At 36.9% G+C, this 60,948-nt stretch overlaps 2 protein-coding genes across 9 annotated transcripts in view; one reads left to right on the top strand and one right to left on the bottom strand.

Annotated features, from left to right (window-relative positions):
* Nucleotides 1-1,046: 1,046 nt before the first annotated feature.
* On the top strand, nucleotides 1,047-42,939 carry ECHDC1 (ethylmalonyl-CoA decarboxylase 1). 5 transcript variants are annotated; one of them, XM_081251368.1, is made up of 7 exons: nucleotides 1,122-1,222; nucleotides 6,682-6,742; nucleotides 14,059-14,280; nucleotides 17,414-17,556; nucleotides 26,091-26,143; nucleotides 30,574-30,654; nucleotides 42,446-42,939. In XM_081251368.1, exons 2-7 carry the CDS (start codon nucleotides 6,727-6,729, stop codon nucleotides 42,852-42,854), a joined length of 924 nt encoding a protein of 307 aa, XP_081107494.1. In that variant the 5' UTR covers nucleotides 1,122-1,222; nucleotides 6,682-6,726; the 3' UTR covers nucleotides 42,855-42,939. The 5 variants fall into 5 exon arrangements, with proteins under 5 accessions (XP_081107497.1, XP_081107498.1, XP_081107494.1 ...); XM_081251370.1 differs by lacking the exon at nucleotides 6,682-6,742 and adding an exon at nucleotides 10,430-10,477 and having other exon boundaries at nucleotides 1,125-1,222; XM_081251369.1 differs by lacking the exon at nucleotides 1,122-1,222 and adding an exon at nucleotides 10,430-10,477 and having other exon boundaries at nucleotides 6,683-6,742.
* Nucleotides 42,940-44,871: 1,932 nt separating this feature from the next.
* Nucleotides 44,872-60,948, bottom strand: part of RNF146 (ring finger protein 146) — a 21,051-nt gene continuing 4,974 nt past the window's right edge. For 2 of the 4 annotated variants that reach the window (XM_081250595.1, XM_081250594.1), the window contains exons 2-3: nucleotides 57,395-57,502; nucleotides 44,872-46,616 (exon numbers count right to left, since the gene is read on the bottom strand). In XM_081250595.1, coding sequence (XP_081106721.1) covers nucleotides 45,536-46,616; nucleotides 57,395-57,396 — 1,083 coding nt within the window. In that variant the 5' untranslated portion in view covers nucleotides 57,397-57,502 and the 3' untranslated portion in view covers nucleotides 44,872-45,535. Of the gene's footprint in view, nucleotides 46,617-49,768; nucleotides 49,845-57,394; nucleotides 57,503-60,948 lie in introns of all 4 variants that reach the window. The other 2 variants (XM_081250596.1, XM_081250593.1) reach the window with 2 other exon arrangements.

The following is a 60,948-nucleotide window of genomic DNA, read 5'->3' as shown; positions in this document are numbered from 1 at the left end:
GTATGTAAATGTACACTGAAATGCTTATTCATACAGATGGGCAACCAGAACACTACTGGAAAACAAACAGAAAAAATGTGGAAGACTAGCTCTTGGAATAGAAAACTTTTTCTACAGGATATGGGAAGCCAGTATCAGATATCCTGGTCTCAGCCCTCCCAGCTCCCACCTTCCTGTCCTCTCAGGACACTTAAATAAATAAATACTTTTTGTGGTTTAGCCTCAAAGTAGATTCCAATTTATCAAGGCTAATTACAAATGTACACGTGTGTATGTGTGTGTGTGTAGGGGGTGTGAGGGAATTTCAACATGAAATTCAAGTAAATATCAATAGAATTCGTTATTTAGGCCCACTGCCTACCACCACTGACACGTCATTGCAGATTCCCATCTACTCTAACTATATTCCCATAGCTGTGGGTGAAGAGGCACTTCTGTGGGTGAAGTGCGATTAGAGAAAAGAAATACTGGTCTATCAGCGTATTAGTCACAGTACTGTCATCTTCTGTGCTACCTTCTATGAATCTTCAGTAGCTGCCAAACTTGTTCCCCTTCCTCCAAACTCCTGAGCACCTTTTCAGCTACCTTCCAAAGCACTTTGGATTGGCAAATAATTTTAAGCTTGTTGAGCGTTACAATGACGCTATTACACGCGGTGCATATGCTTTCTGGCAAAAACAAAAAACACAAAAATGCCTCTCTCCACTCAACACAGATGACATGTGTAAGAAGGCACAGCCTAGATAACTTCCTCTCCCCTCCCCTTTCGAAATTCTCCTAAACTGGCTTCCTTCTCCTTCACTCTTTCCACGTTTACACAGGAGCCTGAAACAGAGCAGGATTTCGGGGCTTCCGGGCACCAGCCCCGGCCCTGCGTCGCGAAGCTCGGCCGATAGGAGCCCGCTTTCAGGGCTCGCTCACGACACGAGGGCGGGCACCCGGCCAACAACGGGGTGCTACGCGGCGCCGGCGAGGCTTCTGGGTCTGGGGTGCCCGCCGTGGAGCGGCACAGGAGCGCCGGGAGAAAGAGCCGACGCGTAAAACAGGAAACGGGCCGCGGAAGAGGGGAGAGCAGCGGCCACGGCGGGGTCGGGGGCGGGGTCGGGGGCGGGGAAACGGAAGAGGATCCGGGCGGAGCAGAAGAGGGGCGCGGCGGGGCGGAAGGGGAAGTTGGCGTCCCTGGGAGCTGCAGGAGCTTGTGGCCGTAGGGGATTCGCTTTAAGTAAGTACCGTCTAGGAGAGGACGCTAGCTGTCTCTGCGTAACAGACTTTAGTGTTTCTCCACAGGGATTCCAGACGGCGACCCGCGAGGGTTCGGCGGCGCGGTCCGTGTGAGAATTAACTGAGCATGTTGGGAAGACAGGGCAGGAATAAGTATGGAGCAGTAGCTGATGAGCTCTTTGCAAAAACAGCAGAATTTCAAAGACATATTAAAATAGTATTGTTATCCCAAAAGAGCTGTTTAGAACCAAGTGTGTTATCCAGCAAGACAGCTGTAAGCTTGCAAATTTAGAGACCGTGAATCTAGGTAAGAATCCCGAAACGGTTTATAGTCCATAGTCCAGATGAAAGAAAGACTTCAGTGAATTCTGAACCTTCTAACTCTTTGGAAAAAAAAAAAAAAAGCAGGTGAAAAGACTAATTTGTTATGGGGTGATGATGAGGTAGTTTCTGAAAGGCCATAATCAAAAGAAGAGGATTTGGGAAATACAAACAAGGGCATTGTCTTTCTGTGAAAGAGAGAGAGAGTAAAAAAAAAAGCAACAGTGAGAAAAAGGGTATACAGGCCTGGTCAGGTCATCTTTGGAAAGCTGTATGCCTCCGTTGTCAGCTGCTTCTCCTCCTAGTCATTTCGATTTGGAGGTTTCCAGTGTTTGTGTAGGACCACATGTCAGGTGCGGTCTTCTCTAGCTGTGAGATGTGTACTCAAGGTTCGAGTCCCTGAAGTTTGGCTGCCTTCTGGGTAGTGAGGAGGACCTGGTATAGTCCCTTCCAAGAGGATTCAAGGCAGTCTTTGTTCTTACTGATTTCAAATCAGAAGAGTGGAAAAAAATTGAAAACATTAGTCTGGAGAGGAGTAGCCAGACATTATTGGAGACTAGAAGAATTTAGGATCCAGTCCAGTGTGCAGGTATATGACAAAACCTTGAAGATAATTGATAGAACTAGAACTTAATAGCTACGTAAGTGCAAACGTGATTTTTCTCTCTATGATTGTCCTCACTTTTATCAAAGATAATCATAGTAAAACTAATTTGTTGGTATTAAACTTGGTTTGCTTATTTACATAAATGCAGCAAGAATAGTGATTGACCATATAAGCTCTTTTTCAAAATTGTGTTTTGCTGGAATCTTGTAAGCAAGGTACCAGGCTGATTTATTTATTATTTTTGAGAAATTCCTTAAAGCTTTCTGGCCATATCTGTCTGTGTACATCTTTCTTGAATATGATAATCCAGCCAAAGCCTTGGTAATATAGCCAATATTTCCAGTTGTGTCTTGTTATGAGGAGAACAGATTCTCATTGAATTTATGCAAGTACACATATTGTCATGAAAAACATACTTAAGTTTTTGAATTCTGGAGGGATCAGGACAGGAGAAAAAAATGTTTTAACCTTTGATACAAAGATACGTTTTCTTAAAGGAGAGGAAGAAAAGGGTCCTTTAAATCTAGTTCTGTGTAATATCTTATAGTTATCTAACACCTGCATTCTAGAGTATTTGTCAGGATCTTTTCTGCGGTTAAAGGTACTAGAAATGATATTTGCAAAAGCACCAGAGTAAAACAACAACTGTCTATAAATGACAAAAACTTAAAAATAGTAATGATTGGGCTTCCCTGGTGGCGCAGTGGTTGAGAGTCCGCCTGCCGATGCAGGGGACACGGGTTCGTGCCCCTATCCCGGAGGATCCCACGTGCCGCGCAGCGGCTGGGCCCGCGAGCCATGGCCGTGGAGCCTGTGTGTCCGGAGCCTGTGCTCCGCAACGGGAGAGGCCACAGCAGTGAGAGGCCCGCGTACAGCAAAAAAAAAAAAAAAAAAAAAAAAAAAAAAAAAAAAATAGTAATGATTAAAGATCTGATGAAGGTTCATTATAATGTAGTTGACAAGTCAATTTGGTTATTTCTGTGACTACATCTTTAAAATCATGGCTGATAACATTATGCCAGGACACATCAGAATCATAGGAATTTTCATACCATCTCTAGAACATTTAATAACATTCACGTATACAACATAACCTAAGAAAGTTTATCATCATTTATTTGACAAAGCTTCCCATATAATTTGAGACATCAGATAAACCTGATTAACATCTCCCTTTTTATAAGAAGAGAGAACAAGTCCTTTGAGAAGTCCCAGGGGCCGTCTGGAGATTCCCAAAGTTATTTTCAGGTCAAAATGACTTAATTTAGAGTTTGATTTTGGGGAAGTGTTTCAAAAATATCAAAAGGTTTTGGACATTTGACCAAATAAGATTACCGGAGATTACAAAACACTAAGTATCTATTTAATCAAAATGACAAAAAGATTTCAAAAGACAAATAGAGAAGGTTACATAGCTGCAAAACAAAAACAAAAAACCAAACCAAACCCTTAGCTCTTCTTTATAAAAAAGACAGCTTTTTTATAAAAGCACAGGAAATAATTTTGATAAAACACAAAAAAGTAAGGAAAAACCTTTCACAGTCTCTTATCAGGAGCAGACCAATAGGCCAAGCAAACTTTGTGCTTTTAGCAGCTGAAAGAAAATTAAGTTCCAGTTTTACTTAAGTACACTATTGATATTAAAGCTTACTTTAAAAACTCTTATAGCAAGTATATTTAATCTTATCCTACTTTATTGCATATAAAATTTCTTTCAAAAGATTCTTGTTTCACAAACCCTTCTACAGTTTTCTTTTTACATTTAGATTTTGTCTTTTCCTTTTTATTCTGGCAACATTTTACTTTAGGACAAAACTACTTCCTTTGCATACAGCGATGTTTTCCTTATTTCTCGTAGCTTTAATCATATTTATTAATCAGATATATAACCCTTAGAAACTTTGATTTCTAGTGAAAACTAAGAAGTAAGCAATTTTAGACTAGCAAATTTATAAATGTATTTTCTAGTTTCCAAAGGCATATGGCCTTTTAAATAGTACAGTCTTTCAGTGTGACACAAGACATGGTTACTAAAAGACAAAAATTTATAAAGGCATATGCCCTTTTAAATAGTACAGTCTTTCAGTGTGACACAAGACATGGTTACTAAAAGGCAAAAATTTATCTTTGGTTTCTCTAAAATAGAAAGCCAAAAGTCAATAGATCTGTGTTCAGTAATTAATGTTTTAGTAATTTATCATGTTTGGAGAATGATCCAGACATTCAATAAAGATTTGAGTATGCTATTTTTTTAAGGACACATATCATAAAACATAATTATTGCACCTAAAAACTCTTAACCCCATTTTCATCTATCTGAATTATTTGTTCCCAACATTTATGTTTAAATTACTCACAAAAACTTCATGAGACATTAGACAAAGTCAGCCATCAACTCAAGCAAATTTTTTTTCTAACAAACTTGCAACAGAGATAACATGAACTTCTTTGACTAGTAAACCCAAGTAGAATAAAAGTATTATATTTAATGCTGATAACGCTAAAGACATGCCTGTTTCAATTAGACTAACACATTTAAACTAGCTTTAATGCCAGATATTTTCCCAGATCACATGAACCACAAAAGCATCTGTTTGAGTTTCTCTTATATTTCTGATAATTTAATTTATATAAGTACTTAATTTTTTTAGGCCAGTTAAATAGAACTGTTTTTATAAATTAATTTTGGCAATACCATCTGGAGGTATAAAAAGAACAAATATCTATAACACATATATGGACGCACATAACATACAGACAGACACAGAGATCTTATAGCCTGGTACAAAACTCAAAGAGAATATTTGGATCCAAACTGTATTCCTGGCAGATGGACTAAGTTAACCTGTTTAATTGCATACTGTAAGGACCCTCTTAGAGCTGTCTTTTCGGAGTCCTCTTGTCTTTTTAGAAATTTCTGCATACCTATTAAAGAATGCATTCCACTGTCCTCGAGATCAGGTGTCCTAAATATTGAACCTGGGTTTGAGCAAACTGCAGTTTTTCTTTGGAGACATTACATCCCCTTAAGGCCAAACATTTTAACAGGTGGATGCTGTCTTTCTGTGAAGAAATTTGAGAAGGGGGGGCAGAGAAACAGATTATCTACATAGTATAACAAAGTAGAGAATAGAAGAGTTTATCGAAAAATTTGATCTCAGTAGGAATGGATGTCAGTAGCTTGCAGGGATTAGGAACAATAGGGTACTGAGGGATAACGGTGTTATTTATTGTTCAGAGGTTCTGGACAAAGCTCCATCCCTGGCCTCGGGTTTTCGCACAGGTAAAATAGGGGTATTACAAGGAATGAGTTTATTGCTTTGAAGGCTTATTTATCTACTGTCAAATTCTAGAATTATTATTTCCTTTTTGGGGAGGAAGAAATCCCAGCATGATACTTTTCTAAAAAGTCTTGGCCTAATAAATGAATAGGGGGCAGAGGAAGTTAAGGATTGAAGAGTGGGCATCTCTCAAAAGGCCTAAAAAAAGGCCTATTGCAGAGACTCCCACTATCTGAACCGTGTTAGTACCCGTCTTGGAGAAGGGAAGGAGGAAGCTGGCACTGGAGGCAGGGCCTGAGACAAAGAAAATTGGAGGAGGGGAAAGAGAGACCTCAGAAGACACATCTTTCTTTCTTCGTTTGATACGTGCATGAGGTAGGACTGCAATTTTTAAATATAATACTATCCAGAGTCCCCGAAAGGGGAGGGGGGGAACTCCAACATGTAGATTACTGAGATCCCATTTCTCAGGTTTTTTTCCTAGAGCAAAAGAAAATTCCTAAACGGTCTGCAGGTCAAATACCAGCACAGTTCCAACAGGAACAGCCCGATTCCAAAGGAGTTGGGCCAACTGCTAAGTGAGTGAGTGCTCACAGGAAGGATAAAGCCTTTATACAGAAAATTATCTAATGGAGGTTGTCTAAGTTTTGGTTTGCTGATGTGGCACCCGTAGCAAGAACAGCTCCATTTTGGGCCTAGAAGTTGATTTCAACAGTAGGTAATATTCCCTGGGAACTCTGTAATTGTCCTTTTCACTACCTGTATTAAATTATCTTGCTTGGGCTTCCCTGGTGGCGCAGTGGTTGAGAGTCTGCCTGCCGATGCAGGGGACGTGGGTTCGTGCCCCGGTCCGGGAGGATCCCACATGCCGCGGAGTGGCTGGGCCCGTGAGCCATGGCCACTGAGCCTGCGCGTCCGGAGCCTGTGCTCCGCAACGGGAGAGACCACAGCACTGAGAGGCCCGCGTACCGCAAAAAAAAAAAAAATTACCTTGCTTAAGTAAAATTTGCATCCTTCGTTTCATGCAGCCAACTTTTCAACAACAACAAAAATGACTAACTCATTTTTGATAAATGTTCTTTCATTCTACAATTCTTTTGAGCCTCATTAATCCTTTTAATGCTACACACACGTATAATTGCGAAATCTGCTGGGGGAGGGAGGAGCATGATAATAAAACAGAGGATCTTTTCTTGATATTTTATTGGTCTGATCTGAAAGATGAGCAGATCTCAATTATTTGGGGCACAGGCAGTGATCAGCATTCCAAGAAGAGAGACCAGCTTGCAAGGAAGAATGGAACCGAAACCGGGTGAGTGGTGGGAATAATAAACAGCGTAGGTAGAGTTGGTGTGTGGACAGCTTCTTAAGCCTTGTATGGCATTATGGATTCTCGAGCATTGTGTGCCAAATTACTACTGGTGAATATTATTTGTCAAGTACTGTACTAGGCACTGCAAATGCCCTCTTGCAGCTAAATCTAGTGGGAAGATTTGGTTAAAGCAGTAATTACAGGAAAGCGTGAGTGAGGGTTAATAAAGAATATAAATACTGTGAGAACAGATAGTAGAAGTATTTTGTATAGTTTTGAGTATTAAAGGAGATGACTTGGAGTTACTCTGAGGAAGAAAAAAGTGTAATGGGTGGGGGAAGCACATATTCAGAGGCTTGGAGAGAATGAAGAGAACACCGGAAGGATTTGAAAAACTGAAAGAAGTTCATTTCGGCTGAGAGGAAGAAGGGTATGTATGGCACGTAATGAAACTTGAAAGGTAGGATAATAAATGACAGCCTAAAACCAAACTAAAATACGAAAAACAGGTCATATACTGAGAGCCTGAAGTAGAATAGTTTTGATGTTTTGTTGTTTACTCCCTGTGTTAAACTAATTGTTTTCTTATTAAGTATGTGTTTGTGTTTATTGTCTAGCAGTTAACATACTTTTTGTCCTGAAGAAAATTTATAAAATCAAAAATGCCTCCGAACCTTTTCGTTGCCTCTGATCCTGGAACAAATCCAAAATGCCGATTGCTTAACTACATGCTTATGAAAGACCAGAATCTCAGCCCTTGTTTGTTCACTTATACTTTCAGATAATATGGTAGTTTAATAGCAGTTTACACCTTGTCATCTTCTAAGTACTGAACTATTGTCTAATTTAATCTCTGAGTTTAGAGTTGGGATGAAAGTATCTATAATAGGCTATTTCAAATGTCAAGAACTGGATCCCTAAACTTGAGGTCAGCAAATCTAATAGGCTTAAGCAGTGCCCTTGAGTTTCTCTGGTACTAGTGTGTGGCACAGACAAAGGGATATGAGGGGAGGAGAGAAAAGAAAGGAGAGTTAGTGGAAGGGGGACAAGAGTGAGGGGGGAAAAGAAAAAAAATATGGAATCAATAGAGAAAAAGGATAATGAGGTTTTTATTATAAGGTTTCCATGGAAAAATCAGCATATCAAAGTTGTCCAATGAGGCAAAAATATTAGTAACATGAATATTTAAATTTGTAATGATTTAAGTATGAGGAGATACAGATCTGATGATGTCTATGTTAATTGCCCTTGTTTTGGTTATTGGAGGTGGGGAAGTGTATGAAGACAGAACAGACAGACTCCTTACAATGAGAGAAGATAACGTTTATTGATTCTGTTATCCCTTCATAATACTTAAAAATGCTAATGATTTTATAAGCCTTACCCCTTCTTATTTTCTAGTTTAACTCCTTATTCTTTTCCCTAAACAGAATACTATGGAAAACATAGGGAAATTTATTTATTTTTTTAAATAGCCATTTAAGTTCTCACCAAGTTTCTTTGGCACAGTTCTTTTATACTGAAGTCATGGTCAATGTGGAAAAGACCTCTGCCCCAACTGAATTTTCCATTGAGTGGTCTGTTCTATATATGACTTATCCCCAGGGGCAGAGCATGCATAGAGCATATTCTAGGCACAAGCAAGCATGGTCATATTGTGTTTGGCTCTGACCCTCTCTGTAGACCTCTCAGTTTTGTGAACTGATCTGGCAGGTGACCTTGAGAGCTTATTTTTCTTAGACTAGAAGGAGGCCTAAGGAACCCTGAGCCCTACTGCCTTTAACCTTCTTCAGATGCCTTCCGAAGATAAAGGCAGCCCCTGCTTCCATGTACCACACAAGCTGAAAAAGAAAGAGGAGAGAGAGAGAGAACCCAGTAGAGAGGTAAAGGAGGAAAGGAGGGAGATCAGAACAAAGAGATCCAAAGTGGCAGCAGTGCCAATGGAAACAGCTTCACTCTGTTGCCTTCTACAGAAAGCTGTAGTACTTTGACTGTTGTTGGCTCAAAACCGATACTGTCTTCCTTTGAAGGAGGAGTGGGGAAGGTAGGGCAAAATAGGTCAAGTCATGGGTTCCCCATTTAAATTTAACACAAACAGTTACTAGGTCTTTTAAAAATTAATTAATTAATTAATTTTTATTTATTTTGGTTGTGCCGGGTCTTAGTTGTGACATGGTCTTAACCTCAGTGCTCACTGGGTAAATTGCCTCTCATTCCTAGGAAGTTAGAGAATGTAACAGGCTAGTCCTAACCCTTGTGAGGGAAATCTGGTTATATAGTTAAAGTATGAAGAATACTACTAACCAGACCCTTGTACAATACGTATTACCAACTACAAACATTATAAATAGGTAGAGCGATGTCTTGTTATCTATTACTTACCATCATTTCTTTGAAAGTGTTAGTATTTTGATTAATGATCCAATAGAGATTGTGTTGTATGCAAACCCAATTTGTAAACATGAAAAGAAAAAAAATATCAGACCCAAAGCTTTTGTGTTTTTTGTGAAAAGGAGCAGGGGCTCCTAAGCTAGGACTGACGGTGGAGTGGTGGTCCTGGATCAAACTGACCAGGGGCCAGTGAAAAGGAGATCTCCTTCTCTGGCTGACTGTAATACCCTTGAGCAATTGGAGCTACATATCGTGGACTTGCATTTCCTAGAATCCTAACAATGAAATAAACTTTCTATCTGGCAAATAGAGATCTTTATTTAGTTTGGGAAATGATGGTTAGGTGCAGTAATCCCTGTATGGTGATAACCACATTAGGTATCATTTAGTACCGCAAATATTAAATGTAAAGCTCTGTATGCTAAAGCCGTGAATAAGATGTGGCCCCTACCCATAAGAGTTTTTGAATTTACTGGAGGCAGGAGCTTCATCTCTAATTCTTTCTTATCTGGTTTCTAGTTGTACATCAATTTTTAAGAAATATCATTACCTTTAATAAGGACACTTGCTCAGTTGTCAGACCTGCCAGAACCTTCAGACACCTATGTGGCCACCAGTGGCAATATTTGTGTTCTTTATTAAATATCTTCTATGCAAAAAACAGAGTACTTAGAAAACTAGTTTTGAAATTGGCAGTTTAGAAGGTTGGGAGAGATTACTGGCAAAGGTAGAGACCATCCCCCCCCCCCAAATTTGGAATGATATCCTTCAGTTAAAAAAATGTTTAGTGAGAAATGTAGCATACATGCATATAGTGAAAAGAACATAAGAAGAGTTTAAAGAAAGGCAACAACGAAAAGAAATACCTGTGTATCCATTACTTAGGTTAAGAACTACAACACATTCATTCTGAAACCTAACTTTTTCAAAAGTATGTTAGGTTGGCTTTCTTCATTCTTCATGTCTACATTTATTTTCATTCTGGCTAACTGTAATACAACCTGATTTCAAAGTAAGTAAATGAAAGCAATCTTTTATAGAAGTAATACATGAATAGTAGTGTCGCACAGTTTCATATAACCTCATAAATGTTTTGATTTCATCCGATAGCCTTTATGTAAAGTATGTTCTTGTCTATTCAAAAGACTTGTGACTCTAGGCAGCTATTTAGTTACCTAAAATAGTGTCTGAAGTTTTAAAGGTTTTTATAAATTGATAATTTGTTTTAAAAAGTTACATGTATTTATTTGGAGAAAAAGCAGAGTGAGAACTTCGAGAGCTTTCCTGTTGTTTCAGAATTTGACAGTAAGCAGGTCACTCTCTAGAGGAAAGCTTCACATAAAGGTAAGCTTTCATTACTTGTAAAATGGAAATGTGGGCCCTTTTTTCTGTTTGTTTTCTAGATTTGTTTTGGGAGGGTAGTGGGACTATGTAATTTTCATTCTAATAGATTAGTGCTAACGTAATCAGGTGAAGAACTGATACTCTGGAAATACGTAAGATGAGAGTATTTTGAAAGTAGCGCCCTCTGCCAGTATTTTGGCCACAAGACACTGCAAAAAAAGAGCTGATCTGAGTTTACTTCTTTCTTTGGTTACTCCTCAGCAGAACTAGGATGTTGCTTGATTTTTGTTCTACTTCTGCTTAGAATGTTAAAACTTGGAAAGAATGAAGGGAAATAAAGTATAATCCTATGCACCGATTTAATGTCTTTGGATCCATTTCTGCCTATAGAAAATTCTTAGACTTCATGATAAAAGTTTATTGGTGAAGAGAAAAAAATCCTTTTATGAAGTTAAGGCTATATTTTAAATTTGATGCAGGTCTCTAATAGAGCTTAATAAAAGGAGGGATTTTGTTCTATTTTCAACTAGAGAGTTGAATATTATTGCTGAGTGTGTATGTATTTTGTTTTTTTGATAAAACTAAAAATACTTTTTTTTTCTCTCTGAAATAGCTAGTTAGCAAAGGGGAGAGCACTAAATAGGAACTCAATAAATACCAATTGAATTGTTACCAATTATATCTTACCAAATGCTCTTATCATATGCATGTATGTTTATATACTAGGATCCCAGTCCTTTGAACTTCTTGGCTATAAAAACCTATATACACATGGTGTAATTTACTTAATGGCTTTTATGCAAAGAAACTATTCAACCATTTTTTATTCTTAGAACAAAGCTATTATCTACTTTAAATAATCCAAGAAAGAATACTGTCTTGTTTTAAAAGATTTATCTTAATTGCTAATCTAGTTATTATGTATGTTTCTTGCAATTTGTCTTTTAAAAAGCAAGGAAGGCTTCCAAACTCATTTTGAATGATATATTTTGACATATTTCCTTATTTTTCCCACAGACTTTTATCACTGAACTTGAATCTAGGGATAGTGAAAGGGGAGATGAAAAAGAAAGAACAGTGGTTGGGGATGAGAGGGCTTTTTTGCACATGGCTGGAGTTGTGAGCATACATATAAATATACATATATATCTTGTCATGAGAATATAAGTTTTGCTAATTTAATTTATTTCTAGCCCCATTGCTTGTAATTTCTCAATAACTCCTGAACTTTTTAGTGTAGATTTCTTCTGCTAGCTAAGAGAATCTTGAGAGAACTTGATACTTATATTTAGTTGATAATTTAGGAAGCCTCCAAAATCCTTGTGTTTTTTCATAACTATTTCATACTTTTTAATTAGTAAAAACATTGTATTCCCCCCCATCCCTTTCATTTCCCATAAACCTAAATTTTCCCACCTTTATCACTTTATTTCCCCTTCAGGTTCATTTTTTAGGTTCATGCTCAAGTCCTGAGAAGGACTAATTTTAAATCTTTTCAATTTCTTTGAAAATGTATATGAAGATTTGTACTTCTAGGGGCATACAGTAGAAAGATAGCTCTGATTTTAAGGTGTAGTGTACAACTAATTGGTGACCACTGTATTCATCCAGGTACATAGGTTTGAACTATGTTAGTCATAGAAGAAGTAAAGGATGGGAAAAATAAAAAAGTTGCATATGAGAAATGAAGGTGGGGAAGGAGATTGGGTTTTCTGCTGTGGCTTTCTGGGTTGAGGATACTATAGATAGTTAAGGGAAGGGATAAAGTAGTTACAGGTTTTAAATGTGTGAGTTAGGTTTACACAGTGATTTTGAGAAACCTGTGGTACATCTAGAGGTGAAGAGTTAGGAAGTAGATTTTTGTTTGATTTAGGAGTACTCGGGCATAAGGTCTCAACTAGAGATGGAAATGTAGAATTTGTTGTCTTATGAGTTTTAATAAAAACTGTAGGCAAATGAATAAAAGAATTCCGACAAATTAGTACTAAAAAGGCAAAAAAATGAGCAAGAAAACTTGAAGAGGCACTTTACAAAAGATGATATGCAAATAACAAATAAGCATATGAAAATGAAGCTTGACTTCATTAGACATCATAGAAATGCAAAGTGATACCACAATGATATACCACTCTAGAATGCCTAAAATGGAAAAAAAGGGAAAAAAAGACATTGGCAAGTGATAACAAGGTTGTGGAACAACTGGAACGTTCACTAGCTGTGGATGTGAAAACTCTTAGGCAGCATCTTTTAAAGTGAAATAAATAAACAGGTGTGATCATTATGACCAGTGGTGTACCCAGAAAATGGCTGTGTGTGGGGGGAGGGTGGGGGGGAGAGATTGATATGTAGTTTGCTAATACCCTCACCATGGTTAATTTCAAGCTACCCATGATTTAAAAAGAAACTTGCAAAATTCTTCAGTGTTTAACAAGCAGTTTTAGCCAGCTGCTGCCTGACCCACTAATTCCATTTCTAGATATAGCCAGCAGAAATGCATACTTGTTGACCCAAAAGACAGATACTAAAATGTTCACAGCAGCTCTACTTGTAATGCCAAAAACCAGAAACAACCCAGATGACTGTTTACATTAGAATAGATGAATTGTGGTATATTCATATAATAAAATACAACAATGAAAAGAATGGACTATTTAGAATCTAATTACACATAATAATAGTAATGGGTGTCACAAACGTAGTTGAAACCAGACACAAAAGAATATTTACTATATTTTTCAATTTATATAAAGTGCAGTAGCAGGCAAGCTAATCTTGGGTATTAGAAGTCAAGATAGTTGTGATTTTTATTTGGAGTCATGTTCTGTTTCTTGATCTGAGTGCTATTTACTTGAATGTATTTACCTTGTGAAAATTCATTGAACTGTAACTTATGATTTGTATAATTTTCTGAATGTATTTTTTATGTGAACAAAAGTACTTACATAGGGCAAAAAAGCATTTGGACAGATAGGAGATTACTCAGAGATGAGATATATAAAGTGAGAAGAGTGACAGAATTTTGGGGAACACAGAAACCACACACATACATTCCTATTTCTTTGCCCACTTTCCTCAGGACCCCTTCCAGCTTTTTCTATAAAGCATTACATAAGGTAAGGATAATACTAAAAATAAATTTTCTGTTAGAGACTGGAACTGCTCTGTAGCGTTTCTGCATAGAGATTGTTTCCAAGGGGACTTCTGGACTGAATTTATTCTTAGATTTAGAGTTAGAGGAAGAAGAACTGCTGTCATGAGGAAGACTCCCTGAAGGCAGGAGATGGTGCTAACTACAGAACAGCAACATTTTTCTAAGTCCTCCTAGTGTGTTGGATCTCAGTAAATGCCCTATAACTACATCATCATCTCCTGATGATATACTGAAATAATGTAACTTGTATCCTTTGGTTTGAGAAGCGGGGGGGAGGGGAAGCAATCCTATACACTTCTCAGAGAGTGTTTTGAGAAGTAGGAGAGTCCTCCCAATAACCAGAAAGGTCTCTCACTAAAGCCTATTAATGTATAATATTCTAAACGTGTCTGTTTATCCAGACTACTGCATACTTATCTCTATTTTCCAGAAATGGCAAGTTGTGTTTTGAAGACATCACCTATCCCTATGAAGACAAAGTTGCTACAACAAATAGGATTGTCACTTTATAATACCTCTCATGGCTTCCATGAGGAAGAAGTGAAAAGAAAACTTGAGCAGTTTCCTGGTGGATCCATTGACCTTCGGAAGGAAGACAGTGGCATTGGCATTCTTACTCTGAACAATCCAAGTAAAATGAATGCCTTCTCAGGTATAGAGAGCTTTCTTTTGTTAGTTAAAAAATGACACTAAATCTAACCTGCTATCCCATGCTTTTATCCTTAAATCTGTTGACAGAATTCTTGAAAGTCATAGTACTCACTCTTTGTAGAACATGAGAAAACAAAACAAAACTATCACCTGAACCAGGAACACTTTTATTAATTGTGAATATTTTAATGTTTTTTAAAAATCCGTGAATATGGATGTTGGTAAAAATGAAACCATCAAATTAATCTTGATTATTTTTTCCATTGAAATTTTTTAAATAAATTTATTCATTTATTTTATTATTTATTTTTGGCTGCATTGGGTCTTTGTTGCTGCGTGTGGCTCTCTCGTTGCGGCGAGTGGGGGGCCACTCCTCGTTACCATGTGTGGGCCTCTCATTGTGGCTTCTCTGGTTGCGGAACTCAGGCTCTAGGTGTATGTGCTTCAGTAGTTGTGGCTCACGGGCTCCAGAGCACAGGCCCAGCAGCTATGGCGCACGGGCTTAGTTGTTCCACGGCATGTGGGATCCCCCCGGACCAGGGCTCGAACTCGTGTCCCCTGCATCGGCAGGTGGACTCCTAACCACTGCGCCACCAGGGGAGCCCTCCATTGAAATTTTAACTGCTTAATAACTTCATTTGTTTGTGTTCAGCTAATGTCACTGGGAGACAAAGGGAAGGATGTTTCAAAGATTTTAAAACCTAAAGAGAAAAGCCTAAAATGAAAAAAAAAATTATTTAGCTTAATTTTTTTTTTCTATGAACTGAAATAAGACTGTCATTTTAACCATGTAGTTCCAATAATCACTGAAAACACTGCACTTGCCTACTTGTTGCCCCTTTTCTAACTCTGAGATACAGGTAAATACCTTCTATTTACTAGGCAGCACTCTTGGCATATAAGAATTTTATATTTAAGAGACCTCAAAGTCCAGGACCTGTGATAATTTGTAATTTTTTGCCAAAGCTCAAATTTGAATTATTCTACCATGATGTTATACGAGAGCTCATGAGTTACCTTCCTGACTACCCAGTGCTCGTGTTTCCAGGTGATTTTGGCAATCTCTATTTGTTAGCTATATACTTATTGTGGGGGGAGCGAATTATATTTTATAGTAGCATTTGAAATATTGGGTTCAGAAATATCCCAGTAAAGTTTCTTGTGTCTATATATAATCATACTTATACACATAATTCAGTAGACTGTAAACTTTGGTTTTTTGTTTGTTTGTTTGTTTGTTTTTCGGTACGCGGGCCTCTCACTGTTGTGGCCTCTCCCGTTGCGGAGCACAGGCTCCGGACGCGCAGGCTCAGCGGCTGTGGCTCACGGGCCCAGCTGCTCCGTGGCATGTGGAATCTTCCCAGACCGGGGCACGAACCCGTGTCCCCTGCATCGGCAGGCGGACTCTCAACCACTGCACCACCAGGGAAGCCCTAAACTTTGTAAATTATCAGTGGTGGGTCTTTAAACACAAGATGACTTTTCTTTACATTCAGCAGAATTCAGAGATATCTCTATTAATGTTAACCAATAGAAGTATAATGCAGGACACAAGTGTCAGCTACATATATAATTTAAAATTTTCTAGTAGCCATATTTCTAAAAAGGAAAAAGAAAGGTAAAATTAATTTTAATAACATATTTTATTTAACCCAGTGTACTCAAAATATTTCAACAAATGACTGTTACAAAAATTATTAATGAGGTATTTTCCTCTTTTTTTTTTTCATACCAATTCTCTGAAATCTGGTATGTATTTTACACTACCGTTACCAAATCAGGTCTGGTTGCTTGCCACTCAAAAATCAATACACAAGAGACAAATGTTGGTAGAAAGGAAAGTAGCTTTTAATCAGAATGCTGGCAATCTGGGGAGACGTTGGACTCAATGTCCCCCAAAAACCACTTCTGAGGATTCTGCTCAGCCATGAAAGTCTTAAAGGGAAAAGGGGAAGTAATCTCAGTCGTTGAGATAAGGGGTCAGAATCGTCGCCATCCCCCATTGTGTGCAGGCTTGTTGACTTCTTGTGATTTTTCATTAGATGCTGTCTTGTTCACACAGATTTGTTCTCGAGATTTCTGAAGGGGAAGCTAGGGAAGAGATCTGGTCATCTCTTAATTACTTATTCTTCATTTCTACTTCTTTGATCTACGGAAAGAGCCAACAGGTTAGGCAACGTATTGTGTGATCAAAAGATCTGAAAGTTGTGCTAGGGCCACAGATGAGTAGAGGATGGGGGTGCCTGGCTTAAGGTTAGCGACAAGACAAAAGGGGCCTCCTGTAGAGAGCTCTTTCCTGCAAAGAGGCCTTTCCTGCCAAAAGCTGTTCACACTACTGCACATCTCAGTTTAGGCTAGCCATGTTTCAAGTGCTCAATGACTACATGTGGGTGGTGGCTACCTTACTGGACAGTGCAGCTGCATACCTTCAACTGGTTCAGAGAATAAAAGCCAATTTTCATATTAGCCTAGGAAAAATAAAATTAGAAAGGTAAGACTGCTCTAGAGATTTAGACTAGGTAAATACTTGTTTTAACTTACTACTGAATAGCTACAATTTGTAATTTATATTAGTAAAACTTTTTATTCAAACGGAAACAAGTATTAATTTGATGCCTAATATTTCAAACTAATACAAGGAGAACTGCTTTGATTTGGATGATGGTGGTTGGGTTGGGTTGGGTTGTGAGATGATGAATGAGCCCCACACCACACAACTCTCAAGGCCCTTGTTTGAAAATCAGCGAACCAGATACTCTTTAAGGTCTGTTTCAACTCTTATGTTTATTTTACAAAGTCAAAAAGATTATTTTAACTACTGGTATAGATTTCTCATACTTAGGGCCAGCCTTATTTTTTCTACCTAACCACATATTTATGTGACTTCTTAATTAAGGGAGAGAGAGAGAGAGAAAGAGGTCACTGTCAAATTGTAAACTTTTAAAGCAGAGACTGTCATGCTTGCCTCTTTTGTATATACTCCTTAGTACCAACATGATAGGCATTTGATAGACATTCAGTAAATATTTGTAAAATTTGTGACCTAAGAGGCTTGTTTGACACCTTACAGTTTCTAAATTATTTCTATTTGTCCAATATTTTATGTGTTTTTGATTCCCCCTCCCCTCTGACAGGTGTAATGATGCTACAACTTCTGGAAAAAGTGATTGAGTTGGAAAATTGGACAGAGGGGAAAGGTCTTATTGTCCATGGAGCAAAAAATACTTTCTCCTCAGGATCTGATCTGAATGCTGTGAAAGCACTAGGAACTCCAGAGGCAAGTATTGTATGAATTATACAATAGGTTCTACATGTTTGTCAGACATCTGGGCTAAGATACTTATATTCTACTTATATGGTTATTATCATGACAGCTTTTCTTTAATAGCTTTCCAAGGATCAGAGTTTTTGTTTTGCCTCTTAAAGTAAAGATTAGCTTGTAATAGTGTGAAGTAATGAGGAATAAAATGAAGGACAGGAAGACTAGCAATAAAAAGTTCATTATTAAAGCCAGCAAGGATTTTAATTTTTTAAGTGGAAGTCCCTTAGCATCTCATCATAAGGAGTTTTCCATGAGGTACCTAGCATAGCTTTGGCACATGGTAGACTTCAAAAAATGTTAACAGTTAAAAAATTTTCTTTTGAATTACGATTACAGAAAAGGAATCCGAATCATCTCTCATTATCTGTCCTCCAAGCAACCTGTTTTTCTTGATTTCAGCCGTCCACTAACATCCCCTAGGCAGAAAATAAAAAAAAAAAAGAGAGAGAGAGAGAGAGAGTGAGAGAGAGAGAGAGAAGAAAAAGTAAAAAAGATATCTGTTGCCATTTAATTATAGATGTGAGCTGTATGTAGGTAATAATGTTTTAATGTTATTGCGCAACTCTCTTACCACTCTATGTAGTATAATGATCTCTATTTGCATAATATATGAGGAAGGATCTCTCTTTTGGAAATTTTGATAGATTTGTATTTGAATGCTGGTTTCAACATTTTCTGGCTAAGTGACTGGGTAAATCACTTATTCTTTCTAAGTCTTATTTTCCTAATCTTTAAATAAGAATTGTATATTTCACAGAGCTATTGTGAGGATTCAAGATAATATATATAAAGTGCCTACTAGCATGGTGTCTGAAAAAGGTAGCTATTATTTTTATTTCAAAGATCATCATCCATGATGATCCATAATTTGTAGCAGCACTAGCCTTAAATTTGTAATGCCTCTGAACGGTTAGAGTGAAACTGCAGAAATGCATCTCGGGGTGGGGGGCCTCCAAGGAGCTCTGGTTCTTTATGTCTCAGATCGGAAAGAATTCAGCAAGAGGCAAAGTGATAGATAAGAAATGATTTATTAGAATAGGATGCTTATAGGTTTACAAGCAGGCAGGCAGGAGGGTGCTACCCTGAGAACTTAGTGGGCTACAGTTTTATAATCAAAGGAAAAGTGGGGAGGGGGAGAAGACCACCTTCTTCCTCATTCTTGAGTAGACATCATGCTTCCAACATTGGTTCCTCCTCCATGTCGGGTGGGGGGTTTTTCTTGTCCCTACATGGTCAAACTGGGGCTGTCATGGTGTAATGGAAATGAGCAAAAAGGTGGTAACATATACTAAAATATGGTAAATCATCTCAGCTTTCAGTATAATGTCACCTTTTCCTTATATTTTTATTTTCAGTGTATGCAGAGAAGCATGTCCTAGAAATCATTAAATTACTGACCTCACTGGACAGGATGTGGGTCTCAATCCACCATTATTTTATTGTTTGGGGCATGTCTCATGCTTCTGTTATATGATTTTGCTGCTAAGCAAGCCTGCTTGGTTTTGTGGTGAAGCAAACCTGCTTTCTTGAGTGATCATTAACTTACAGGGTCTCCCATACTTTGTCTTTACTTACAGTCCCCTAGTGGGATTAACTATTTAATCACCTACTTTGTCCCTTTAATCTGTCCCTATCAAGAGCACTAAGCTGGGGATCTGAATATATGGATTCTTGCCCAAGCTTTACTGATAATTAACTATGTGACCTGCAAGTCATTTGATTATAATTTTCCATTTCTAGAATAATTGTATTGCTAAGCACTTTACTTTGTTCACAAAAGATAGTATTAAAGATACTGTAGAATGAGATAATAGATTACTGTGGGTCTGGTGTGTTGTCAGCGTTGGGCTGCACCCTGCAGGCCTGCAAGGCCTGTATTTGCCCAGCTTTAAGACCTAAGAAAGAGCCCGGAGTCAGTGACAGAGACATCAGTGGTTCAGTGGATAGGGGGAGCGTCTGAAGCAAGGTCCTGGAGCAGCACCCTACCATCTGCAGCAGATGGCGGGTGGGACAGGGCAGGACAGTCTTCACTCCAAGGGCAAGGGGAGATGGGAGATTGCCAATTTTAAGGGGAATTTACCTCAGGTTGTTAAGAACAGTCACTAACTGGGGCCTGGGGCAGGTATGTAGGAAGGTCAGTCATGTGAGTAGGGTGTAGGTAAAGCAGGCACTGGTGGAGCAGGGAATGTATAGAGAGGAAAACACCCCTAAAAATGTGAAAGGTTATTTTGCTTTCTTCTAGTTAGAAGGTTGTTTCTGTCTAACTAGATTATGCGGCCAGCATTTTTTTCCCTATAAATGTAAAAACTAAAAGTGGAGACATGCTAATTGTTTCACATATATATAGCCAGTCTGATGTAAATCATGTAGGAAAATATGTATCATTTTTATTCAGACTTCAGGTAAGGGATCACTAAATAAAGTTTATTCTTTCCAGTAAGGACATTCTCCAAGTAATCTGCTGTCCTGAATGCCTGCAGTAGAGTAAGATTGACTTTTGATCAGCAGCTGAGAACTCGGGTGGTGTTACCCCAGTGCTTAAATAACACTGCCGGTGTTCGTCCCTTGTAGTTATGCACATCTGCCAGTCTCATTAGGAAAAAAAATCTGGAATTGTGCTTCTGCTTTACAGTGTGTATGCTTCAAGCCCAGATTGGTATTTAAAATACCTTATTTTATTTAAAGCATTTTTTTGTGTAGATGGATCCTTTATTGTACTTTTATGAAACGTTCTTAGTCATAGTTATAGGAAATATATAGCATAGAAATAAACAATTTGAGTAAATTCTCTTCATGGATAATATTAAGAAACAGTAATATTTATAAAGTATGGTGTATTTGTCACATGATTTTTAAAATTAATAAGAACTGGAAACAGTTTACATAAAGTTCCTGTTAACTATTTCCATTTCTCATATAGAACATATTCCTGTATGCCTGAGAAGTAACTATAAATATGTGTAAAACTGAAATTTTCAATGGCCTTGGGACTTTTGAGGCTCATACATGTTTATGAATTGCAGCTGCACATAACGCATCTGTCCCTCACAGCTGAGATGCTTAACATGACTTTCAGTATAAACAGGCTTTCTCTCAACAAAGCTCTTCTTTATCTAATATACTTACTCTTTGTTGTTGCAAATGCATCATGGCATCTGCTTATTCGGTGAATTTGCTCTTCTGAGGGTGATGAGATAAGTAGAATACATGATTTTAGTAATTGGGTTACTTTCCCTTCTCATTATAATAAGATACATGAAAGTGATTATTAAATGGCTTTTAAAAAAAAGATAATTATGCTGATGTTTTTGCCACTATATGTTTTCAGTTTTGAAAAAATATTTTATTAATGAAAATTACCAAATATAAACAAAAGTAGACGCGTCGACTGAAAAAAAGTACATGACCTAAAAGTTTTTTTCGGCGGACATTCTTAGGACTTCAAGCCTGGAGACAGCATCTCAAATAACCCTGAGAAACTGCTCCGAGGAGGTGAGGGGGAACCAGAATATATAGGAGTATTTGCAACAAAGGGCAGGTAGTCGGAATGTCAAAAGATTATTGTTAATTAAAGAAAACCAGATATCTCAAGTTAAGGAATTTACTGCTTTTCTATGTATAGGGAGGTGTAAGAGTCTGGGCTCACTGAAATCATTCCTTTGATAGGCACTTCAGCTATCTGGGACCAGTGTCCTGTGTTTTCTCATCCTGAGTTTCCTTAAATCTGCACTGTTGGGGTGGCTGCAGTCTAATGACTGCTAGTTGGGGGGCATTCCTTGTTTCCATCCCGAGTTCCCTCAGGGCTCACCATTGGCAGTGGCTGCTGTGACTGATGGCTGTGACATCCTTTGTTTACTGACATGACAGGCACTATTTTTCTTCTCAGACTAATACGTTGAAACCCTCATGTACTCATAATAGTATCAACAGTCATCAACATTATATTTGCTTATCTGTCATTCTAGTTTTTTTTTCTTTATGTACGTGGTCTCCTAAGAGGTTGGTTTCATATTGGTACCCTTTGTTTAATGAGCAGGAAAAGAGCTCTAATTGTTTCTATTAGGCAGTTAATCCTTGGTTGAGAAGGTCCAGGCAGGGAGATGAATTAGCATAACTCAAGCGTTAGCCCTGAAAAGTTATGGGACGGAAAAAAATAAAATAGGAAAAAAATCTAGTGTAAGTATTAACCCATTTATAAGATTTGAATTGATACTACCAATGTTCTGCAGACTAAAAGAAGTCTTTTTTCAGAGGGCAGAAATAATCAAAATCCAATTAGAAGCTTCAAGATTTGGGGTAATAAAAACCTCTTACTCTGCAGTGAATGGGTTTAATGCCTCAAGGAAAAGTCTGGCATTTTAGAAACCTTTATATCTTAATCTAGCTGGAAGATAATATCCTCCTTTGTCCGCTGACCTCCCTTGTTACTTTTCTACCAATCTGTTGCCCCCTATTTCTCTGTTGCTTAAATTTCCACAGCGACCTCAAAGTTCTTATCTAACTTCTTTGCTTTCGCTATGACTATTGTACAGTTCCATTGTAGCCTTATTAATTTGTAGACAAGCTATTATAATTTTCTTGAAACCCTTCCATGTATGTTGAGGAAATTAATAAATTCATACAACAAGCACTTAGGGAAAAAAAAAAGAGGCTCATTTATGGTTATGTTACTGTAAGGGGGACCCCTTCCAGGGCCCAAGAGTGGACTCTTGTTTAACACTCGGAATTGAATTGTCCAAGGAGACACCTGTACTGACAAAGCAAAAGACTTTACTAGGAAGGGGTGCCTGGGCGGAAAACAGCCGGGTATAAGGAACCCAGGAGAACTGCTCTGCCACGTGGCTTTCAGTCTCAGGTTTTGTGGTAATGGGGTTAGCTTTCCAGGTTGTCTCTGGCTAATCGTCTTGCTTGTGCCCATATTTGGTCCAATTCCTGGCAGCGCATACATCTCTCAGTCAAGATGGTTTCCAGCGTGAGGATTTCTGGGAGGTTGGCAGGACATATTATGGGCTGGCGTCTCCTCCCTCATTTTGGCCCCTCTTCCAGCTGGTGGTAGCTTGTCAGTTCTGTTTTCCTTATCGGGACCTCCTGCTGTGAGATAATTCATTCAAGCAGTTATGACCCTGCCTGGCCAGGGCAGATGATTTCTGTCAGTGGTTCCCTAACAGTTCTAGGATAAGATATGTTTACAGGCTGGGCATTTTTCCACTCAGGATACATGTGGCTTAGAGTAAATATGATGTTGATAGTTCCCTTTGGCACTTAGGCTGGGCATCGTGCGTCTCATCTTTGTTATTCTAGGAGGAACTGGAGGAAGAGGGTTGGGTCTCAGGGTATCATCCAGATAGGATGGAAGTATCCCCTTCTGCAGCAGCTCTGAAAACCTTTGTTAAGTTTAAGTTCCGAGCTCCCAACTTTCATTCATCAGAGTAGGTCTAGATTTTCATTGGTTCCTTTCTTTCAGTTTATTCTATCACAAGTCACGGTTTCTCTGTCACTGGCTTATTTTCATCCTGTAGCCTAGGAAGAGGCCTGAACATTTAGTCATTGTTGGCTCAATAGCTTTGGGGAATAAATTTAATAAATTAAATATTTCTTCTCCCTAGGTCATGTTGGCTAGTGCAATGTAATCTCTACTTTATGATACATTTAAAGCCAAAGCATACCTATTATCTCATTGCTATTACTGATATTAATTATAACGATGATAGATAACATTCTTGTTCTAGTACTGTATGTCAGGCACTGTTCTAAGCTCTTCTGTGTTATAACTTATTTATTACTAATTCCCCTAATGAGATATAGGTACTATTACTAGCACCATTTTACAGGTGAGGAGACTGAGGCTCAGAGAGGTTAAGTATCTTGCCAAAATTCAAACTAGCTATTAAGCGGTAGAGCCCAGATTCAAACCTAGGCAGTTTAGCTCTAGAGTCTGTGTTGTTATCCATTATTCCATATTGCTCTTAAACATTTTTAGTGTGACTTTTATCTTTTGCATGAGAAGTATAATAGTACATAGGTTAATACCCACTTCACTTTTATTTCTACCAATTCTAAATAATTCCATCAGTATTTTAAGTACTCTAAAATCTAGTAATAGAAAATAAGCCTATTAAAATTACTTTGTTGAGATAATTTAACAGGCTTTATAGGAAAGATTTTTAATAGAATATAAACTATTCTAGTTTTAAACCTTCTAGCTCTTTGTGCTTGTGTTAATTTTCTCATCACTTTATTGTATAGACTAACCTTCCTGATAAAGGCTTTCAGTTAGGAAATTTGTATCATACTGGTTTTTACCACTCATTGACTGCCTTTGTTTTATGAATCAACATAGTTCTCCATCTCAAATTCATCTGAGTCAGTTAACTTCAGCAAGCACATACTATATGCAGAACATTGTACTACTAGCTTCTGAGGATGAAGAAGGCATTTTGTTAGCCTCAAAGACTTTATTGTCTAGGCGTAGCAAATGCCATCTCCCCTTCTCCTCTATAAAGCCTTCTCAACTACCCCAACCCAGTTGAAATGAATTGTTTCCTATTTGCCACTGTTCTCAGCTTGTTCAAGCATTTCTTAAAATACTTATTATACTATACCTTGATTCATGTTGCTTTTCTTTATTTCTCACAAGATTTTTGAGGACTGGGAACTGGGACCACATTCTACTGATTATGTTCCCTATCCTTATTTTGTATAGATGATGTGACTGATAATAAATCCAAACACAGTGTATACAATCTATAAATTCTGTAGTTAAGTTAGAAAAATAAAAATACTGCAGAAACACAAAGGAGAAAACTATTACTGTGGGATTTAGAAACTCTTGATGGAAAAATATTTGATCTGGGCATTCCTTGAAATAGGTAGAGAAAAGGACAGGCTGTTCCAAATAGTGGGAATGATGTGAGCAAAGACACAGGAACAACCATAACTGTAAGGTGTTAAAAGAATGACAAATAGTTTGTCGTTGCAGAAGTTAAGATGCTTGGATGAGGGGTGCAGTAGTCAATAAAGTTGGTTAAATAGTTTGGGATCAATCCTTCCCAAGGAATTTAGACTTCATTTTATTGGTGATATGAAATTATCATCCTACAGGGAGGTTTTTCAGGCAAAATGCAAGATATATCACAGAGGAAAAAGAAATTAAATAGAGAGAGACCAGTTAGGAAGCAAGGCTGTTGTAATAATCTAAGCATGAGTAACACAAGTCTGAACTAGTGTTGCGGCAGAGAAAATAGAAAAAGAATGGATTTGCATTGGAAATATTTCAAAGGAAGGATTGAGGGGACCTGCTTGTTAACTCATCGAGCATGGGAGGACTGTGAAATGGAAGAGTTAAAGATAATACCAAAATTCTGAGCCTTTTGGACCAGAAAACCTTGCCTATTAACTCAGAACTCACTCTGTGATCTTTTACAGAGTATCTAGGTACATTTTCATCTTTCCAACCATTCTTTAAGTCAGATAGAACAGGTTTTTACATTTTTCATTCCTTCCTTATGGATGAGAAAACCGAAGTTCATAGTTACGACCTGCTCAAGTTTATGTTATTATTATGTGGCAACACTAGGATTAAAACCCAGCTTTTCCACAAGCAGTTGGTTTTGCCATGCTGAATTTGAAGTCTTAGCAGAATGTGAAATTTCTAGCAGGTTTTGGGACTCTACATGAAAACAGTAGTTGAAGCAATGGGAATGGTTGAGACTTCCAAGGGAGAAATTGTAGATAAAGGGGAGAAAGAGAATCATGGATTGGATTTTTGGTAATAGCATTTAGCTGAATAAAAAGAGATAAAGAAGAAAAGTGGAAAATAACAATCAAAGAAATAGGAAGAGGATCAGGAGTGGAAGATGTTGCTAGAAACTGAGAATATCAAAATGAAGAAACTGGTCAGAGCAAGATGCTATATATATTATGGGGAGACAGAGGAAGATGAGGATAAGGAAAAGCCATTTAATTTAACAAATAGGAGATTATTAGAAAGCTTTGAGGAGAGTCTTTTGAGAGAAGGCTGAAGACCACATTATACTAGGTTGAAGAAAGTATATGAGGGAAAAAAGAAGAGGCAATGAGTTTACACTACTATTAGGAAAGTTGTTTTTTATGTTTATATTCTTAGGGGATCAGAGTTTGGGATAATAGGTGGGTTTGTCTTATGCCTCTTCCCTCCAAATTACCCTGAGTAGAACTCTCCTCTTTTCTGGGGTATATGACTTAGGTGTGAGAGTTACTCTCTCTCTCACACCTAAGTCTTTACTAATAGCTCATGCAAAGCTGAGCTCAAGGAACCCTAGAAGATCAACACAATTAAATACCGCATCATTTGCATTTCAGACAGCTTCAAAGAGTTTTAAATGATAACCTCATTTTATAAAGTTTGGTATATTTTTGGCTTTATTACTTTCTAAATCCTGAAAGTGTTTTTTAATAATTTCTTATATAATACATTTGCATTGTATCTTTGTGCTTATTCTTATTTAAAGGATGGAATGGCCCTATGCATGTTCATGCAAAACACCTTAACAAGATTTATGAGGTAATGTATCTTTGTTTTTAAAATATAATTTCTAATAAACCAAAAATAGCTCTTCATTCTGTGATTTGCAGTAGTTAAAAAGTAGTCACTGATTTTCTAATCATATTTATTCTAATGATGAACTATTTGTGCCATCAAGGATTGTCATATAATTAAATATTACTGAAGGACATACAAGTATGTCTCTTAAAAAATAAGAGATGAGAGATAAAAAGAATTAAAGACATAGCACTTTTCCCTAAGGAGCTAATATTTAGGTATAATCTGGCTATATTTTAGGTATAGACATGGGAAAGTTAAATACTGTTACTAGAGCAGAATAGACACTGGTCAAGAGATGACACATAAAGATTACCTAATATTCAAAATTAGTAGAATGTATAGTGAAGTGGTCTGTATCCGCAAGGAGATAGAAAAAGAGTTACTAATTGGAGAAGGCTTTTACAGATTTCCGAGGAAGATGGATTCACTTTGCACCTAGATGAGGAAGAAAAAGGAGAAAATTTTGGGCCTGTCATTTTGCATTTGGGGTTACAAACTGTGAAATGATTGGGCTGATTAGCTTTCTACTTCTATATTCTGAATGTAAACAATTTAAATATAATTAAAACTAAGGAAATTCATATTTATTTAGCATACTTGTTCATTGGACGTCACTGTATTTTTGGTACTCTTTGTGAGTCTAGAAAGAAAAGTGGAATCAACATTACTGTTTAAAATACCTTCTTCATTGTCTTAGCTCCTATTCACCTACTTCCCCCTATTACATTTGACTTTTCTTAAATAAATCTTAAAACTTGGGTTTTTTTTTTTTTTTTTTAAATAACCCTTTTTAGGGACTTCCCTGTTGGTCCAGTGGTAAAGAATCCACCTTACAATTCAGAGGATGTGGGTTCGATCCCTGGTCAGGGAACTAAGATCCCACATGCTGCAGGGTAACTAAGCCCACGTGCCACAACTACTGAGCTCGCGCATCTCAACTAGAGAGCCTGCGTGCCGCAAACTACAGAGCCCACGTGCTGTGGAGCCCGTGTGCCACAACTAGAGAGAGAAAAAATCCCACATGCCACAAATAGAGAGAAGCCCGTGCCCTGCCAGGAAGAGCCCGCATGCTGCAACGAAAGATCCTGCATGACTCAATGAAGTTCCTGCGTGCCGCAACTAAGACCTGATGCAGCCAAAAAAAAAAAAAAAAAAAAAAAATCCTTTTTATTTGGAAGCAGTGTGTGTTAAGAAATTTGCAATTACTTTAGACCTGCACCTTTTCATTTTGGTTAGACCTACAAAAAATTCTGTGCTTTAAAAACATTTTAAATTCACCTTTTAAATACACACTTTTTCAAAGTGGGTCTTTGCAAACACGAAAGGTTAAGACTCATTTTTACTTCAGAACCATTCTTTTATATAGGATCAGTCTCTGGATCATTTCAGTGAGTAGTGAAAACATTTTTGATAGGAACCTTCAATAACAGTTCTGGAGCTCAATCTTCGGTACCACAATTCTTCCTTTTGGATACAGCCTTAATTTTCCCATCCATAATTTTTTTTTTTTTTTTTTTTTTTGCGTTATGTGGGCCTCTCACTGTTGTAGCCTCTCCCGTTGCGGAGCACAGGCTCCGGACGCGCAGGCTCAGCAGCCATGGCTCACGGGCCCAGCAGCTCTGCGGCATGTGGGATCTTCCCAGACCGGGGCACGAACCCGTGTCCCCTGCATTGGCAGGCGGACTCTCAACCACTGCGCCACCAGGGAAGCCCCCATCCATAATTTGATACCAATAAAAATGGACTAAGACAATATCACATTGAATTATTCCTGATTGCCAGCTGCTGAAAAGTTCCAGGAGCTGTATACAGGCCTACCTCAGAGATATTGCAGGTTAGGTTCCAGACCACTGCATAAAGTGATATTGAAATAAAGCAAGTCACAAGAATTTTTTGGTTTCCCAGTGCATATAAAATTATGTTTACACTCTACCATAGTCTATTAAGTATGCGATAGCATTATGTCTAAAAAAATATACATACCTTAATTTAAAAATACTTTATTGCTAAAAAATGCTAACCATCACCTGAGCCTTCAGGGAATCATAAACTTTTTGCTGGTGGAAGGTCTTGTCTCAGTGTTGATGGTGGCTGACTGATCAGGGTGGTGGCTGCTGAGGGCTGGGATGGCTGTGGTAATTTCTTAAAACAGGACACCAGTGAAGCTTCCTGCATCAGTTGGCTCTTCCTCTCATGAATGATTTCTCTGTAACATACAGTGCTGTTTGATAGCATTTACCCACAGAGGAACTTCTTTCAAAATTGGAGTCAGTCCTCTCAAACCCTGCCGCTGCTTTATCAAATAAGTTTATTTAACATTTTAAATCCTTTGTTGTCATTTCAACAGTCTTCACAACATCTTCACCAGGGTAGATTCCATCTCAAGAAACCACCTTCTTTGCTCATCCATGAGAAGTAACTCCTCATCTGTTAAAGTTTATCATGAGATTGCAGTAACTCAGTCACATTTTCAGGCTTCAGTTCTAGTTCTCTTGCTGTTTCCACCACATCTTCAGTTACTTCCTCCACTGATGTCTTAAGCCCCTCAAAGTCATCCAAGAGATTTGGAATCAACTTCTTCATACTCATGTTAATGTTGATATTTTGACCTCTTCCCATATATTGCAAATGTTCTTAGTGGCATCTAGAATGGTGAATCCTTTCCAGAAGGTTTTCGAGTGACTTTGCCCAGATCCATCAGAGGAATCACTATCTATGGCAGCTATAGCCTTATGAAATGTATTTCTTAAATAATGAGACTTGAAAGTCAAAATTACTACTTGATCCACAGACTGCAGAATGGATGTTGTGTTAGCAAGCATGAAAATAGCATTAATTTCATTGTACGCTTTCATCAGAGCTCTTGGGTGACCAGGTGCATTGTCAGTGGGCAGTAATAGTTTGTTTTTTGGTTTTTATAAATTTATTTATTTTATTTATTTATTTTTGGCTGCATTGGGTCTTTGTTGCTGTGTGCGGGCTTTCTCTAGTTGCCACCAGCGGGGGCTACTCTTTGTTGTGGTGCGCTGTCTTCTCATTGCAGTGGCTTCTCTTGTTGTGGAGCACAGGCTCTAGGTGCGTGGGCTTCAGTAGTTGTGGCATGCGGGCTCAGTAGTTGTGGCTTGGGGGCTCTAGAGTGCAGGCTCAGTAGTTGTGGCGCACAGGCTTAGTTGCTCTGTGGTATGTGGGATCTACCCGGATCAGGGCTTGAACCTATGTCCCCTGCATTGGTAGGTGGGTTCTTAACCACTGTGCCACCAGGGAAGCCCTGGGCAGTAATAGTTTGAAAGGAATCTTTTCTTCTGAGCAGTAAGTCAGCAGTGGGCTTAAAATATTCAGTAAAACATGTTGTAAGCAGATGTGCTGTCACCCAGGCCTTGTTGTTCCATTTATAGAGCACAGAGTAGATTGAGCATAATTCTTAAAAGCCCTAAGATTTGCAGAATTTTAAATAAGCATTAGCTTCAACTAGTAGTCACCAGCTGCATTAGCCCCTGACAAGAGAGCCAGCCTGTCCTTTGAAACTTTAAAGCCAGGCATTGACTTCTCTCTAGCCATGAATGTCCTAGATGGCATCTTCTTCTAATATAAGATTGTTTTGTCTACATTGAAAATCTGTTGTTTGCTGTAGCCACCTTCATGAATTACCTTAGTTAGATCTTCTGTATAACTTGCTGCAGCTTCTGTATCAGCACTTGCTGTTTTATCTGGCACATTTATGTTACGGAAATGGCTTCTTTCCTGAATTCTCATGAACCAACCTCTGCTAGCATCACACTTTTCTTCTGTATCTGCCTCACCTCTCTCAGTCTTCCTAGAATTGAACAGAGTGAGGACCTTGCTCTGGATTAGGCTTTGACTTAAGGAAATGTGGCTGATTTGATCTTCTATCTAGACCAATAAAACTTTCTTCCTATCAGCAGTAAGGTTGTTTTGCTTTCTTATCATTCATATATTCACTGGAGTACCCCTTTTAATTTCCTTCAAGAACTTTTCCTTTGTATTCACAACTTGGTAACTGTTAGTCAAAGCCTAATCCAGCGCAATAAAGCGAAGCACAATGAAATGAGGTGTGCCTGCATTATACAAAAACATCCGTTTATTTGGAAGAAAGTTGATATGTCTATAGTTTAAAAATATATAATGATTTGGGGAGGTATTTTGATAAGCTTACGTAGCATTTAGTATGAATTATTTTATCTTCATTATTATACTGTTTTGCTCATGATACATTGGCTAATAGTTCTATACTTTGAGGTGTGATTATTTTTATAAACATAGTTCAGTAATTTTGTTTCTACTGCACCTTAAGTTTTAAAAGTATTTGTAAATTAATATCAAAATTAAAAATATTAACATCCATTTTTCCTTTTTCCTTCAATATACAGACTTCCTTTAATAAGTGTTGCACTAGTTCAAGGTCGGGCCCTGGGTGGAGGAGCAGAGGTTACTACAGCGTGTGATTTCAGGTAGGATAAGAATTGTATGACTCCGTGCACAGGTGTAATTAACATGCTCAAATTCATTCTTTGCCTGAATATCAATATTTTATTTATTCTTGAACAGGATAATCAATTAGTGAATATTTTCTTTTTGCCAATCATTAAAGTAGATAATTTTAGTCAGCCTAGTATAACTCCATAATTATTTCATTACTATGCATTTCAAAAAGTTAACAAAAGGATTTGAATAAATCAAATCCATATTAGCAAAGTCCCTGGGGAAGGAAACCGAGAAAATATATGAAACTTTAAGATTCCCAAGAATTATACAAGAAAAGTAAAGAACTAAAAAAACCCAGAGAAATAAAGTAAAGAGAATAGAGAAAGAGACTGCTTAAGTCTTCCTCTTACAAATAACAAGAGGTTTTCTGAGAACTATTTCCTATCTTTACTGTGATTTGTAGTAACTTTGTGGAGATTTTGGGCTGATTAGGGAATTTAATTAGAGAAAGTTATTTGGGACCAATTAACCATTCAATCCCTAGAATTCTTTTTAGTATTGGCTAGCTGTACTTTATAGGAATGACACAATTTTGATAAGGCCTTCTATATTTTGGTTTTGTGTGTATAAAACATAAATGTTCAGTTTAATGACTTGCTACAAAATAGGAACCTATGTAACCATATTATAGGTCAAGAATTGAAAGATTGGGGCTTCCCTGGTGGTGCAGTGGTTGAGAGTCCGCCTGCCGATGCAGGAGACATGGGTTCGTGCCCCGGTCTGGGAGGATCCCACATGCCGTGGAGCGGCTGGGCCCGTGAGCCATGGCTGCTGAGCCTGTGTGTCCGGAGCCTGTGCTCCGCAACAGGAGAGGCCACAACAGTGAGAGGCCCGCGTACCGCAAAAAAAAAAAAAAAGAATTGAAAGATTACTGGCACTCCTGAACCCCCATACATGCACCTTCTAAGTCACAGACCCTTCATTTCCATCTATAGGAAGCTATTACCCTGTATTTTATGATAATTGCTTTCTTACTTTCCTGTATAGTTTTATAAGTTAACTATTCTGTAACCAATATATTCTATTTTTTTTTCTTTTTGAACTTAATATAAATGGCATCATATACTAATAGAAATACTATGAGGAAAGATTCAGTAAGCTAATTCATGCAAAGTAGCAACATTTTATTGATATATTAATTTTTCTCTTTTAAATTTATGACAGGTTTCAATTTATAAGTTGAAATATATCACTTTGTATTCACATAAATCGGGATTTTAAAATAGTTTTGGTGTATAAGACAATTTACAAAGATCCCAGTCTCTCTGAAAACTAGTACTTACTAACTGGGGAGGATTCTTGCACACAACGAAAAATGGCGATTTCACATGACAGTGACCTCTGCTGTCATCAGTGCAGATTGCATCAGGAAGCTACATTTCATTCTGTGAGGAGGAAGCAGTTACTGGCTTCATGGACAATATGAGACTAAATATAAATGCTCTGTGTGTGAAAGGATTAAATGCTTTCTCACTTTACCCTGAAACACAGGTACTTGTGGAATATATAATTTAAATATATAATTATATAATATATATAAGATATAAAGTATATATTTAAGTATAATTTAATATATTTAAAGAATCCTAAGGTATATGTGAGTATACATTATTACACTTAAAAATTCTCTACATAAAGAAACAACATTCTCTGCATAAAAGTAAGTGCAAGTTAAAACTTTATAGATGCACTCTGGAGAAAGTGTACCCTCTAACACAGAGTCTGGTGTTCATCTTTAAGCATTTATTAGACTTTGGCATCATCCTTTATATTCATTCCTGGCCTGTGTTTGGGTGTAGTTAGGGTTTAGGCCAAAAGGCAAAATCACAGAAAAAATAGAGATTATTTAGTCCTTTAATACTGCTAATTTACCTTGCTATGTTATTCTCTAAATGAAGCATCATGTGTTCCTAGAGCCTCATAAAATATTTAGTTTTTTTGATTATGAGTTGTCTGAGGGTACTGCCCTCATCAGATATATTCAGTAACATAACCAGATACAGTCACTTTTCCAATGAAGACATATTCATCTGTGGACCAACTACTTGGCATATACAGACCCTCATATTAAATTGCATTCAGTAGAGTCATTCATTAAACATAGTTTAGCACCATGGCTAGCTAGGCACTGCCATTTAAGAAACTTGTATGCCTTGGGGTTTTGTTTGATTTTTCTAGTAATACAGTTTTACTACATTTTATAAAATTTCTGATTCACAACTGATAAGAAATTTAAAAAAAATAGAAACTGATCCTTCACAATAGAAGTGTGAAAAGCATTGTCCTAGACTATTCAGCCCTTTTAAATCTTTATACTAAATGCAAGAGTTCTTAAAAGATAAAGGCTAATAGAGAGGGTTGTATACTGAAGTACATTACTAGCCACAGTTACAAGGTAGTGATAAATCAATACAAATTACTCTAGCTGATTTTCCCCCCAACTTGATCAGTACCCTGTCAATTATCTTCTATGACAAATTATATTATAAAAACACCTGCTTGTTATAAAAAAACCACCAAAAGCTTTCATAGCATTCTGCTAAAAAGATAAGTTCCTTCCTTAGGTTGGCTCTTTTTAGCTTAACTTTCTTACCTTGGAGAATTGCCTGGAATTCACTCAACTGACAGAAGAAGAAGAGAAATAATCTTAATATGAATATTCCAAAGAATTGAGCTCATGCACCATTCTAGCATTATCCTACTCCCTGCCCCAAAACCCTTTAAGCACCAGCTGATAATACATGTAATGAATTAATGTCAGAAACAGGTCTACATGGCATATATAGACCCTCATACTAAATTGCCTTCAATTGAGTCATAATTTTCATTTAAACTTTCTTAGAGAAAATGGCTTTTTACAAACATTTTCTAAAGCAAAACATTAACTTACGAATTAAAAAATGACATTCTACAGTGCTCACAGTCTTGTCACTCTAACATTATCTTTCCCTTTAGTGACAAAATTGATGAGGAAATAAAAAGCTAGAACTGTGTTAAAATCATTTGCTTCAAATTTTAAAATTTGTCTTGATTAAAATATCTAGAATGAAATATAAATTAAGGAAATATTTATTTGAGTATTAGTTTTCTATTGCAGCCATAACAAATTACCACAAATTTAGTGGCTTATAACAACATCAGTTTATCTCACAGAGGTATAGGTTGGAAATCTGGCTGGGCTCAACTGGCTTCTCTAAACCTGGTCACACAAGGCCCAAATCAATATGTTGGCTGGACTGGGCTCTGAGGGCTCTGAGGGCTCATCTACTTCCAGGTTCATCCTGGTTACAGCTGGCAGAATTCAGCCCATGCACTTGTAAGACTGAGGTCCCTGTTTTTCTGTCAGCCTGTCAGCCAGGGGCCAGTCTTTGCTCTTGGAGGATGCCTGCATTCCTTCTCATGTTTTCCATGTGGCCCCCCCTTCAGCAGTGGTGGGTTAAGTTCCTTTCATACTTTGAATCTTTCTCACTTTCCCCTCTGCTGCATCTCTCTGACTCCAGCTGGAGAAAGTTTTCTGCTTTTAAGAGCTCATGTGGTTAGATTAGGCCCACTCAGGTAATCAAGGATAATGCCCCTATTTTGATGTATATAACCTTAATTACATTTGCACAGTCCCTTTTACTATGTTTACTATGCACAGCTTCCAGGGATTAGGGCCCAGACATCTTTGTGGGACCATTCCACCTACATCATATGGGCTTGGCATAGAGAATATAGTTGCCAGATTTTTTGCTTTTATATTCCTATTTGATCACCAATTAAAATTGGTAACTTTGTTACTCTAAGCTACCTTTGTAACTCTTTTTAAACTTTTATTTAGGTACTTTTTAGAAAACAATAAGAGTTCCTATATACACGACATTTATAAAGGTTCGTTGATATAAACATTATTTTAAGTGTAACTATAGTATGGTTTCTTAGATTGGTTTCAAGCTCAAGTTTCCAGAATGTGTTTTAGGAGGTACTTAGAACACTCATTCCTTGATTCTGCTTTCTGTCTTATTCCATGTCATTCAAAAAAAGGGGGTCGAGGTGGGACAAAGGGGAGAGAAAAGAAAATCTCTCAGAACTACCCTAGAAAATAGAAAATGACAAACTCAGACTGCTTGGCTTTTCAGCATCAACTTTTGGCAATCAAAAGCATGTAAACAGTTTAATTACATGTCTAATATTTAGTTTTTGCTACTTAATTTGGTATAAGAGAGAAACTGGAATTGCATTTTTTGTTTGGAAATATAGTCAGCCCTCTGTATCTGCGGGTTCCAAATTCAAGGATTCAGCAAAGGATTGAAAATATTCTGGAAAAACAATTCCAGAAAGGTTCAAAAAGCAAAACTTCAATTTGCCATGTGCTTGCAGCTGTTGACATAGCATTTACATTGTATTAGCTATAAATAATCTAGAGATGATTTAAAGTATATGGGAGGGTGTGTGTAGGTTACATAAAAATACTATTTTATATGAAGAAATTGAGCATCTGAGGATTTGATATATGTGGGGGGTCCCGGAACCAATCGGGACAGAGAATTTTCCTATACTACATAATCACTTAAATTTACCGATTTTTAACTTTGCTGTTTTGTTTTTCACCTCGTGTGTGTGTGTGTGTGTGTGTGTGTGTATACGTATGTTTTATATATATAATTTTTTTCTGAGAAATTTGAGTAGGTTGCAAATGTCTTGCCCTTTTACTCCTTTAAACACACACGTACTCACATAAATATATATTATTTTTTAAGAACTAGAGTATTTCCTTATTTAACCACAGCACAGTTGTCAAATGCAGGAAATTTAACATCAATGCCATACTTTCATCTAACATACTATCCATATTCCAGTTGTGTCGATTCAGCAGTAATATCCAGTATAGCACTCCTGGACTTTTCCTCCACTGTGAAATCATGTACTGCACTTAGTTGTCAGAGTTCTTCACATTCAGAACTGAGATTATTTTTAAGCCAGTAAGTTTGTGTTATAACATCAATAGTAAATAATACAGGTGATGATATTTTTTAAATGTTTATTGTGCTTTCTGGTTGTAAAAGGATATGTGTGCATTCTGGTGAATATGAATCACCTGGGGATTTTAATAATATGCAGTTCTGATTTCATCTCAGGGGTGAAGCCTGAGGTGATGCTGATGTTGCTGGTCCACAGACCACACATTGAATAGAAAGGTTCTAGATTATTTTGAAAATACTTATTTCAGAAATATTTTACATATTGTAAAATATACCTTACTGTACATTAAAAATTTTTTTAAATGTACAGTGAGTTATAGACTAAAAATTAAAGTTGTTGCCATTCAAAGATAATTAGCATTAGCACTGTGGTGTGCTTTCTTCACATCTTTTTAAAACAGATGTATAACTATTTTTTTAAAATTAGGATCAAATGACATATAGTTTATATTTAATGTACTTGGAAAACATGAATTTAATAAATTTAAAATATTCCATCAGTTTGGATTACTAAAATATCCTCCTTTGGTTGTTTCTAATTTTTCTCTATTATGATTAATGCTGTGATAACTGCCTTTTAAATAAGGCTTTGTTCTTTTGGATTATTTCCTTAGAATAAATCCTAGTACTTATTAAGTAGTTCAAGTACTTGGTCAAGGGATGTGAAAATGTTTAAGGTGTTTGATATATGGTGCCAAGTTATCCTCCAGGAAATATTCTGCCACTTTATACAACTACCAGCAGTATATGAGTGTCTGTTTGAGAGCATCTTTTCTTACAATGAGTATTACTCTTTTAAAAGATCTTTTCTAATTTTGATAATCAAAAATTAAATTTTAATTTGCAATTTTTAAAGGTTTCAATGAGGCATAAATTTTCCCATGTTCATTGATGTGTATCTGTGTGTGTGTGTGTGTGTGTGTGAATTGTCTGCATTTTCTTTTTGCTCTTCTTTGGAGTATCTAAGATTTAGCTGTTTATACACTGGATGAAAAATACATTTTTATTCCTCCATCTCCCTAGAGAAATAAGATTCTCAATTATGCAATTTAGAGCCTGCCTATCTAATTTGTTTTCAATCTCTAACATTGCTTTCATGAATATAAATAACCCTCAGCCAAAGGTATTAGCATTTCCAGCTGCTACCCATTACTTCAAAGTATATTACAAAGAAGGGGAGCTAGAAACAGCCTTGTCCCAAGGGAGCTACTGTAGGTAGCTCTTTTCTTAAAATACTAATTTAATAGGTAAAACACAAAATACACATAATATACACACTTGCACAAATGTGCGCGTGCACACACACACCAACCAGCACATCCCAGAGTCATTAGAAAACAAATTCCATTTTTGCTGCGGCAGTGCCTGTTCTCTAAATATGAGATGTCCACCTTAGGAAGCAGTCACGCTGCCCACGCATGTTGCTTTGTTTTGTAGTTATCACTGTATTATGCGGAAAGACTTATTTTAGAGCCTGTGATATCAAGAAAATGCACCTCTGAGCATGCTAGGATTACTGACTGAGTATTAAAATCAGACTATAATCCCAAAGCATTTTACTGTTTCTATCTCACTGTACCACACACACACACGCATGCACACACACACACAATATTCACTCATTCAACCACATACTCTCTTAGTCAAGCAGTCTCTTTGCATAAAATACACGGAGCCTCATGAGGACAATCAGCTGAGAGCAGGAAATCAGAACAGTGAGCTATGGGGAGAATCTTTGGGGTCTTTCCTTCTATTTTCCATAATTTATCTTATGTTGTGATGGCAGGTAGAAAACAGGAGGAAGGAGGTGCCAGGAAAGTACATGCACAAATAAGTGTCTGCGTTCAAAGCATGGTTTTAAAGTATTGTTTGTGGTCAGATATGTTGTTGCTATTATATAATTTTATGTGCCATATTTCCCCATATCACCAGTTTGCTTTGTTGTATTTGATTCGTTCTATTTATTTATTTGTTTGTTTGTTTATTTATTTATTTATTTATTATGGCTGTGCTGGGTCTTCGTTTCTGTGCACGGGCTTTCTCTAGTTGCAGCGAGCAGGGGCCACTCTTCATTGCGGTGCGCGGGCCTCTCACTGTCGCGGCCTCTCTTGTTGCAGAGCACAGGCTCGAGACGTGCAGGCTCAGTAGTTGTGGCTCACGGGCCTAGTTGCTCCGCAGCATTTGGGATCTTCCCAGACCAGGGCTCAAACCCGTGTCCCCTGCATTGGCAGGCAGATTCTCAACCAACTGCGCCACCAGGGAAGCCCGGTTCGTTCTTAATACCATGTATAAGGACCAGCAGTTTCTGGCCCTAAAGTTTATTTATTTAAATCAATGATTTCAGACTTTAAATTTATATCATGTGATGTAATTTTGTAACAGGACTGCTTTCTTTAAAATTTTTAAATATTTCAGCTTTTACTTATATTGCACGATATTCCTTAAGTTAGTCTTAGAGAGATATATGTCTATTTTTCTTTTTTTAAATCAACTTGGAATCTTCTGCTTCAGCCATATCTATAACAGAACACAGTTTTATTTCTACCTTTATTTGGAAATGAAAAATTGTATATATTTTGTATTCTCCATTAACAGATATTGAGGAAAGGTAGTATATCATATTTGCTGGGCTTCCAGTGTGAGTATAGCTCTTTTACATTCAATACTTTAGGGACTGAGTGAGTTTAGTCCAGGAAACAACTTTATAATGTCTTTCTAGCAGAAACATCTGCTGTATTTGTAGTGACTTATCTATTAATGTAACCAACTTGATATAAAAGCTAGTACACATAGTTTAATGTGTACACTGTGAGGCTACAAAATACATACAATTTTTATATTCCAAATAAAAGTATAAATAATACTGTGTTCTATAGATGTGGCTCAGACAGAAAGTTTCACAGATTTTTTTTTACACATATATAAACACAATTCCTCTAAGATTCTGTTTAAAAGAATTGTGGTGTATATATGTTCTAAGTAACTTTCATATATTAACCATTTAATACACATGGTAATTCTATGGCATAAGTACTACTGTTATATCTATTTTATAAACAAGCATACTGAGGCCCAGGGATGTTAAGTAATCTACTCTTCCTCATCCTCTTTATACCATGTGTCTTTTTTCTTTGCTGTATTTTACAAGGTGTAAAATGCAGCTGGTCTAGTGGCCAAGCCAGGCAGCCTGGTTTACATTTATGCACTTCACATCAAAGCTCCTACTCTATCCCAATGCAGTTATTTATGTGTTTCTAACTCTTTGCCACAGAAATCAGTAAAAGTACCTTTCTTTAATAATAAAGTTTTTTTTTTTTTTTTTTTTTTTTTGCGGTGCGCGGGCCTCTCACTGTTGTGGCCTCTCCCGTTGCGGAGCACAGGCTCCGGACGCGCAGGCTCAGCGGCCATGGCTCATGGGCCCAGCCGCTCCGCGGCATATGGGATCCTCCCGGACCGGGGCACGAACCCGTATCCCCTGCATCGGCAGGCAGACTCTCAACCACTGCGCCACCAGGGAGGCCCAATAATAAAGATTTTTTTAAAAACTTTTTTATAACTTTTACTAAAAAGCTTCCTGTTTTAGTAAAATTTGGTAATTGTTTTAAAATTGTTTTTCTTGAATACATTTGTTCAAAGTCCTGCAACTTATAGCTAACTCATCAGAAAGTAGTAGCACAATGAACAGTCTTTTCAGGTATCAGCATTGACTTTGCAACACCTGTCAAAGGTGATACTCTTCCTCAAGTTATGGGTAGTGTTTCCTATAACACTGATGCATCCATACTATAACACCAGGTATATCCATATTTGATTAATTTCCTCCTCTCCCCCAAGGTGTCACAGGAAATTTTCAACTTTGCCAATAATAATGACACTAATAAACAGATGATACTTATAATTTTTACTTTTAAAAATAAGAGAGTTTAATATGGTTTTATAAATGAGTTGGCTATAAGGCTTCAGAATCTTAAGATTCAGGTCTTCCAGTTTTCTATATAGATTAATAGATTATCCCTTGCACTAAATTACATTACAGGTGGTACCAGGTAACTGCATCTAAACTCTAGCAGTAATTAGTGTATAATCCTATAAGGCCTATCAGGAAGCAGTTTCTGTTTTTGGATGCATCTTGTTGATATGACATTTTCTTCATAAATTCTGGTTATCACCATTAAAGATTTTATATTTAAACTAACTTTTAGGTTAATAAAGAGTATTGTGAAAGGTTATCATCTGAATGTTCCATATTTCTCTCATTGTTAGACTGAACTATTTTGTGTTCTTTTGTCACTAATACATTTTTTGGTCATATTTTCTAATGTACTGATAATATGTACATCAGTACACAAGTACACCCTAGGCATGACATGTAAAGAATGGATGTCAGAGTTTGATCACAATAGGTATTTTTATAAAGATCACCTCAGGATTTGTTAGTTATAAAATATGATTCGAAAAATCATACCTCACCTTGTAAAATAAGGCAAAAGGGAAAAACCACACATGGTATAAAGATGGTAATAAACATTCTTCTTTAGAAGCAAATAATTCCAAATATAAATATGCTTACATATATAATAACTTTTGTTGTCATAAGTTCATTTACACTATCCCAGCATCTAGAACTTTAACCAACTTTTATGTTCAGCTGATTTTAAATGAATTTTTCCCTGATATAATCCTTTTCTGTACTGTAGGCATAGATCTGAGCCATCAGTGTCAATTCCAGTATATAATTAGGAACTGTGACACATTTATTCTGTGTAAAGCTTTATAGGATTTTCATTAACAATATTCCTATTTCCAAGTCTATTAGACATTATTGTAATGTCTATTCTACTTTCTTAATTTTTGACCTTGATTTCTGTTTATTATAAGACAGTACTCCTCTCACAACTTGGGGCTAGATTCAGATTAAGATACTTGTTCTTTCTTCCCTCCCATTTAAAAATTATTTATTGAAAACTACTATTTTCATGGCTATTTGCTTCTAATAGCAGTTGTCCATAATTGAGGCAGATTTTCTCTTACAGGAATTCACAGCTGTGAAGAGAAAGTTCTCTTTCCCAGTGGGTTAGTAAATAGGCTTCTGTGAGAAGTCTCTACTGGAATACTTCTCTTGATTAAAGGGTCAGAGACTGAAAGTCTATTGTTCTTGGTGCTAAAAGAACCAAACCACCTGCAGCTAAGCATTGAACTCTTTGGAAAACCAGAACTATCTTAAAGTCTTCGTTTTTGTAATGAGTAGTTTGAAAGCAATAATTTTTCTTAAAAAATTAAAATTCAGACATGAGTTTTGGTCCAAATTAGAGATTTTAACATAGTGAATGCATTGAAGAATGCAGTCCAAATAAAACTCATACGCTGCATTCTCTAAACAGTATAGCTTTATGCAGCCTGTTAATACTATACACATATTTAACTGGCAAATGTGATTGCTGTGCCCACTAATCTCTTTGTGTTTATTCCCTTTTATTGTTCCACTTGATTATTAATCCCCCTATTCATAAAAGTCCCAAGATTTGGGGGAAATGAATCCCTGCTATAGGAAATCACTCAAGTCCAACCCAAGCCACTATCAACTTCAATGGTATCCCTGCTTCCACTCATCTAGTTAACTATTTTATGTACTGTGAGGTTAAGAGCACACATAATGAAGCTGACTTACTTGGATTTAAAATTCTGGTCCTGCTATAGCTGCATGGCCTTGGGTTCGCTATTTATTTAATCGCTGTTGCCTCTGTTTCCCTCTGTAAAATGAGCGTATTACTGTACCTCATATGGTTGTTCTGAGGATTAGTTAACATAAAGTTCCTTAAATAGTTGGTGTGCTATTAAATGCTAAATAGGCTACGCTTACAAATCAGATACTACTCCTTAGGTCAGCCTCCTCCTAAAGAGCTTCACACTTAAAAAATAAAACCTGACCTCTTGAGTGCCTATAAGCTTACCTGTCTGATTTCATCCCCCATTTACTCTCTGTTGGCTCTATTCAAGCTACATTAGCCTGTTCCCCAGAGATACTAAGCAGTTCTACTTCAAGGCCTTTGCACTTGCAATTCCCTCTTCCTGGAATTCCCTCCCAGAATTTTGCATCGCTCACTCACTTGGGTAAGCTGCTCAGATATTCAGAGGACTCCATCTAAAATAGCACACACCCAGCCTCATTCTCTAGTTCCTTGCCTCATTTTCTTTATAGCATTTATCACCACTGACATTATATCGTCCAGTGTCTTTCCTAACAGGAATGTAAACTCAGCATAGGGATTTTATTTTGGTCATTCCTGTAGTCCCGCATCTAGCATTGGTAGTGCTTAGGAAATATTTGTTGGAAGAGTGGATCAATCAATTCTGAGTTAAAAAAAAAAAACAACATTTTTTTTCCCCCGAGGACTACTGAGTTTAACTTACTATGCATTTTTTTCATGGTATGCACCTAACATTCCTTACGCGCATATTTTCACTTGAATACAGGTTTTCTCAGTAGGCCACCACTCACTTGAGAAAGATACACTTGGGGCTTTTAGAAGTAAACATAAAGAAAGATTAGATTCTTATATGCAAAGTAAAAGATAAGCGAGCACAAGAATGTTGACCATGTTTTCAAAGGTAAGTGCTAAATACTGTGCAATAAATTGAATTCTATACTTAGCCAGATTTTTTTGAACATTGTTTTTAATACAACACATCTACCTGTAAAGATCTATGGAGATTTCAGATCAGATTATGAATAGGTAGTACTTTGTGACTAAAGCATATATAGTTTCAATTAAGTTTTTTCTTTTTTCTTCTGCAGGTTAATGACTACCGAAAGTGAGATCAGATTTGTCCACAAGGAGATGGGAGTAATACCAAGCTGGGGAGGTGCTACCCGGCTAGTTGAAATAATTGGTAGTAGACAAGCCCTCAAAGTGTTAAGTGGGGCCCTTAAGCTGGATTCAAAAAAGGCTTTACAAATAGGAATGGTTGAGGAGGTCTTGCAGTCTTCAGATGAAACCGAATGTCTCAGAGAGGCACAAGAGTGGCTACAGCAGTTTATCAAAGGGCCACCAGAAGTAATTAGAGCTTTGAAAAAATCTGTTTCTTCAAGCAAAGAGCTTTGTTTAGAGGAGGCATTACAGACTGAAAGAGATCTTTTAGGAACAGTTTGGGGTGGACCCGCAAATTTAGAGGCTATTGCTAGGAAAGGAAAGTTTAATAAATAGTTTTAAAAAATATGTACTGCAAGTAAAACTCCAATGATTAATATGTATAAAAGTTAAATGATATTAAATATGAATGTCAAAACTACTCTGAAGGCTACTATTAGTATTTCAGTTTTAAACAACTGTTTGAATACCTGAACTCATTGGCCTAGTTTTCAGTCTATTTGGGTACTTAACAAGTAATTTTGAACATCTGACTAAAATATGCAACACTTTCAGCTTAAAAATTATTAGCAATTCCCAAATTCCCATATTAGTTCTTAGGCTATAACCAAAGACCAGTTTTTAAAAGAAAAAAATACACAAAATCTATTTCTGGTGTTATTTTTCATAAAGTCTTTGTCTTGCCTTACCTGGAAATAATTTACAAAAATAGCTTAATGAAACTTAGAGAGCAAAAGTGGAGAGGGGTCAGGGGACAGGAAAATATGCAAAGGTATGATTAGTCCTCTTCTTCTGCGCCAAGCAGCTGGAGTAAAGAAGTCATGGGTAACAGCCCTTCTTTTAAATAAAGATGCTCCTCACCTCAACCCTCTACAAATTTGGGCCTTATTTATTTGATCTTTTAAATAATTATTAGATTTCTATTTTAAATTATCTACAAAACAATGATAGCCACCATATAGAAAGTCTACTAGCTACAAAATTGGCCAGTTCATTTGTGTGCTCTAGAATTTCCAAACCAGTAGTTAAGAAGTACTGTAGTTTACGTAGTAATCAAATTTAACTGTGATCAAAACTGCCAAAGACTGCAGAGACCGAGGAAGCATCCTGTGACATACGTTTGCATTTTACATCAGATTTCTATTTTTTTCTGAAAAGTAGCTAGCGTTTCTTCTTTTGTAACTAGCTATCTTTTAAAAGTAAAGTTAATAATAATGTGCAACTCAAACTTTTATGATCATCTCAGTAATACAGACTTTAAAAAACGTAAGTCAAAGAATTAAGTCCTAATTCTAACCTATCACAACAAGAGGTAAAAGGATGGACCTAGAGTCTGTCATACAGTGAAGTAAGTCAGAAAGAAAAACAAATACCGTATGCTAACACATACGTACGGAATCTCAAAAAATGGTACTGATGAACCTAGTGGCAGGGCAGGTATAAAGACGCAGATGTAGAGAATGGACTTGAGGATGCAGTGGGGAAAGGGGAAGCTGGGACAAAGAAAGTAGCACTGACATATATACACTACCAAATGTAAAATAGCTAGCTAGCTAGTGGGAAGCTGCTGCATAGCACAGGGAGATCAGCTCAATGCTTTGTGACCACCTAGAGGGGTGGGATAAGGAGGGTGGGAGGGAGGCTTAAGAGGGAGGGGATATGGGGATATATGTATACATATAGCTGATTCACTTTGTTGTACAGCAGAAACTAACAACATTGAAAGCAATTATATATATACTCCAATAAATATGTAAAAAAATAAATTTAAAAAGTAGTGACAATTTATATTTGCTATTGTAACATTCAACTCACCTTTGAAAAATCATATTAAAGACAACTTGCGTATGCTTCGTGATCCTACTGTTTTACTTAGGAAAATACAGAAGAGAAACTCACGTTACTTTTCTTCAGAATCAAATTCTGGATTACCAGGTTAACCCAATGCTTCCTACCTTGCTATATAGATTGTACAACATTTTGTGTTGAATCACTTTGTGTCTACTAATGCTGTTTAAAAATAAGCCTGCCATTTAATTCAGATTAGGGTTAGCCATTAATGAATACTGGCAAAGAAAATCTAATATATATACACGGTCTCTACTATCAGTTATTTAAGGCCTTTAAGTCTCACAGGCTTTAGGTTTATTTCCATACATATTTATTCCATGAACATTCCCTGTAGACTCTGTTTAAATATTCTCTATGAAGAAATCAAACTTTTCTGAGCAGGTGACTATGTAAGCTGAATATACCACCAATTCAAATCACCCCCTTTTTAGTCACCTTTTGGCTACAGATGTCAAATGTTTCCATCCCCTTCCAGACTCAAACAAGAGACAGATTATTTTTGATAAACTCTAGTATTTATTAAATTATAAAGTCTGTAATCAAAAAGAAAAATGTGGATCAAGACACACCTCAAACTACAAGGACTAGACAGCAAAGCCTATGGGAACGCCATGAAGTGTGTTACAGACAAGATTCTGAAACATAAGTTATAAGCTGTTTCCTTTACATTTCCATTTCAGTAACTTTACTATTAAATAGTTGTTATTCATCTATTTTAAAACCCCAAATTCACATCTATGCTCACATTAATTAAGCTGCTTGTTCATACTGATCCCAGACATCTCATAGGTGCCAAATTTTAGTAATGGTTTTATGTCATTCCATGCAGAAAAATATGACAATGCAAGAGTCAGATGAGGATCGTTAATGCACAGATAATACACGCTGGCCAAAAGAACTGAAGATATTTAAAAAAACTATAAACAGACCTCAAGAAAACTGGGTTATTACTAAACAGCTCTCAACTATTAACACCCAAGTTCCTTATATTAAATAAATTTCTCAACAGAGACATGTTAGACATTTTAATTACAGGTCTATCCTTACCATACCCCTTCCCACCCCAACTCCCAAAATGCACTACTAGGGATGAGTATAATGTTATGTGGGCAGAAATTTACAGATAACCATTTTTACCTTGAGCATGGATCTGAAAACTTTCTTACTTAAACTTCAGTTACTGTGCACTGTCCATCAGGCCTTCTGGATCTGACACTGACACCCACTGTTCCACCCCCTGCCACAGATCGATCAGTTCCTGATAGATCAGATCGATCAGATACTGTCTGGTTGGGATTAGGAACCAAAAGTCTCTGTTGGGTCAAGGAGTGTTGCGCAACAAGCGCAGATCCATCCTCACTATCACTACTGGCATCTGATTCGGTCTCTTCAATGGAAGTGTCTGGTGCTGGTACCCTGCCTGAAGATGGTGACTCATGATCTTCTTCTCCTTCCCCCCTATGACTCCTTTCAGCTATGCTGTCTCCACCGAGTTGTAAATGTGCAAAAGAGTCTTCCAGAGAAGTGCTTGCATCAGGGGATGGTGTTGCAGGGCTTGTTAACTGACCATCTACTGACGTCAGGGGCCTTACAGAAGAAGACGCTAGAGGCTGAACAGAAGCTCCACTCTGTGCTGATACACTGTCCGCTCCATCAGCAGAGCTCTCTCTTGCTAGGTTTACGGTATTAGCATCACAGTCCAGCCTAAGTCCGGCTACTCCCTTCTTTGGTATATCTATTATATCCCGCTTAATCTTCCTGCGACGTCCATGTTCATTTCTCCTATATTGAACCATATTTTCAAGATCGGCAACATACAGAAACCCGGCAATTAACATTTCGGTGCTCTTTTTACCTTTGGAAAAAGCATCTTCCAGCTCTCTGCTAGTGCGCTCATCATACTGCCACCACCCGTTTCTTCCTTCATAATACCATGCATATTCACCATTTCCTCTACTTGCTGCCTTGAGTTCTTCTGGTGACAATAAGGTTGGCTTATCAAGGAAATCCTCGGGAATTTCTTGTCGACAGAGGGCACATCGCTTTCCAAGCCATGACGCTCCCTTCACACATAGATAGCAGAAAACATGCTTGCAAGGCAGACTGACTGGGTGAACACATGTTTGCAGACAAATGGCACATTCAGGGACAGTTAGAGAAGGTGCAGTATTAGAACAGGACTCATTTGCTTTCCTGTTCGTAGGAAGCATATTTATTGAGTGATCAATTTCACCACAGCCAGCCATCCTGAGAAAATGAGAGAAAATACATATAGTATTAAAATCTTATTTTAACTCTTCCAATACCTTAATTCAACAATTCAGAAAACATTAAGTACCTGCTACATGCAAGCCACATCCTAGACAATGGGGATACAAAAATGAAAGTAGAGAAAAAACTCTAACTTGTACAGAAAAATCTTTTGATTTGTATTAATTTTTACTTGCGGGGGGCAATGAGGCACACAAATGTTAAGCCAAGAATAAAAACATACAACCAAAGTACATATTTCAAATAAATATACCATTTCTATTCATTCACAGAACTTACAAGATAGAACTAAATGCAAAGATTTTAAAATATATCAATACAACCCATCTAGACTTTTACAATCAGTCTGGAAAGTAGAGAAACAGAAAATCGCTAAAAGTAATTCAGGTTACAGTTGCAGAAAGTAACAAATTTTGTAGCCTTTTAGGATACTACTAGGTGCAGTTTTGCAAATATTGCCATGTATTAATGTACTTTTGGTACTTGACAAGGAGCCCATATGAAATCAATACCAGAGTTTAAATTCTAGAAATTCCCCTTCTCTGCTGTATAATCTAAAAACACTGGTTAAACCAGTCATTTCATTCCCCCTCTGTGAAACGCTCTCTTCTTATGGCCTTTTCTGTTGTTGCTGCCTCTTTCTAAACCATATATATGCTCTTCTTGCTATACTCTTTCAAGACGATCTCATCTATATTCATGGCTTCAACTGCTACCGACTCATAAGTTGACAATCACCAGCCCAGGTCTCTCCTTTCAGCCCTGTACCTATACTTTTAATTGCCTATTTTAGATCTCTTCTTGGATGTCTTCAAGGCACAAAAACTGAATTTATGATCTGCTTCCTCCTTATTTACTTACTCCCTAAATGCCCCTCTGGAGACACCTCTATTCATCTGCTTTTCAAGCCAGAAATCCATCATTGAAGCTGTCTTTCTCCTAACCCCTCCCCAACCAAAAAAATCAGCAAGTTTTATATTTTATCTCCTAAATATCCCCTAAATCCATCTACTATCCACCTCTAACCTTCCCTAGTCACCAAGCAAACACTATTTATTAAATTACTGCATATGCCTTTTAATGGGTCCAGCCCTACCCCTTTTTAAAAGGTTGATTTTAGGTTAAAGACCAGGATCTATATGCCCTGCATGGTCGGGATGCCAGCTCCCACGCTAGCCTCATCTCACATCAAACTTCCCCTTGATCAGGCTTCCAGCCACAGTGGCTACTCCCTCCAATAATAGCTTTTCTCTATATGGAATATTTCTTCACTTCTTGCCTCTCATGCCCCCCACCATGGACAAACTACTACCCATCTTATATCTCTCTTGAGAAAGCCTCCATGAGTTCATAAAACTTAGGTGGGAAACCACCCCAGCAAAAAAAAAAAAAAAAGGGCTCAACAAATGTTACAATCATATAACCACGGGAGAAAATGACATGAATACCGAAGTTGCCCTGAAGAGAAAGGAGAGAGGAAAAAACCCCAAAGATTTGTCAAACTATCTACAAACAATAAATGCTGGAGAGGGTGTGGAGAAAAGGGAACCCTCCTACACTGTTGGTGGGAATGTAAATTGGTGCAGCCACTATGGAGAACAGTATGGAGGTTCCTTAAAAAACTAAAAATAGAACTACCACACGACCCAGCAATCCCACTACTGGGCATATACCTAGAGAAAACCATAATTCAAAAAGATACATGCACCCTGATGTTCACTGCAGCACTATTTACAATAGCCAGGACATGGAAGCAACCTAAGTGTCCATCAACAGAGGAATGGATAGAAGATATGGTACATATATACAGTGGAATATTAGCCATAAAAAAGAACAAAATAATGTCATTTGTGGCAAAATGGATGGACCTAGAGATTGTCATACTGAGTGAAGTCAGACAGAGAAAGACAAATATCATATGATATCACTTATATGTGGAATCCAAAAAAAAAAGGGGGTACAAATGAACTTATTTACAAAACAGAAGTAGAGTCACAGGTGTAGAAAACAAACTTATGGTTACCAGGGGATAAGGTACCATAAGTTTGAGGGATAAACTGGGAGACTGGGACTAACATATACACACTACTATATATAAAATAGGTAACTAATAGGAATCTGCTGTATAGCACAGGGAACTCCACTCAATGCTCTATAATGGCCTCTATGAGAAAAAAATTAAAAAAAAAATAGTGGATATATGTGTATGTATAACTGATTCACTTTGTTATGCACCTGAAACTAACACAACACTGTAAATCAACTAAACTCCAATAAAAATTTTAAAAATTAAATTAAAAAATAAAAAAGATTTGTCAAACTGGATGTATAAAGCTTAAACACTGGCATAAAAATTTGGAACTTCCATCTTACTGATTCAGATAAACATTTATTAAACTACTACTATCGTCCGTATACAATTCTGAGTATTGATGGATCTAAAGATGAATAAGACACATACCTACTCTGTTAAATAAGGAAACGTACATGCAAACAAGCAGATATTCACAATGTGACCTGATTCCTGCAATAACTGAAATGTGTTAGGATACTTATTAAAAGTAACAATGATAAGAGAGATGAGAGGATAGACAGAGGTTAGAAAATTTGGGGTGCAGGAGGCTGGGGAGTGGAGGAGATTCAAGGCAGAGACGTGCAAAAGCACTGAGTCATAAGCAATGGAGCAGCAGGAAATTAAGCTGAAAGGGTAACCAGATGCCCAACCTGAAAACCTTATTGTGCCCTGCTAAAGAAACATCTGATTTGGTTTAATCCCATAGTAATAGGAAACCACAGATATTTTAAAGGGGGAGAAAATGACAAGGGGGAGTATACGAGTGATAAGTGAAAGACTGAGAAATGGAGGTGAAGACCTCACAGAGACTAGCAACCCTTAATTAACTGCTGCTTAAAGTGAGTGGCAATCTCTCTCTACTAGTTGGTTCTATCATTTTAAATACGGAATATTTAGAATTTAATCACTATAAGGATATTTGCTTTTTTCCCAAGATCAAGCTCTCAAAAATGGGTTCGATGGTTACAAAAGGTATAGTCAGTAAAAATGTTTACACTTATCTCTTAGGCTTTCATCACAGTACATCTAATCAAACAAAAATACATTCTCTTACTGCTTTTTCTGTGTCCTTGGTTCCTCAACAGGCAAGGTTCAAAATGATAGTAAGTTTTTGAAAAGACTGCACTTATCTAGAAAAGGAAGCAACACACAGTCTCAAGGGAAAGAACTGATCTCCATGAAATGCTTTATTTCCCATCCTTTTTTTTTTCAACCTTTAATTTCATTTCCAATCAACTCCTTTACCAAAAACTAAGTTACAGAACCTAGTAAAATACAACTTTTTCCTAACCTATGGTAAATTCTAAGTCAACCAAATATGATCTCTTAATATGTGTTAGGCACTACAGGAGCTTCAGAGTATTTTGAGATACACTTGTCCCTTCAAAGATTTCGTAATTTAACAATCTGAGTTATAAAGTGAAAGCCCATGCTTCTCAACCGGTCAATTAATATCCCCCACCTATTTCCCCTAAAATGAACTGGCTGTACACAGAATATTTTGTTAGGCTCTCAAAAACTCATATGTATTTCTTGAATACAAAATCTAAGTACTTTCCAAAATGGCAAGAGACAGAATACCACATATTTCATTTGTCATTTAGCAAAAGAGTCAGAATACTTTTGTCTGTCCCAGGTAATCTTACACTGTGGTAACAGTTTATGTACACTACTTTCAATTTGGCCAAATACTATACTCAGTGCCCAATGTATCTTTAAGAGATTTAAAAGAAAAAATATCTCACACACCATGCTTCTGGGACTTCAGTTTTCTCATCAGTAAAACAGGAAAAATTCATGTTTTGACTCAAAATTCCCTTTTCTAAGATATCTAATACATGCTCATCACATAGTACATAATAAATACTTGCTAACTGAATTTAGCTTCTCACTTTTCTGTTTGTTGGCAAAAGCTATATATAGGCTATGCTCAGGAAAGGAACTCTGAAAACAGTTGTAAGGCACTGGCTACCTAGTTTTAATTCATCAGGTTCTATCGCTACATTTAAATCTCAGGATAACTTTAAACATTTTCATAACAAAAAGAACTAAAATCAGCTGTAGAAAGGGTGAACAATTAGTACATATATTCTTTCATCCCTTTCAATTTAAGTTAAAGAAATCAGTTGTCAATGAAATTCCTGAAACTCTTTTTTTAAATCTCCAAATTTATTTGAAGCCCAAGAAAGAAAAAGAAAATAAGGAAGCCCTCCATCCACAAGTAATAATTTAACTGAGTAAGAGAGATGTTTGATTCTATTCGGAAGACAAAATGTTGAAATGGGCTAATGCTCATCAGTACTTTGAAAAAACAATAGCAACACCTCATATACAATAAGTCCATATCCTAAACTATCTAGGTACCTTCTGGGCAAAGGACAGGCCAATAAATTTAAAATTTTAAAAAGAAAATGTCTAGTAAAATGTAAATAAAATATCCAACAGTGCAACTTGGATGAACGCCATACTTTTAAAAGATACATAATCCCAAACCCTGTTGTATTTAAGTAAAATTAACCCCAAAAGTCGATCTTCCATTAGATGCAGTTATCTACAAAAAAGAAAGTTTTCAACCTAGAAACATCACTCTCCATCCTGTTTAATATGATCAATATTTTATATGACTCTTACTCTTGCATGCACAAATAAACATAAACATATAATTAACAAACTAAAAAAAGCAATTACAGCCATCCCAGGGGAAGACATGAACTGTGAAAGCAACATGCTTATTTAGAAAGGCAAAACAATTCTTTTGGGGCAGGTATTTTGGTTCCCTCATTAGAATGAAGTAAAATTGAATAAACTTCATCAGAAAACAGAGAGAAACAAGATAGTTAAAGTTTCATTCACCTAAAGCACTTTCAACTATCAATTTGCCGTAGCAAACATCAAATTCTGATTCTGTTTAGCCCACCAAATACACTCCTAGTCTATCACCAACTAAGACACGGAGAGAACTTATACTTTTTACATAACTCTGGATGAGGCACATACAGTGGACAAGATACCATTAAGATATTTAACAAGATAGAGACAAAGCAACCCAAACCACTAGCCTGCCTATCTATAGACACACTTCAAGGTAATTTTCATTACCATTTTAATCTAGTCTACAAAACAGATTTTTTTCTTTGCATAGTTTCAATGACCTTCAAATAGGTTGGAGACTGAATATGTTCAGAGGATCATACTGATGTGTAAGAAATGCTTTTTTTCCTTTCCTTTTTGTAGAGCAAGGATTTGATAAAGAGAATGCTAATCAAAGAGAGGTATTCCCTAACTAATAAATGTCTCAGGAAACTTCAGAGATCATTTTGAAAATGGGAATTTATTTCCTGGTTACTAAATTAAGAATAATATGTAGAAATTTGGAATGACGTTAGTCCAACTCTGCTGAAGAACACAGTAAATGTTTCACTCATTTTCCAAGACTTTTTTACTAACTGAACTCTTAATGTGATATTATGACTTTTAAGCATAAATCCCATTCTTCTTCTAAACTATGTAAAATATTTCTGGAAGACAAACATCTATTAATGCTAGTAAGGCTTCTCTCTTCAACAAGACCAAATATAGAGGGATATGGGCAGATTTAGTGGAAATCTCCAAGTATTCAGATTTTGTTTTATCTTCTTAAAGACATTTCATTAGTCAAAAGAAAGGTAAAATTACTATAAATTAAAAAGACCTTTTAGCTTACATAGTATTGAAGAAATTTCTGCCAGCAATAAAAACTACAAGTATTAAAAGTCAGATTTTTAAGTCTGGGCTCAGAATCCAATTAAAAACATAAAAAAGGGAATAAAGAATAAGGTACTGCAACATCTTTGTGCAGACCAAAAAAGAATGTCATCTTCCTTCCCAAAATTTTGACTATTTTTTAAAAGAAAAAAATTCCTCAAATCTTTAGTTCTGCTGGAATATAAAGAGTTTGAGGTTTAATACAAGTTAAAAATATAACATTAAAATTTTAATTTTAACAATGACCATTCCTAAGTCCTTAAGACAAAATTCTTAACTTTTCCTATTGTACAGTGTGTTGTAATTGGTGGGTGTTTGATTTCTGTTGGATGTCTGCTGATGCATATCTTATTACATTAAAATATAACAACTAACATCTACTGATTGCATAATATGTGGCAGATACTTTGCAAAGCACTTTATATCTAATCCTCTTATCACCCTACGAAATGGGTCCACTGTTTTCCTTATTTTACAGATGAGGAAACTGAGGTACAGAAAGTTCAGGTGAAGAAATACCCAAAGCCACAGTTCATTAAGTGATGGAGCCAGTCTCAAATCTAGGTTTCATAATCCAGGTGATCTGACTTCATAGTCTTTACCCTTAACTGTTACAGAATGCCTCTAAAATAATCATGACTATCCAAATATAAGAACCACCATCAATAATTTTAGAAAAGACTTCAGGAAGTTACTAAGAAACTACACAGACAGATAAAGGAATGACATTTTTATCACCTGCTGCAAGAGCTGTCATGTATTTCTCCTTACACCTTTTCAGTTTTTTTGTGTGTGTGTGTGGTATGCAGGCCTCTCTCACTGCTGTGGCCTCTCCCGTTGTGGAGCACAGGCTCCGGACGCGCAGGCTCAGCAGCCATGGCTCATGGGCCCAGCCGCCCCATGGCATGTGGGATCTTCCTGGACCGGGGCACGAACCCGTGTCCCCTGCATCGGGAGGCGGACTCCCAACCACTGCACCACCACCAGGGAAGCCCTCCTTTTCAGTTTTGAACAGAGAAAGTGTCTGAGCATCTACCATGCCCATGGCGCTAGCAGAGAAATGGATAATAAAACCTGCCATCAGAGTTAAAGAACACTACATTACCTAATGGTTTCTGATAAGTGTAACAGATACCATTTCTTCCTTTGTACTCCCCAGTAACTAGCAGGGAGGGGATAGATACATTTTGAATGGATGAAATGTACTATGCAAGAAGTATTGCAAAGACCTTGTACATTACGCTTAGTAAGTTTAAACACTTATTTTAAATACAAATGGTTCTTAAACATTTTTAGGTCACAGTCTTATTAAGGAAATCTTACATATAACGTCAAGGAGTTCAAGGATCTCTATGAAGCTGGTCCATATATGAACCCTTAAGAAGGCAACAGGAATTCACTGAAAGGTTTTATGTTAGGAAGTGACAGTCAGTTTAGTAGTTTACCAGGACCATTTGGACAGGAGTTTGGAGGAAGACTTGATGTCATGGGGCTAAAAGGAAACTAAAATTTATAGTAATCCAGGTATAAGATAATTGGAGGGGGAAGATGTAAGGTTCCAACAATAGAATATAAGAAATACCAAGGAAACAGAAATGAAAGCATTTAGTTACTGATGGATGATGGCATCATTCATCAAGATTCAGAACTTGAGGCGAGTTGACACAATGACTTTGAGATATTTATAAAGTCTTCAGATGAAGACAGGTAGATGACAGTTGAGTTTACTAGATAGGTGCTCTGAAGAAATCTAAGCAGAAAGAAGTCTCATGAGTCACCAACACATACATGGTTCTTGGGACATGAAAATGTACAAATGCCCAAATTAAACCTGTAGAGAGAGCACACACAAAAAAAGGGCCAACGATAGAACCTTGGATTACTCCAACATTTATAAGTGAGGCAAAGGATGGGAGGAACGGTCAGAGAGGAATGGGGAATAAAGTAAGACTGCCACCTCAAAAGCCACAAGGGGAGACATTTGCAAAAAAAGAAGGGTCAAGCAAGGAGAGAACTTACAAAAGTTACTCTTCAACTTATGAAAATTTCTATATTTGTAGTGAAATATATGGTGCAAAAATTGTGAGCACCATACAATGATTAGCTATTTTGATTCCCAGAATCCATCAAGCCTGCTATCAATTACTTTTTACTCAGCTAAGACATCTTTCTTTCCCTACTCCCAACAAAGATTATTACAAAACTTCTCCAACCTCTTAGTAAAGAGATATTCTGGACTCCCTTATTAAGAAGTTAGGTATGAATGACTCCTCAAAATTTATTTTTATCTTCACTCTACCTCATCATCATTCCTCTTGGCCCAGGATGGGGTACTGCTAGTTTTCAAAGCTAAACCATCCCAATTCCTCCAAGATTTCGATTAATATTCTCCATCCCTAAATTTCAAAATCAACTAACATGCTAAGTCTAATGACCTCTTTCAGTCTGATCTATTCGATCACATTGCACTAAATGATATTATTAACCATCGACTCTCTTTCTAAAAATTTATATTATTCATTTCCATGATGGTACTCTCTCCTAATTCTCCTTTCTGTATCATTTTTTTTCTACCTTCTTTAGCTTCCCTTAAATACCAGTATTCCTCACAGGTGCTCTGTGGGTGACCAAATTTTCATACTACATTCTACGCCTAGACCATCTACTGAATATTCCAAACTTATATAGATGTATTAGTTTGGAATACTCAGTAGATATATAGTATATATATATAAACCCCCATGAGTCCCCAAATCTAATATCCAGAACTGTTCTGGATACCTAAAGTTTGTATTTCCAATTCTGTATTCAAAAAGTCTACCTCAATATTCTCCAGTCACCTGAAATCAAACATTAATAAAACCAAAATTATCTGTTCCCCTAAACCTACACCCTCTTCCTTTGGTCTCTATCTTGGATAAAACTTGGGAGTCATCCTCAGTGCTCCCCTATTCCTTGGCCACTTTGCTTTTCTGCAACAGAAACTTCTTTAGAATGTGTTCCCTTTAAAGCTGTGACCTTAATTCTGGCCTCTTGGACACACTCTTGTACAAAATACTGACCTCCCAAGTGGCCTTCCTGACCTCAGTCCCTTCTTCTTCATCTTTCCTCAGTTCAATTATGTCTAATTAGTCTCCCCTCCACTCAGTCTTCAATAGTTTTCTATTGCCTACATAATCTCATAGAAATTCCTAAGCACTAGCTTTCAATTACACTGACATAGCCTTCAGAGTGAAACAGACTTAAAGTCTATCATTTATTCTTACTGTTGACCTAGAATAGTGTTTCCCAAACTTCTCTAAAGATAAGAATTAGCTGGTGTGCTCTCTCCTGGAAATCTGGACACATCTGGGTTAGAGTCTAAAACTCAGTTTTCAACAAGTGTTCTAGTAGATTATTCTCAGAGATATTTGGTAAACACTGACCCAGGGAAAATGACTTCATCTCTGTTTCTTCATCAGTAAATAAGGCTACTACTATCTTGTGACTGAATTCAATAATCCAAGTAAAATACCCAGTAAGCACCTGGCAATAAGTAAGCACTAAATAAACACTCATTCCCTGTGAAGTCTCTATTTCCCACTCCACCTTCACACATAGGACTGCTCCCCGACTCCCCTAAGATACCTTGATATTTAGACAGCTGTGCCCTTCCCCATTCCCTTGGCTTAAAAAATAATTCCTAGTTTCCTCAGACTGTTAAAATTCTATTCATTCTTTAAGACCAAACCAAAAGCTCCCTGTTCACTCTGAACCCTTCAGATGGAATAAATCCTCTCAGTTCTGAAAGCATTTTATTGTTGCCTCAATATAGTATTTCTTCCACTATATAATTATTAATTACGTATGTGTCTTACTGACTACACCACAGTCTAGTTCCTTGATGGCCATGATAGTCTGATGGTCAGACTATCTGACCTACAGGATTAAAAAATATACATATGTATATAGATAGATAATACATGAACAGGGTTAAATAAAAAATATATTTGTCCCAATTTTAAAGAAAAATGCTTACTGGTTTCAATTGTCTTTTATCAAATTCTCAACACTGACTAAGAATGACATGGTCATACTTTTAATGGGAATATATAATCAAAGCACCATATTGGAAAAGTAGATAACAATAGTTATATGTCAAACTGGGAGAACATGTGAAATAGTATCTATAAGGGTCACTCTCTGGTCAAGTATATTAAACACTGTTATCACCAAACTGTAAAAGTAAAGTGTTCACTGCATTTTTCATGAGTGACTCAAGTTGGATATTTTTCACATCAACTTGGAAGACAGAAATATGATGTTCATTGTGTGAAAAAGTTTCATCAATAACAGAATGAAGTTCAATATGGGCAAGATCAAGGTAGTAGTAACATTTTAAAGCATACTTCAGAAAGAGAAACTGACAGGAAAACAGAACTAGTAAAACTGGGGACTACAGTGACTCCAATAGGAATTAAAATGCATGTACTAACTTGTTAAAAAAACCAATTAATTAAAAAAACCTATTTAATTTAGTGAAACATGTTTTTAATAACTAGTGTTTTATAACCCATAAGTCTTTCTTATTTATAAAGGCTGATATTATCTCCTTAGGTTGGTTATTTAAGTAAATTACTATGTAAAGAAAAAGTAGAACCTAGAAGACCTGGAGATCTTTCCAGTTTTTTTTTTTTTAGCCTTCTATGAGCAAATTTCTCTGTCTTCAGTTCCACTTTTTAATAGAGATTTTTCCCTATGAAGAGATTTTTTTAAGAAATCTACATTAATAATAATTTAATGTGAATAAAATTTTCAACTCAAAGATCTAAAAGTCTATATAAAATGCTCATTTTGTATAATTAAAACTAACTATGACAGATACTTGATTTATTACATTTTATACCAGTCCAGTTAATTTACTGCAGCTTTGGAACAAACATAATGTCATACTTACATTTCTATTACAGATCCCACAGATGTCTGTCACAAAAATAAAACATCATCTTCACGAGCAATCAGCCAGTTTGCAATATTTTCTCCTCCATTGCTGGATCATCCTGTGCTGCAAAAGAAAAATTTCAACATCAACTTCTCTACAGACTAAGATCAACAACATTAAAAATTAATTTCAGTCAATTATGTATGATTCTTCATTTAACAAAATTCACTGGCAAATTTTATCTCAAAAGTGGAAAAATTTCAAGACAAGGATGCCTGCTTTCACCACTGCTATTCAACACTTTACTGGAAGTTCTAGCCAGAGCAATTAGACCAGAAAAAGATATGAAAAGCATACAAATTGGTAAGGAAGAAGTAAAACCATTAACTATTTGCAGAGACAGTAAAATTTTTCTCTATTCTCTATATAGAAAATTCTGGAGAATCCCCAAGAAAGCTATTAAAGCTAATAAACAAATTCAGAAAAGTTGCAGTTTGTTATAAGTTCAATGCACAAAAAAGTCAGTTCTGTTTCTGTACCTAGCAGTCAACAATTCAAACAGGAAATCAAGAAAGCAATTCCATTTATAATAGCATCTAAAAGAATGAAATACCTAGAAATCAACTTAACCAAGGAGGTGAAAGACCTGTACACTGAAAACTACAAAGCACTGCTGAAAGAAATTAAAGAAGAGTTAAATAATGGAAAGACAACTGGTGTTCATGGATTGGAAGACTATGAAGATGACAGAGCTATCCAAAGTGATCTACAGATTAAACATAATTCTTATCAAAATTCCAAGAGTCTTTTTTTCAGAAATGAAGAAACAAATCCTCAGATTCATATGGAATTGTGAGGGGCCCCAAATAGCCAAAATAATCTTGAAAAAGAACAAAGTCGGTGAGTTCAAGCTTCTCGATTTCAAAACTTACTACACATCTATAGTAATCAAGACAGGATGGTACTGGCATAAGGATAGACAAAGATACCAACAGAAGAGAGAGTCCAGAAATAAACCCATCTATGGCCAACTGATATATTTTACCACAAGAAAAAAAATTTAAGTGAAACAAGTTCTTTATGGACAAAGTAGCCCACATGGAATGTATTCCATAGCCACTGCCTTCCTACAAGAAGGTAATGTATGGGAAGGCAAGGTCATCATCACATTAACTAGGACCTCCTGGTATTTATACGTATGTCCAAGTTTAAGCCAACCTTCTCTCAAGATGCCTGTTGTCCAGGAGGTCCAGAGTCACCAACTAAAGCATCATCTCAGCCATTAATCCTCTTTCTTCTCATTTAGTATTTCCTCCTTCCACTTCATCATGCCCACTGTAGGAGGCTCATTTTACCACACAGAAATCAGAATCAGGCATACATGATGACGAAAGAGATGAGGGGCTTCACAGTAACCACAAGACAGGAGAGACAAATACTCTTTCAGTTCCATGTGCCACTCAGTGTGGGAATCCATCTCCCTAAAAAATTTGTAATTTTAGTATTTAAAGATTTTTAAGACGATATATGGCCTTTAAGTACAAGCCAGCCTATCTCACCAAATGTTTAACAGACCAAACAGTATGCAATCTGTTTCAAAACTGGAGAACTTTCAAAAGTAACTGACTAGAAAGGGTTTCTAAACAACTTGACTTTTTGTTTTACTCTGACTTTAGAACTTAGTCTTTACATGAGAAGGACTCCACTGTCCTGACTTTCCCCCACAGCGCTTTCACTTTACCCTCCAAGAGCCTACAACTTCAATGGCACCAAAGAATACTCCATCATTCACTTCCCTCCTGTAGCCTACTCAAAATAGAAACTGTCCAGTTTCACACACAGGACAGTAAGAAACACTCTACTATTCTAACATCATTACTCTTAAAAACAAACAAAACCCCCCCACTTATTCTTTGAAGTCTCCAACCATTGGCTATAATCCCCTATAGCTATTCTCTCTTAACCCTTATAAGGTACTGACTTAATCTACTCATTACTGGTCATCCTATTCATCTTATCTCCTGACATCTCACTATGAACCTATTTAAATATCCTTGAGAATAAACCATTCAACACCTAACTCAGAGGTTCCTGAACTTGCCCCACAGAGGTGGCTTGTTAGAAATACACATTCTCAGGCTCTAACCCGAGATACTGTAGGCCAGTAGAGATGGGTTTCAGCCCAGGAATCTCACCTCAAGTGATGCTGATGCAGGTAGTCCATCGAATACAATTTGAGAAACACTGTCCTTGTTTTTCAATTCCTAAAATCCTAAATTCAATGAACTTCATCACCCCCCTCCCCCCCAAAAAAAATGACGGCCACATTTGGAACTAGATGTCTCCTAAAACTACTGCCTCTCTAGAATCTTAATCTCACTCTCAGATCACAAGCTCCGGTCCTTTCGGCTCACTTATTCATTCCCACACCCACCCTTTAATTTCAAGGGGCCCTCCAGTCTCTTGACCACCTACTTTCCTTTCTCCAATACCTGATCTCATTTCCTTTCCTGCCCAATCTGGAGCCCAACCATTTTAACTTCTTAAGAGAATGCTTGGTTCTCTCATATCTCTGTCTCTCATCTACACATACTCTACACACCCCCATCTCTGCATATATCATACAATGTGACATCTCAGCTTCCATGCCTTAACCAATGAGTGCTGACAGAGAAAAACAAAATCCTTTTTCTCATTCTCCTCCCAACACATCACACCAAATTCTGTCAACTTTCATCCCGAACACCTTTGGAATCTATCCTCCATTCTCTTGCCATTGCTAGTCCCCTAGTTTAGACTTTTATCCTCTCTCTCCTGGACTACTGTTCAGCCTGATTATCTTGCTTCAGTATCACCCCTTAAATTTATTCACCAAGTCTCTGAGTGTGATAGACTTAAAAAGAAAAATGAAGCCTTCCATACGCGAAGCCCTATACGGGCTCTCCAGCCTATACGACAAAGGTAAAGCTCCTTAAGACAATATTCAAAAGCCTTAAAGACCTGAAACCTAAATAACTCTCTAGTCTTATTTCTCTCTCACAAATTAATACTCTACTTACACCTAATTACTCAGTTCTCCAAACTTCCCTTTGTAGTTCTGTATTTCCTCCTGCCTGGTATAGTCTCCCTCTTTTAAGGCTAAAAAGAATGCTACTACCTTTCTCTGACTACCTCCAAAAAACTGTTCCCTCCCCTCTATTTTGTAATTCTTCTATTACTGAATTTATCATATGCACTGCAATCATCTGTTCGCTTCTGACTCTTCTAGTAAACCATGAGCCCCCTGAAGACAAGGACTATTTATATCTCTAAGCGGCCAGTAAACTGCCAATCAGTTGTTGACAACTTGAACTGGTATTTCTTGGATGACTGAAAAACTAAATTTATTTACTAACATAACACAACATTTGCATTCTAATTGTGAATAGGCACCCAACCACAAAAGACATAAAGATATCTAAGCTCTAATCCTTTCTTTAAACAACTTAAAATCTAACAGAGGGAGTTACTACATTTACAAATATAAAATTCATGCCATCTTTATATCTTTTGACAAGTACATCATTTAT

Source organism: Mesoplodon bidens, assembly GCF_964165515.1.
Source record: "Mesoplodon bidens genome assembly, chromosome: 12".
Classification (NCBI taxonomy): Eukaryota; Metazoa; Chordata; class Mammalia; order Artiodactyla; family Ziphiidae; genus Mesoplodon; species Mesoplodon bidens.
The sequence above is the reverse complement of the archived record's forward strand: the minus strand, read 5'-3'. Positions and strand labels throughout refer to the sequence as shown.

What these genes read in the sequence shown, in the direction of transcription:
- ECHDC1 (XM_081251368.1), top strand. An exon ending in ACCTTAACAAGATTTATGAG is followed by an intron (nt 26,144 to 30,573) that starts GTAATGTATCTT and finishes TTCAATATACAG; the next exon opens with ACTTCCTTTAATAAGTGTTG. An exon ending in ACTACAGCGTGTGATTTCAG is followed by an intron (nt 30,655 to 42,445) that starts GTAGGATAAGAA and finishes TTTCTTCTGCAG; the next exon opens with GTTAATGACTACCGAAAGTG.